Below are 72,089 nucleotides of genomic sequence, written 5' to 3'. Positions count from 1 at the left end.
TGAAGATGTTGAACGATTCATTGCTTACATTAGTGTTTCACAAGATGATGTTACATTGTATGTTGTTGAACCTAGAAGTAGTATTGTTGGGTCAGTAGCGGTAGTAATCAACTAAGTTTTTCTCAAAACCCACAACCTTTCTCTAATCCAAATCCCAATCAACTTTCAGCACCAAATTCCGGTTTTCGTATTGACCAGTTAGACGATGATGAGCCAACAGAAAAAATTGTGATTACTAGTCAGTATTCGAAATTTGGTCTTGGTCAATATCCGGACTTTGATATTGGTCAATACACGGATTTTGATGATGTTTCAGAAGAAGAAACAGACCATGCATGTAATGATATTGATATTGGTCAATACCCGAATTTTGATGATGAAACAGCCATTGCCGAAGAATGTAATGTTGATGATAATGAGGAGGAAGTACGACTGTGAATGAACATGTTGAACATCCATTCTGTAATTCATATAATCCTGAAGAAGAAAAAGAAGAAGAAAAAGTCCCCGAAGAAAAGAAAATGCCACGGGCGTATAACTGGAATATGCCAGAATTACTTCAGATACCGGAAGAAGAGTTGATAAAGAAGCAGTTGATTGTTACACAAAAGTTATTCGTATCAAGAAAGATGATTGTTTTGATACAAAGGAAGACTTGAAGATAGCTTATATACGAAATGTGTGGAAGATGGCTATCAACTAAAGTTAACAAATCAAGCAAAGATCGTTTCGAAACAAGGTGTATGATTGACAAAAACTGTACGTGGCGTATGATTGCAAAGAGAATAAAAGATTGCAAAATGTTTCAAGTTAGGACTTTTATTGATAAACATACATGTTCAAGAACCCAAGTTTTTCCTCACCATAGACAGGCAAACAAAAGGTGTTGGGTGGTTTTCTGGCTGAGTTAATGTTTTTGAATGGCAGGGTATATCGGGACATGAAATTATGACTGACATGAATGCTCGGTTCAAGATTAGTATATCATATTCTCAAGCTTGGAGAGCCAAATGTTTGCCTTGGAATTGTTGAGGGGGTCGCCAGAAGCATCGTTTGCCCAACTGCCGGCTTATTGTCACAATTTAAAGCTGAAAAATCCTGGGTCGGTAACTCATATCAAAACAGATAGAGATGGACGCTTTGAGTTGCTGTTTATCGCCATTGGTGCTACGGTTAGTAAATCAATATAATTTTGTTGACTCATTTTTGTTAGTTACATGCATTTCACATTTAAATGATTATATTTCTTGTGTATATTATTTTGTAGATTCGTTCGTTTATTACTTGCATGCGCCCAGTTATTATAGTTGACGGAGCACATTTGAAAGGTCGATACCTTGGAGTAAACTTATTAGCAGTAGCCATGGATGCTAACAATGGATATTGCCAATAGCTTACGGGGTTGGCAAATCTGAAACCTCTGATTCATGGACATGGTTTATGGGGCATCTTAGGGATTGCATAGGTCCTATTAGCAATCTGACAATCATATCCGATAGGGCAAACTCAATTGACACGCTGTTAGAAGGTGTTTCCCAGATGCTTTTCATGGACTTTGTGGTGTTCATTTGTATAGAAATCTAAATCAAGGTCTGCTGGTATAAAAAGCACAAATGGACATACTGGAAGGCTGTAAAAGCTTATCGGGAAGTGGATTTCAATAAACATATAAATTGTTTAAGACGTGTTTTGCCTCAGTGTGCTCAAACACTAGAAGATGTCGGGTTTGAAAGATGGTCAAGAGTACATCAACTTGGAGCAAGATATGGTTTCATGACGTCTAATAGTGCAGAATCAATCAACGCTCTAAGTCGTCATTCCCGGAAATTACCCATTACTATGTTAATGGAGTTTTTTTCGAGCCTCTATTCAACAGTGGTACTACAAGAAAAGAACCATGCAGGTATTATTTCTTTGAATTCGTAACTTATCATATTTATATATTTTACTAAGTATTGTTTATTTAAATTTACAGGAACATTGGAACATCGTGTTACACCATGGACTGAAAAAAAAGATAACGAAACGTGTTGTGAAGTCAACGTCATGGAGAGTTGAACCATGTTCAAACACTTTGTTTCAAGTACTGGATAATAACTTAAATGGGCTAGTCGATCTAAATGCAAAGACGTGTAGTTGTATGAAATGGCAAACATCTGGTTATCCGTGTGGCCATGTTATAAAAGTTGCTCTTCATTTAACCAAGATGATTCAAGCGCATACGCTATGATTGCTACACTACAGAAGTTTATCGACAGACTTATGCCGAGATTGTCTACCCTATTCCACATCCTTCTGAGTGGGACATACCAGATGACTTACAAACAGTTTTGCCACCAGCCATGGACAGAAGGCTACCTGGCCGACCAAAAAGTCACGATCGTATACCGTCTAAGGGTGAAGAGAAGAAGAGATCGACATGTAGTCGGTGCAAGGAAAGTGGTCATACAAGGTTGACATGTGGATCACCAGTGCCATCAAAATCATCTTTTCCTCTACCAAAATATGGATCCTCATCAAAATCCAAAGCTCATATGGTGTGAACTTTGTATTATGTAAACGTTGTTATTCAGTTGTATTATGTAAACGTTTTAACATTTAACATTTTATGTGTATTATGTAAACGTTGCCATCAAAAGCTCATATGCAAACGTTGTATTATGTGGATTTTATGTGTGAACTTTTAACATTTTCAGTTGAATTAATGACTCAGGCCAACCATTTTGACTTAACCACTCTTGTTATTCAGTTGTTATCACTATTAGGCATGCATTTGACTATCGCAACACGGAAAATACAATCGCAACGCGAATGAAAATCCCAACATGAAAATCGCAATGCGGAAATGAAATCGCAACGAGAGAATCGCAATGCGAAATGAAAATCGCAATGCGAAATGAAAATCGCAACGAGAGAATCGCAATGCGAAATGAAAATCGCAATGCGAAATGAAAATCGCAACGAGAGAATCGCAATGCGAAATGAAAATCGCAATGCGAAATTAAAATCGCAATACGAAATGAAAATCGCAATGCGAAATGAAATCGCAATGCGAAATGAAAATCGCAACGAAAGAATCGCAATGCGAAATGAAATCGCAATGCGAAATGAAAATCGCAACGAGATAATCGCAATGCGAAATTATAAACGCATTGCGATTTTCATTTCCGCATTGCGATTTTCATTTCGCATTGCGATTCTCTCGTTGCGATTTTCATTTCGCATTGCGATTTTCATTTCGCATTGCGATAGTCATTTTTGCCTTCAACATAATGCAGATTGAAATCAACAAAATCAACCATTACATTTCAATCAATTAAACAAGCACAAATAAGAATTATGTTCGCATCAATTACACAAATCAACTTTTACAAATCATCTTTTACAAATCAATAACAATCAAAATTGAATCACTTTTACAAATCAATTAACAATCAAAAAACAATCAATTAAACTATTGAATCAACTTTTGCAGCTCGACATCATTTTCACGCAGTTCACTTCTGAGATTAACCTGCAGAAACCAAACATTTGTTCAAACAACACTTTCTACGCAAATTATTGAATTCTAATTACTTAACCAAACATTTTCATTTATAAGTATATAAACTTACCAATTGTTTATGGACATTTTTATAACGCGGATGCAGGTAGGCAGCGTCTCGTATATATCGATTTAGCCATATAATGCCGAAACCACAAGCCTACTGCAGCTTTATCTCTATCGGTGGGAGGTAGATACTTGATGCTTCCCGTCGTCAAACGCTCCAACGCCAAGCATACGAGAGGACCACAATCTCCTCTGGCTCCGCTCGTTTGTTGTGGCGCGGTCTCGTCTCTAATAACTGTAATATTGAGCTTCTTTGGCTTCTTGTTTCCAGAACGAGTCCAATAATTGATCGCATCCAAGAATTTAGCCAAATGAGAGGAATGATATGGGGGGCCTCTTCAACGATAGGAGTGGACTCTTGAGGGATGACAGGCGAGTCGGGCTTCTTCTTGCGGTGTCTTCGCACTATTGGGGTGTACGGAGACTTAATAGCACGTGCACGCTGTCTGATGCGTGAACTCCGTCGTGCAGCATAACCCGACGTAAAGCATCCACTCTATCGGGCCGCTAAATAATTAAATACAAAAATCAGTAAATAAACAGACATGATATTTAAACAGTGAAAACAAAGACAAATATGTTTCAAACTTGCATTGTATTCACCCAAGTCATTATTCTATCATAGTTCACAAATGCATCAGATAACAAAGAAAAATATGTTTCAAACTAATACCCTGAAGTTAGTATTTGTCTTTGATTTGTCTATTGGTTGAAGTAATGCAATCCATTCAAGTTTCAATTTGCAGAAGAAGAAATAGTTTACTTTCGCAACACGAAACTTAAAATCGCAACGCGAAACCAAAATCGCAACGCGAAATGAAAATCGCAACGACAGAATCGCAACGCGAAATGAAAATCGCAACGAAAGAATCGCAACGCGAAATGAAAATCGCAATGCGATTTGGTTTCGCGTTGCGATCTTGTCGTTGCGATTTTGGTTTCGCGTTGCGATTCTGTCGTTGCGATTTTCATTTCGCGTTGCGATTTTGGTTTCGCGTTGCGATTTTAAGTTTCGTGTTGCGAAAGTAAACTATAAATTCTTCTGCAAATTGAACTTGAATGGATAAATTTACTTTCAACCAAAAGACAAACAAAGACAAATACTATTTCACAGTGTTAAAGAATACAGTTTAGCAAATTGGCAGCAACCGAACAAATTTACTTTCAACCAAAAGACAAAACAAAGACAAATACTATTTCACAGTGTTAAAGAATACACAGTTTAGCAGAATTGGCAGCAACCGAACAAATTTACTTTCAACCAAAAGACAAACAAAGACAAATATATTTCACAGTGTTAAAGAATACACAGTTTAGCAGAATTGGCAGCAACCGAACAAATTTACTTTCAACCAAAAGACAAAACAAAGAAATACTATTTCACAGTGTTAAAGAATACACAGTTTAGCAGAATTGGCAGCAACCGAATAAATTTACTAAGCAATCTAAGTGAAATGGCTAATCTAAGTGAAATTACGAGTAAATTATCATTAAGTTAAATATGGAAAATCTTAAACTTACCTCGTTGCGTAGAGTATGAACCTCATTCTGCAACGATACTATCATCTCACGTAGAGCGGCAACCTCACCACGTAAAGTTGACACCTCCACACGCCATGCACCATCGTTATCGCGTAGTACCGATCTCCTCACGCAAGGCATTGACCTCATCACGTAACTCCCTTGACTCATCCCGTTGAGGTGGAGGTGGAGAACAGGAGATAGGAGTCGTGGCATCTTTGCCGGTCGCCTATCATGAGGTGATGGTGGAGAAGAGGCTCGATGATGTGACGGGATAGGTGATGGCTCTCGTTCTAGAGGTGTATAGTCGTCACGATCGGGTGATGGCTCTAGGTGAGGTGATGGCTCTCGAATTGGAGGAAGTGGATGCTGCTCATCATCCGTGCCATCAAAAAACTCTGACTAGCTTGCCACCAATCAGTGGCAGCTCTTCCTCCGTGGTGACAGTCTTTGTAATGGAATGTTGGCCTCCTAAAATATAAAAACTCAACAAAGTTAAACGTCTACTATTAATAACTTGTTTATATATTATATGAAAGTATTTGTGTTAACTTACATTATTTATTGTGGCATATGGTATTAAGTCTTCCCAATCCAACAGAGTTTTCCTCTTCCAGGAAATAGCCCTGGAATATCATTTGTCGTTTTATTGCATATGTACGCATGCTGGGGAAAGCCTCGAATATCCAAATCTACAAACAATATAATAACAAAATTAGTAATTGTTAAATAATTAATTATAATTTTAGAAACATTATATAGAAATTCTTACCTTAAAGGCCCAAACAAGCCTGACAAGTGTATTTGGACCCATCGCCCCGCAAACTTTTGCGGTCATCAAGGCGACGACAACTTAGTCCAGGTAGCTTTCCATATATACGAACCCCACGGAAACAGATTCCATGCATTCAGGTCCTCTACCAATATTATTAGCTCCCGATGAATAGGTTGTCTGGCCTCTCTGCCTAAAAGCCGGCATACACAAGTAGTAGAAGGCATACTCGGACAACATCGACGTCTTCCATCCGAGTGAAACCAGCTTTCTTATTAAATAATTTCTTCAGGTCGTCGACATGTAGGTTCGGCTTCTCCATTGACTCATCCGGAAAAACCCGGGATAACCATGATGGGCGGGCGATATGACGAGTGTACCGGCCTACATCATCGTGTCCGAATCGTAGACCAGTGATTAAGCAGAACTCCTTCCGCCCAAAGCAAGTATACGCTGGTGGAAAATGAAACCATATCTCTTCCTCACCACGTTGTATACTGTCGGGTAGATTTGATGTCATGGTCTGAAGCCACAAATGGGTCAAATTAGCATCTCCACCCGGATGCTGTACTCTCAGCCATGGCCCGAAGCAGGTTTCCTCAAACAATTGTCTTTGAGCAGGTGAAAGCTTCTTTGCAATTGTAGTGGCCAGGCTGACTTTATTTCTCAAGGTCAATTGAGCCGAAAAAAATTTCTACAAAAACAATAAACATACCAAGTTAGATATACCAAAAACTACACTGTGAAGATATACCAAAAACAATAAACATAAAAAGTAGTAGTTTATTCTTTAAACTAAAATTTGCAACACTGTTTTGTCTTTTGGTTGAAATGAAATCGCAACGAGAGAATCGCAACGCGAGATGACAATCGCAACGAGAGAATCGCAACGCGAAATGAAATCGCAACGAGAGAATCGCAACGCGAAATGAAAATCGCAATGCGATTTTGGTTTCGCGTTGCGATTCTCTCGTTGCGATTTCCATTTCGCGTTGCGATTCTCTCGTTGCGACAGTCATTCTCTCGTTGCGATTTTCATTTATCTCGTTGCGACTCTTCTGCAAATTGAAACTTGAATGGATTGCATTACTTCAACCAAAGACAGAACAAAGACAAAGACAAATACTAACTTGAAAATCGCAACGAGAGAATAGCAACGCGAAATGAAAATCGCAACGACAGAATCGTAACGCGAAATGAAATCTAAGTGAAATGGTTAATCTATTATTGAAATGACCAGTAAACTTATCATCAGTTTCAATATGAAAAACCTACAATAATGCAAACATTTCAAAATAAAAATAATTAAAAAAACTAACCCTCGGAGGTTGATTTTCCATTTCTGAATATTGTGAGGGATTTCTGACCGTGAATGGTTGTGAGGGATTTCGCCGGAGATGGGGACGGAAATCTTCGGAGATGGGGACGGATTTCTTCGCCGTAGAGAGTGAGAGATGGAGATGGGACTGAGTTGTGATTTTAGGTTTTAGGTTATGAGTTGCGATTACGGGATTTTGTCTTAATATTCTTTTTGTAATTTGAAAATAAAATACGCGTAGCGATTATAATGGCGCTTTAAATATCGCGTTGCGATTTACGGATACGCGTTGCGATTTTATGTATTATCGTTGCGATTTACGGATACGCGTTGCGATATACGGATACGCATTGCGATTTACCCATACGCGTTGCGATTTACGGATACACGTTGCGATTTACGGATACGCGTTGCGATTTATGTGTTCGCGTTGCGATTTTCATATTCGCGTTGCGATTTTGGAAAATCGCAATGCGAATTTGTACTATCGCATCGCGATTTTCAAGAATCGCGTTGCGATTTTGGAAACTGATTTGCGATTCTGGAAACTGATTTGCGATTCTGGGGATCGCGTTGCGATTTTTATTTCGCGTTGCGATTTTTGTTGGTCATTTTGGCAAATCCAAAAAAAGTTGGTTAAAATCGTATATATTATAACTTTTTTTTGGTCACTGAGGCGATTTTCTCTTAAATAAATATCTTATAAATAATTAATAATAAATATTTGTGGGCAGCTCACAATCATCACAAAACCATAATCGTAATGTTATTTACGTTGAAAACACTAGTCAAGGGCCTGAAACTGATTCTACCTTCTTCCTACCGTACACGTGTCCTTATTACCTTATCATCTCCTCTCCCAAAATTCTCCCATGTTTACCTTCAGCCCAGGTTGCCCAAAGTCACCACAAGCTTCCACGTGCACCCAATGATGACTTCACCGGGCCGACCCAACCCGGAATTATTATCGAACTCACAACGAGTGTTGATTATGACAGATGAGGAACTACTTCGGTCCACCCAAGTAATTCGGAGGCCCACCTTTACCAAACCCATTACCCATCTGATGGAACCCAGTAGAACCATACACTTGTCCTTGATGCTGATGTGCCATCATCCCATACACCCCGCCACCGACACCTCCGCCTCCGCCTCCACCACAACTACCAAGAGGCGCGTCTTTATCACGTGCAACCGAAGTCTTCTCCCCTTCCATCTCCCTAAACAGCAGCAAGTAAACCTTCAAAGGCTCCACGTAGTCTTCGAACCCTAACGTGGCCATGGCCCACAAGAGATCGTCGCCGTTGATGGTCTTCCTCTTCTCCTTCTGACACTTATCGGAAGCTTCTCCGGTGATGAAGCTGATGAACTCCGAAACGCATTCTTGTACCGTTTCTTTAGCTTCTTTGGATATCTTGGCGTTGGCGGGTAAAGCCTTTTTCATGATCCTGCCAACGTTGGCGATGGGCAAGAACCTGTCTTGTTCTTTAGGGAAAGAAAGGTGGTCGCTGTTGTTGTCCCCTCCTTCGTTTGAAGCGTTGTTTGAGCTCCTCCCGATTCAGTGTCTGAATCCGCCATGGCTGGACGGCTCTTTGGATGCTGAGAAAATATGTAGTATACAATAGATTGTGGTGTAGGGTTTTTGGATGGGAAGAAAGAGAGCAGTTTTGTGGTTGACCAAAGTGAAGGTTTGTTATACTGGGAAATTGAGGGGAGGACTACATAGAAAAATAAGTTATTTCAGTTCTTCACTTTTTCTTTGAACGAACGCTTGGTATTTTGATATTTATATATACAAAATAATGGTAGTAAACAGTTTGACCAATAAAGGAAATTTAATGAAATACAAACTAAATTTGATTTTAGATTTATAGATTAGATGTAAACAGACATAATAAGTAAAGTTATCTAAATTTCAACCTATCAAATAATCTCAGTGATTAAAGAAAATAATATTCTTTGTAGAAGTCTCGGAATTAAGTAACTGTGTTTGCAGAGCATGTTACATTATCGATAATTAAATTTTTTTGATTGAATAGTATCTTACAATCACTCATACTATTAAAAAGAATATATAACTTCCAAGTTAATGAGATCTAATAAGTATTTAGATTCAATAGGTAGAGATAAAACTTAATTTGATAAACATTCAAATTATCAAGGACCTAAAATGTGATTACATAAAAAAAATTAGAGAGACATGAGTTTCGTCACTAATCATACTTCATATTTTTATCATTAATTACATAACACACATGGAGTCTGGAGCAAATTTAAAACATTTATTTTTCTTTTATATAAAATTTTTTATAATTAAACATATACTGAAAAAAATGAAGTTTTTAAAAATTATTGATACACCTAATGTCCAGACTATTGAAATATTGATAAAATGAAAAATTATTATTTTACACTGATATTAGTGATATATATATTTAAACGCTCGATATTATCTTTACCTTTCCATCTCTTTCGTTTTTCTTTTTTATCATTATTGCCTTTATCTTTTATATTTTCTTATTCAATAAAGTCAAGTGATGAACTTGAATTTTTTATTGGTGCTACTAAATTCCACCTTACACATATAGAAGGGCGATTTCATCTAATTTAAATTAATATATATTTTAGATATTTTAATCGATAATTTATTTTTATTTTTTAAAAAAAATTTATAAGTTCGTCTTCTCTTAAAATTTTAAAAGTAAACCCTCCTAACATAAAATCATATGTTTGTCTCTGTCTATATTTATCGAGTTTAATCCGCTAAATTCTTTTAATTTTTTTTTCAGTCAAATAATTTATACATTGATAAATATTATTTAATTGAATAATTAAATTTATTAAATTATATTAAAACTATAATTAAATTAATAAAATATGTAAATAACGAGTATAAAATATATGATTATATAAAGTGTTTTAATTACATTTTGTTTTGGTTCTTCATTCAAACCAGTGGTGTCATTGCTCGGAAATGTAATAGCAATTTCAGTGAGGCCTTCTTCTTCTTCTTCATCTTGTGAGGTTGAATATTCATCTGAGATTTCAGGGTTTTGCTCCTCAATACCTGAAACCATCCAGTTCAGCTCACCATCTTCACTCGACCATGAACCCTCACTGCTTTCACCATCATCAGCTCCTCGGGAAGCATTTGCAACCGTATTATTCCTCAGCACTGGCTGTACTACTTCATCTTCAAGTACCACCTTTGTTTTCCAGGAGAATTTGACTATGAAACTTGTTGATAAAATCAAGACTTGTGAAAAGGATGGCATAGAACCCCAGTCCAAGGAAACCAAACAAAACAATTGAAGGAGCAAGGATTGAGACACAAAGTACATAGCGTTTGAAGAGATGAAAGGGACAACATATTTGATTCTCACTTCTTGTTTTCACCATGTTCAGATACATGTAACAAAGATTATGACATCAAAGGAGTAGCTTAAGATTTGGCTACTTTTTATTTTCAGAAAAAACGAGGTTTCAAGGGTCAAATGACATCGAAGGAATAGCTTGAAAAATCATAAAGGAAACAGTTCATTCATACGTTTAACCTGAAACTGAGGGATTTCGGATCTACCCGATTTAATAGGATTTGATTTTTTTTTAAATAAAGTTTAGAACGGATCAAATTCGGATTTAGGTGGAGAGTGAAAAAATTCCGACCCCACTCGACTCGAGGATAATATTGTGATTTATTCAAATAATTTTATGGATAGTTGATATAGTATCCCCTCTCTCTATTAATATTTTTTAGTTAAGTTCTTATTTTATATCCGATCGGATCAGGCTTATAGTCTAAAAATTAAGGTAAGGTTAAAATCAAATAGATGATATCTATTTTCGGATCAAGTTGAATTCAAGTAGAATATATATATATTTTTTAAATCTAATTAAATTGATCAAAAATTTGATCCAACCCAACCCATTATATCTCTAGTTTTTATATGTTCCATAAAGTCAAGTGCTTTGTTCTTATCTGAAAGTGATTTACTTGTGAGAAAAATGAGGTTAAAATACAGTCTACGTTGAAATAATATTTTTTTAGAGGAAATAACTTCAGGGGTAAAAAATGATTTATAATATACGATTTTAATCAATTTTTTTTGAATTTGTCAAAATGACCAACTAAATCGCAATGCGATCGATAATTCGCAACGCGATCTCTGGTATCGCAAATCAGTTTCCAGATTCGCAATGCGAACATCGACTATCGCAATGCGATTTTCTAAATTCGTTGCGGTAGTCCAAGTTCGCGTTGCGATTTATTCCAAATTCGTTGCGATAGTCCAAGTTCGTTGCGATAGTCGAAGATCGCATTGCGATTTATTCAAAATTCGTTGCGATAGTCCAAAATCGCAACGACTGGTGGTATTGCATTTGTTTCATAAGAATTTTTTTTTAAAAAGATAGTATTCACGCGGACGTGTCGAAGACACGTATTACCACGACCACGACCATGACCACGAGACGAGACGAGAGGCGGCGGCGCGCGAGAGTCCTCCTTGTTCTCTATCACTCAACAAGGAAGTGGGAAAGCTAAGTCTTAAATACCATTCCTAATATTATTTCCAATACTATGTGGGATTGAGCATTACCAACACTTGTTCCCAATACTATGTGAGATTGAGCCTTAAATAGTGATATTATTTGTGAATTATAGTTAATGACTTTAGTATTTGTATGAAAAGTATTTGTGGTTCGTTTAGTTTTCATGCAATTCTAATTTATTTTCAATTGATTGTAATTGCACGATAACAATTTTTTTTATTCTCGCGAGTGATGCAATTTTTTTTGAATGTTTTGCTTAAAATTGCAATAATCGCGATTGATTGTAGATTGACTTTTAATTATGATATATTTAATCGTATAATACTAATGCAATTGGTTGTTGATTAAGTTGTTTTAAGGTGCATGATTTTGGATTATCGCAACGAATTTGGAAAATCGCAACGCGAACTTGGACTATCGCAATGCGAATATGTAAATCGCAATACGATAGTCGAAGTTCGCGTTGCGAATCTGGAAACTGATTTGCGATACCGAAGATCGCATTGCGAATTATCGATCGCATTACGATTTAGTTGGTCATTTTGGCAAATCCAAAAAAAGTTGATTAAAATCGTATATTATAAGGTATTTTTGGTCACTGAAATTATTTTTTTTTCTATTTTTTATAATTAGAGTTTAAAAAAATTATAAAATGATCTTTAAATTTATCGAACTATTATAAAATGGTTGTACTTTATAAAATAGTGATATACTATGATCATTTAAAATATTATTTTATAATAGTTTGATAAATTCAATAACAATTTTATAATAATTTTGAAAAAATAATATATATTTTATAATTTTTAATTCTTTAAAACTAAAAAATTGATTCAATATATTTAAATAACATCAAATGATTAACCCTATGGATTAGGTTGAATTCCCTCGATAGTTTCCCACTCAAATCTGACGATTTAGTGCATTTGCTGTTGAAATAAAATCAGCTCATTATGTTAATAGGGTGACTTGTCATATGAATGATTGCAAACAGCAGCAAGTAAATCATCAACTCCAATCGACAGTACAGTACCCAAAAAAGAGAAATTTTTTTCATATATTTCTTTTGGTATTATAAATTTACATGATTTTTACATATATTTTTAAATAAATTTTAAGGTACAATTTCAAAAAAAATTATCGATCTAACAGTAACACACTTTCAGATAAGATACAAATCATCATACGTGTTTTTCATTGACATGACGTCAGTTTGGGTAAGACACAAATAATGATTTGCGTCTTTCTGGGATAGGTAGTAGATTCGTAAATTTTTTAAAACGGTACATGACATGTAATTAATTTCTGTTAGACTGATTTTTGTATGAAAATATCAACTATGCAAAAAATTTTCTGTATTAAAATCTTTAAATATGCTTTTACAAATTATTTTCTAATTTAATAAATTTTAGTTTTTGCACGAAATTACACAATAAATTACTATTTACTATTTATTATTTTTTAACAACAGTTAATAATGTATATTTATTTTTAATAAAATTAGAATTTAATATTTATTTAATATTTTTAAAATTTATATTAAAAATAATATTTGAAATATATAGATGATATTTTTTTAGCTCCACCTTCTTTTTTTTATTAAATTTTGTTATAAGTTAAGAGAGCAACAAAAAAAATTTCTTTAGATTTTTATGTATGTATTTATATTTTTCTTTTAGAAATATTTTACCATAATTTTTTCTTAATTAATTTGAATAATAGTAGAATAAATGATTAATTTAAATTATAACTCATATATATACTCCATTAATTGGTCGATTATTATGATAATCACGAAAAATATTTTATCATAATTTATAATTGATTTTTAATATAGTAATTGAAAAAACATGAGTTATAATTATACCAAACATTTTAATATGTTTTATTTTCATCATTTATTTTTTTAAAAAATATTTTTTATTATTATATTTTTAATTCATTTTATTTTGATAATTGAGTCATTAATTTGTATTATTTTACTGAAATCACACATTAATAAAAATTTAACGAGTTCATGTTAGAAAACCTTTAAATGTGCGTCATCCATTTAAACAGTGTATCCCCTTAAACCAATATTGGTTTATAAAAATTCACTAATTATACATTCAATCAGCGTATCATAAACATATTAAAATATAGATTTATAAGAATTTTATACTCGATATATATATATATATATTATCTCAACGTATCTAAGAATAACTTTGAAGCTCAATTAAATTTAAAACGTATTTAACACAAAAATGTTGGTTAAATAATGATAAAATCAATAGACGAGACAAAGTTTATTAATACTATTTTTCATCATCATTATTATTATTATTAGATAAAAAAAAGAATTTTATTATCTTATTTTCAGGATTTAATGAAAAAATTTATTAAAAAAAGGAAAAAATAATTATTTAAAGAAAATGATAAGTGTGAAAGGTACCCGATTTTCTTTATGGTCATAGGACTTAATTTTTCAAAAGACAAGAAATGAAAATAATTGGCTAATTAAATTTTATCTTTTTTCCAACAAAAAAACACTAATTCCTTTGTGTTTTTACACAAAAATTACCCTAATAAAAATTAATTACCTATTATGCATCGTTGCATAAAATTTTACAGATCTAACACTGATCTCAAAAAGACTCGTACCATCATTCGCGCCTTATTTGAGCTGGCGCTACATCACCGACAGGTGCAAATCATCATCTGTATCTTGTTAGAAAAAATGCTAGATCAATAAATTTTGGGTAAAAAAAAGCCAAATTTTAACAGGGTTGAAACAAAATGCAGTCAAAAAGCGAAGAGCGCATTACGTTGATCATCATCGTCATTCACGGACACCCCCAATCATACATCTTCTGATAATTTTCACCGTCACAGCTGCGGTAAAACCCATCATCTTGCACCTTCCAATTCACCGGCCTCTGTTTAAGAAGACGGCAAATTTTACTCCCATAGCTATAGTCACCGGGCTTGTAAATATCAAATGCCTTGGTTTTACCACCGCTCTTGAAAACGCAATTAAAAACCGTGTTATACCAAAAGTTGGGGCGGAAATGGAACTGGAAATCGCCACCTTTCCCAATGGTGTGCTCTTTAAGATCGTGGTTCTTCGACGTCACGTGCACCGTCAGCGGTGGAGCTTTGTTTGACATCCGGTTGAGTATGTGAATGTGATATACCCTTTCCCAAGGGTAATACCCTGACCCTGGTTGAGCCATTATGAGTACCATTATTAGGGTCACAAAGCTGACTCTTCCAACTTTGGACATTATTAGGTATTTTAATATTATTGAAGTTTATTGTGTATGACAGTGTGAGCCAAGTTTGTAATTTATATGATTTGTGGTGTCCTGAAATGGAAGGTCCTTTATTAGTTAGTTTACTTGTTCAAAATTAGAAGAGCGCATGATAATCACACAAATTTTGTTTCTTGGCTTATAATGCATGGAATGGGTCAATTTCACCAAAATCACTCACCTTTCTTATGTGTCGGTTCATCTCTCAATTCTAAATTTAAGTAAAACTTAGAAAAATCTAAATTTATAATTTATTAATAGAAACTGTTAGTCTTATTAAAAAGTAAAAATAGTCAAAATTATAATAAAAATTTACAACTATCATCATAAACTAAATATATAATTCGAACATTTTACTTTGACATTGAAACCAACCACTTTAGATCATACATTTCAATAACCTGTTCTTTTTTATGTTTCTGATCCTTGTGCCAAATATGGAATGTTGTATATATTATTAGGTCGAGTGGGGACATGCAGTTTTTACAACATAAAAGAAGGTTGATTTCACTTTGATCACTTCACTTGAGTTGGTTTTGATGGAGTAGTCACATCATCAACATTAACATCCTTGATCACATCATCGAGATCCTTCATGGCGACCGAAACATCGTGTTATCGAAGTGGTTTCATGTGAATTCATTCGGCAAATTAAAGTAAATCTTACCCGAAAGCCTTGTGATCCTCGATACAGTTGGTTGCCTCCAGGTCTTTCCTGGCTGCAAAGTTGCTAGCAATGACCCGCTTCGCCAATTTCCTTGTTTCGACATCGGTGTACACCTCTGCCATGTAGAGAAATAGCTAGCCTACGCAGGAAGTTCCGGTCGATATCCAGAATACAGCAAACATGCGGCCGAATGTACTTTGGAAGGTCTCATCTCCAAAGCCTGTGGTTGTCATGGTAGCAACTGCACAGTAGATGCAGTCGAAGAAGTCCATTCCTTCGACGGTGAGCAAAACCAAGATCCCGAGGACGAAACGCCCTCCCATAGCCATCAATGATATCTTGACCTTATTGTAGTTTATTTTGAGGCTGTCAATATCTTTAAGGGCTTCCACCGGACTGATTTTTCGAGCCGTGCGCAGGGCGTTAACCATGACCATTTGTTGCTTCACGACCAAGTACTTTGCAGCTATCTTCACTGCTATTCCGAACAGAAACATCCCTACGGTTACGAAAATGCTGGACACGACTCGCACATCGAAACTATAAGGGAAAAGGTCTCCATTACCAACGGTGGTCATTGTGGTGACACAATAGTAAAGTGAATCAACGAAATCGTTCGTCTTTTTCCCTCCGATATCGTCCTTCAGCGCGTAAAAGCTTATAGTTCCAATAGTCAAGTAGACACCGAAGTACATGCGAAGCCATTTAAGATCAGGGATCGCAGACCCAAGAGTATACGGAGGGGCACATTTTGCAGCGACCGAAGTAGTTTTGCTGCCCCGAAAGCTTCTTTTCTCGGGAGCATGTTCATCATTTGTTAACTTGGCTTGCTTTGCATTGTTCGAAGTCATTGATTCGATCGAGTAGAAGCAATCCAGCATTAAGATTACCTGCAAGAAGCATTACAACATAGAATTTCAGAGTTAAAAAAAACTAAAATACGTCCATCGAAACTAACCTGGTATTAAGCTTAGGTTCTTCACTAACAAGCTCGAAAAGAAAACCTTGGAAAATACAACGGAGACGGAAGCGACCTACAACAGAAAGCAAGTCTGCAATCTAATTATAAAACGCTTAGAATTAGAGGGAACTTTGGTTCCAAATGCATTGGAAAGCTCCTAGAAGATCCATGCTGATGTCGTTTTCTGTTTTTGGTATGTGCTTAGGATTATCGGAAATTTCGTATGCACATCCAAAATGAGAAATTTCATTATTTCATGCTATGTTAAGAACACAAGTCCAAAATGAGAAATTCCAATACGTTCATGAAGTCAAATCTGAAAATCGAAACATGAAGTCATATACATCCGAGAGCACAAAATAGCTTGCCGTTCAAGTTTGAAAAAGTGTGTATATTGCTCTTTTGCTTGCATAACAACCTTTCCATTTGCACAAAAACCAGATAACTGGTAAAATGGCAAGCAGTTCATATTTTAAACTCTATTGCTAAGAATCGCCATTGTGAAATACATTCATCTGTGTGAAGTCCAATTCAATTTGATGAAGTCAGAGTGCTCGATAACTCGAAACAGTAATCTATAAGCGATTAAAAGTTCATATTACAAGTTTGAAGAAAAGCTGTAAGATCTTTCATTACATATAATGTTAATATGGGGTCCTAGTTTCACCGGATTGAGCTTCGGTTATATCAGATAGCGACAAGGTTCCGGACTGGTCAACATCTAAATCCTCAAATTCCTCCAAGATAAGTGAAATATCACTTTGGCAAATCTTCCCCATTTCTTTAAGTTTGAACAGAACAAACTCAGCAGCTCTGCAAAAATGAAGCAAAGAAAACATGAAGATGTCAATTACGCGGCTAACAGATCGAGCTGATAAAAAGAAAGCATCTAAGTTAATAATCTGCAAAATCATTACCCAACGACTCCATCACCATCAATATCAGCAGCCTCCAAATCTACATTTGTCGTTTTTCGAGTAAGAACCCATTTCACTACTGCTTTCTGTCTGTTTTCTGTATTTACCTCAGCGACGTAGAGAAAGAACTGAGCCAAACATATAGTGCTAGCTAATATCCAAATCACAGCAAAAATACGCCCCCCTTCGGTTGAGAAGCTTTTATCTCCATATCCCAAGGTTGTAATTGTAGAACAAACACAGTAAAACGCATCGATAAGGTCTAAGTTCTCGACTTTATGTAGGAAGACGGTCCCAGTTAATATTAGCACAACCAGAAGGATCAATGTTGTACAAAACTTGTATTTCACCCGTTTAGTCTCAATCTCCTTTAGAACCTCAAAATCACCAGCTTTTTTATACATGTTTAAGGCTTTAACCAGCAATATCTCTTGCTTCTCCGCCAAATAGTCAGCAGCTTTGCTTAGCACAAGTCCGATTAGTGCCATTCCTGTGAAGACAAAAGCACAGGCTAGCAGTTTCGCGAGGTCGCTGTTAGGAACAAGGTCTCCATATCCGACGGTGGTCATCGTAACGACACAGAAATAAACAGCATCAAGAATTCCATTAGTTTTGTCTCCTCTGATTTGGTTCCTGATTGTATAAAAGCAAAGGGTGCCTACACCCAAGTATAATGTCAAAACTAGGGATACCTTCTTAAGATTTAGGTTGAGTCTCCCGAAAATGGACTTGGAAATCGGAAGGGCTTCTTCTCCATTAGTATCAATAGAACCAAAATCTGCAAAAGGAGCACTTCGAACATGTCGAATCCGCCTTCTCCTCTTTGGTCCATCCCCGTTACTCTTTCGAGTTTTCGGACTTGCTACTGCTGATAGCAAAGGCTGGTTTGCATCATTACAGGCCATTAGGAAGATTCAGCAAACATAAATCACTACCAGGAACCCTGCAATTGTCAGAAAATTAGACTTAAAAGTAACCAAAATGGTACAGATAACATTCTTCTGACATTAACAAGTGCCAGTGTCAACTAAACCCATGGTGCAAAGGACTCTTTGATCTGCTGATTATCACGTGATCTCTTTCTAGTTTTTGTTTCAAAGGCAAAGTAAATCTACTCAACCACCAAAATTTAAAGTTTCTTTGAATTACTAAAAATTCATCCCAATTTGATCCTTTTTTATCCAAATCTGACAATCTTTATAATCCCTTTTCCACTGATCACTGAAGCATCCCAAGAACAAATATTTATTACAAAATAAGTAACTTAAAGCTCATATTTTTTTCATACAAAACTGGTTCTGCCATGAAAGCTTATGATAAAGCTCAGATCCCAAAGCTGAAACTAATACAAACAAAGATCTAGCAGGAAAATGAGAGATTTCTGGAGACTTACCTTGGAAAACTGGGTTTTTTTTGGAGAAGAAATAGGATAGCAGGAGTTTTGGAATTTGTTAGAAGATCCAAAGTAGATATCAGTTGACTGTTGATTGTGTTATCGTTTTTGTCAGCATCTATTTTATAGCTGAAACTTGGCATATATACCACCGTTGATATAGATTGAAGGGGGATATTATATTATATAATACAAAATGTGGAGGTATGGTAATAATGTAATACCACTTTATGAACATAAATTAAAAAAAAAGCATTAGTTTAGTTTTAGACATTGATAATGATATTATGATAAATAAAAATAAAGTATTTCTTGAGTGCCAGGTAAGAGGAGAACTGAAGCCATGTTCCAGAGATGCTACCTTCACCAACAAGTGCCACTTCCAGCAAATTCTGAACCAGAGTTGATGTGCAGAGAGGAACCAAATTGCTCGTGTGGGGCAATGAGAAAAATGATCGGCTCGTATAAGCTCTGTCATAATTATTTTTTGATCTAGAGTGAGTATTATAGTGCTCATCGGAACACATTGGGAACACAATACATCTTTCGAAAGACACGACAATTATAATGTGACTCATGCTTTATTCCTTTGTAGTCTTGTAATTTTGGCATTCCAACAACGTGAAAAATGAGAAATACGCATTATTGTAACGATCACACTAAAAAATAATTTCGATAAAACCTTATACGAGCCAATTATTTTTTCCAACGCCCCGAACGAGCAATTCAGCCCTTTCCCTCTTCTTATTCCCATTAAATAATGCCCTTAAAAGCTGAATTCATAATATGAATATCTTTATCCACTCGATCAATTAATATATCTCATTAAATATTCTTTTTAACATAATAGTATTAGTTTTCATTTTTAATTATTTTTTTATAAATATTAAAATTGCTTGGTAATATTTTTTAAAATTAATATTTTCAAGTGGAATCATTGATGTCAGCTAAAAAATCTGTTGTTTAATGAATACAACATAACATATAATATGAATTTTATTTTCTCGAAAGAAAATTCTTAAGATCTCTACTATTTAAAAAACCATAATTTATTTATTTAAAAAATTAAAATTTTATACTCTATATACACTGTTGACCTCTGTCAGTGCAATTCATAAGTCTTATCATTTCGTTATTAGAGCTGCAAAATCTACTTTACGACACCCTCATTCATCTTCTGTTGTAAGAATCGTAGAATTAATTCATCAAAAATTAATTTTTAAAATATTTATTAAAATTTTGATTTGTGATAATGAAAGGTATGAAAATTAATAATTGAACGTATGATTTATTTTAGGATAAATTTACAAAATATTTTAAGATATAATAAATTTATAAAATTTTAAAAAGATGAAAATATATTATCAATAAAAATTACAGATAAAATAAAAATATATAAAAGTTTGATTTTTTTAAAGATGATAATTTTTAGTCGTTCTACTCAAATCATTCTTACGGATGATAAAAAATCTAAAATTTAAAGACATTATAATTAAGATTTAAGTCATTCCACTCAAATCATTCCTACCGATAATAAAATAAGTTAAAATTTAAAGACATTATGGTTAAGACTTAAGAAAATAATTTAGAATATAAATAATAAAATAATATTTTAAATTTACTTTCGCTGGAATGTTTTTGAGGGAATTGAAATTTGTGAAAGAATTAGAAGCTGTCAGGAATTAAAATCTAATTTTATATTCTATTTGGTTGGCAGGAAATTGAATTAGAATCCAATTCCATATTCTGTTTGGTTCGCAGACATGTCAGATGAATTTGATTGCAATAATGTAAAATGACAGGATTGCCCTTCTTATTTTTTTTGCTTAATTTTAGTTTGTTTTATAAATTACATGTAGCAATATATTATAAAATTTTATAAAATATTAAATTTTAATTTTATTGATTGATTATTCATTTCAATAAATTATAAAAATTATGCTAATAAACATCGTAAGTTAAAATCATCCCAATTAGGGGTGGCCATGGGTCGGGTCGGGTCGAGTTTTTGGTCCACCCGACCCGACCAAGAACAAGGGAACATCCATCCGAGACCCGACCCGACCAAAATAAAGTTTTACCCGACCCGACCTGAAATAATAAAAAAAATTATTTTTATTCAATAAAAACGGACGTAATTGAAAAAAATTATATATAGAGGGGTATTATTGTAATTATTCCTAAATATATAAGGTAAAAATATATATATTTTTGGATCGGGTCGGGTATTTTTCACCCTAAATCCTAACCCGACCCGACCCGAATATCACACTTAAAAAAAACCGACCCAACCCGACCAAAATAAAGTTTCACCCGACCCGACCCGAATATATCAATTAGAAACCCGACCCAACCCGACCAGAAATAATAAAAAAATTATTTTTATTCAATAAAAATAATGACTTAATTGAAAAAAAATTATATATAGAGGGGTATTATTGTAATTATTTCTAAATATATAAGGTAAAATTATATATATTTTCAGGTGGGGTCGGGTCGAGTATTTTTTACCCTAAACCCGAACTCGACCCGACCCGACCAAAATAAAGTTTCACCCGACCCCACCCGAATATATGAATTAGAAACCCGACCTGACCTGAAATAATAAAAAAATATTTTTATTCAATATATAAATAAATTATTAAAAGATTGATGAGGATAATATGATCAAATTTTAATTCTCTCTAAGAAAGAAATTGAATTCCATCGTAGAATTGATGAAATTTACTTTTTCTCATTTGATGAAAAATTAAGTCACGAGGGATTTCAATTCTATTTGAAAACTTGAACCACACGTTAAAAACCTGCTAACCAAACTTCACCTCAGTGCCACTATTCCCATCCTCATTTTAGAAAAAAAAAACCTTTTTAGTTAAAAGAGACTCTACATAAGAATTGGCCAACACCGACTTCCAAACATCCCTATTAAAATATTGGCTTCTGTTTCACAGTTCCAATCTGTAAAACCCTAGCTAATTACTAAAACCTTGCGAACCATTAAAAAAAAGAAGATAATTACTAAAACAAACTCCATAAGAGATCAAAACCTTTACAAAAATGTCTTCAATTGCTCTTAGATCTCGAGTAGTTTCAATTGATTCCAGTTCAAAGATCATTTCTCGAAGGGTTTTAAGTTCAGGGGTGACTTCCTCTTCTTCATCCTCTTCTTCAAATCCTGCTAAAGAAGCTGTCATTCCTTCACAATCCATTCTCTCCGATCAGCCGACACCTCCTACTCCTACTCCTCCTCCGCCAGCGCCGGAAGCTTCCCCACAGGTTTCTCGGAGGAAATCATGGAGCTTTCTCAAGTATGGTCTTATCTCCGCTGTAACTGGAACTATTGGCTATGCCGGTTATCTCTCTTATAGTGAGTCTTCTTTCTTTTCTCATATAAAAAATTTTAGATCATTTGTGATTTTTTTTCTTGATAATGTTGTTTAAAATGTGGGGTTTTATATGTTTAAAGATGGTTATTTTCTTTTTTAAAAAATAAATTTGATTTGCAGAGTGTTCCTATGAGGAAGTAGATCAGAAGGCAAAGGCATTGCGGGCTGCAGCGAGTTATACTCCTAGTGAAGATGCATCTTCTGTTGAAGTGAGTTTGAACTCGTTTCCAATATTTTTAAGAAGAATTTTCTCTCTTCAATTTAGACGTTTGATTGAGTCATGTACAATTTGTTCTAGACATTTAACTGTTTTTGTTTTAGACATATAACTGGTTTAGGCATAATTTTATTCTCATTCATATGAGATTAATGTGTTCTGGTGTGGTTGGTTAAATGGCAGTACTAGCTGGCTGCCTTGCTGTTCAAGCAGTTGGTAAATTTTCTTATAATGTCTTTTACAGTTTATAGCAAAATAATTTAGCTGCTCTCATCAGTTCAAAGTCACATTAAACATGTCCATCATTGGGCCTCCTAAAAGATTCCTGTATGATTAATTATTATAATGCAATGATGAATGCATCAATATCAGTTATCCGAGTATGTGTGTTAATGTCTCTATGCACTTGAATGCACATGTGTAATGCTTTGATGGGAATTAATAATATCATGGAGCCGTTCTTTATATGTTCAATGAAAGAGTCAGATATGTAAGTGGTGATTTTTGTTTTCCATTTCTTTTTCAGAAATATCGAGGCATGCTCTACTCTACTGCAATGAAAGGTGATGAACATACTTTGTTTCTATGTCTCTTATTTCTTATTTGTTTATTCATGGGAGCTGAGTTTGTGTTTGGGTAAGCCTTTTAAGTTTAGTGTCTCTAATTTTCCTTTAGAAAAATTGGGCTACATCATTACAAAAGGATTTTCTAAGTCAGGAAAACAATTCAGTACTTGGTGCTCATTGCTCTCTATTAACTTAGTTGTGATTGACTTGTTTACATGTTCTGCTTCCACTGCATTTCTCATGGTTTCTTTTTTTGTAACATTCCAGTTCCAGCTAAAGCACTTGAATCTTACCTGGATCTCAGGAAGAAAGTGGAAGAACATGTGACAGTGAGTGCAATTCTTGTTTCTGTAGCTTCTGATTTTATAGTATTGCCCGCCTATCTTATGGTTTTTCTTCTGTATATTAGCATTAACCTTTTCTTTATTTCTTACTTTATCTTATATTGAAGGAATTTACTGAACCAACCTCAGAGAAGCTTCTTCCTGATTTGCATCCCCAAGAACATGTTTTCACACTTGTCCTAGATCTGAATGAAACATTACTTTATACAGATTGGAAGGTATGAATTTGACATGATTTTTTTTCATTCTCCTTTATAAAATCTGAACTTTTTATTTTGATATTCTGAATTTCGAAGCTCATGTTAAAATATTTGTAATTCTTTTTCTTTCTTTTTCCCCTTTTTGGTTGGCAAAGCGAGAGAGAGGCTGGCGTACCTTCAAAAGACCTGGAGTTGATGCCTTTTTGGAACATATGGCAAAGTTCTACGAAATTGTTGTCTATTCTGACCAGATGAATATGGTAATTTGAATATTTTTCATCGTGACAACAATGTCGAATGCTCAAGTAATTGACAACTGATGATGCCTGAATTTACTTATTTGATTGTTCTGGTTTGTGCAGTATGTCGATCCTGTTTGTGAAAGGTTGGATCCTAACCATTATATACGATATAAACTATCAAGGGGTGCTACTAAATATCAGGATGGAAAACATTACAGAGTAAGAAGTTCATCACTTTCCTTTGGAGCTTGGTTTTCCCTTGTGCAGTTTTCTGCTAGATAAAGTGCGATGATATTTGTTAATCTATGGGACAGTCGGTAAGATCTGATACTTCAAAATGAGTAACAAATAGTCCCTATTTTCAGGATCTTTCAAAGCTTAACAGGGATCCAGCCAAGATTCTGTATGTGAGTGCTCATGCATTTGAATCTAGCCTTCAACCAGAAAATTGTGTCCCTATTAAGCCGTATAAGCTTGAGACAGATGATACAGCACTTTTGGATCTTATTCCATTTCTTGAATGTGAGTCCGTTTAGTTTTGTTTGTTTAGATGTTTTCCATGTTCTTTTGTTGATTGTAGTACCATCTGTTTTCGGCTGTCCACAGATGTGGCCCGCAATAGTCCAGCTGATATCAGACAAGTACTGCAATCTTATGAAAGAAAAGATATTGCAAAGGAGTTCCTTGAGCGTTCTAAAGAGTATCAAAGGTGAAGTATATTTCTCTTTCTGCATTATAACATCGATAATTGTTAGTCACATCCTGTTAAAATATTGTTGAACAATGTTCTGATTTGGGGGCAACGATGATGGCACAGGAGAATGCAAGGACAGAGGCAGCAAGGTCGTTTCTGGCGTCGATGAGGAAAGAGTCTTGTATAGTTGAACGATTGTGGATATTCCAGAAATCATAGGATGGAGTTATGTATAGTTGAGGATTGTGGATTTCAGAAACCGTTATGCAGGATGAATCCTAAAGAATATGAAAGACAATATTGTTCAAGTTTTCCCCTCAGTTTTGCCACTTCAGAAGCCATTTTCTGAAGATAAAAAGATCATAAATCGATGAAACTGCATCATTTAAATGTCTGACCGAACTTCTTGTTAATCTTTATTTCCTATTTCCCCCTAAAAGTAGTGGTGTGCAAAAAATACCCGACCTGGTTGATTCGACTCGCCGATCCGAACATTAAAAAATCGAGTAATTTTTTTTAAAAAAAATACCCGATCAGTACCCGGCCCGACATTTCCCGGGTCGGGCCTAGGTCACAAAATTGTGTTTTTCCGAGTACTCGATTAGTTTTTATTTTATATTTTATTATATATATATATAATATAATATAATGGATTATTTATATTATGAATTATTAGATTTTGTATTTTGAACTTTTAAATTTTATGTTCGGATGTTGGAGTATGTGATTCGAAGTTTCGAACATTTAAATTTGTGTATATTTTTTTAAAATTAATAATTTGAAAGAAAAAAAACAGGTATCGGATACCCGATTACTGGGTACCCTCAAAATCAGAGTACTCGATTACCGGGTACCCGTAACATCCGGATTGAAACACGGACAGAGAAATTACTGATCTAGATATTACTGGGTACCCAGATTTGCACACCCCTACCTAAAAATTGGAAAATCTTCCACTCTTTTTTACCTCCAACTTGTTAATCATCATTTTATATATACTTTTTTACCTCCAACTTGTTAATCATCATTTTATATATATATATATATATATTAAAATAATACGAAAAATATAATATCTATTTAAAATATTTATTAACAATTGATAATGAACATATCTTTAAGATGTAATTGATTGAATCAAAATTTTAAGAAAATGATACTCCTCTTAACCTTTAAATTCATATAATCGGTTTTATCATCTAAATGTTGATTGTGTTGTTTTGGTTTTTGATGCATTTTTGTTAGTTCACACGTCGCTCTTTGCCAACGACTTTGAAAGTGTGAAATGGTTATAGTCATTGCAGTCGGAGCCACCTTGACGGCAAATCTAATTAGGTGGTTCCCACTTGACTTTGATTGACCTGTATGCCTTTTGATCAGAACGGGACATGTCGCTTTCCATCCTACAGTGAATCGGACGGCAAGGTTTTATTATTAAGAGAAAATAACCTCAGTGATCAAAAATCCTAGATAATATATGATTTTGACTAACTTTTTTTTGATTTGCGAAAACGACCAACAAAATCGCAATGCGATCTCTAATTCATATTGCGATCTCCACTATCGTAAATTCGCGTTGCGATAGTTGAAAATCACAACACGATTTTCCATTTTGCGTTGCGATAGTCTACTGTTGTTGTTGCGATAGTCTACAGTTGTCGTTGCGATTTTCTAGATTCGTTGCGATAGTTAAAAAAATAAAGATTTTGTTTCTTAAGAATTTTCTCTAAAAAGATAGTATCCGCGCGTATTACCACGACCACGACCACGACCACGACCCGACCCGAGACGGTCGGCGGCGGCGGCGGCGCGCGAGAGTCCCCTTGTTCTCTATCACTCAACAAGGAAGTGGGAAAGCCAAGCCTTAAATACCATTCCCAATAGTGTTTCCAATACAATGTGGGATTGAGCATTACCAACACTTGTTTCCAATACAATGTGATTATTCAGGAAACAATTAACAATCATGCACCTTAAAATAACTGAATTAGCAACCAATTGCATTAGTATTATACAATTAAATATGTCATAATTAAAAGTCAATCTACAATCAATCGTGATTATTGCAATTTTAAGCAAAACATTCAAAAATAATATCACTATTTAAGGCTCAATCCCACATAGTATTGGGAACAAGTGTTGGTAATGCTCAAATCTCACATAGTATTGGAAACACTATTGGGAATAGTATTTAAGGCTTGGCTTTCTCACTTCCTTGTTGAGTGATAAAGAACAATGGAGACTCTCGCGTGCCGCCGCCGCCGCCGTCCGTCTCGTCTCGTCTCGTCTCGTCTCGTCTCGGGTCGTGGTCGTGGTCGTGGTCGTGGTCGTACGTGTCTTCGACACGTCCGCGCGGATACTATCTTTTTAGAGAAACAAAATATTTTTTTAACTATCACAAGAAATGAAAAATCGCAACGAGAAATGAAAAATCGCAACGCGATTTTTAACTATCGCAACGCGAACTGGAAAATCGCAACGCAAAATGAAAAATCGCAACGCGAAATGCAACGCGAATTTACGATAGTAGAGATCGCAATGCGAATTAGAGATCGCATTGCGATTTTGTTGGTCATTTTCGCAAATCCAAAAAAAGTTGGTCAAAATCGTATATTATCTAAGATTTTTGGTCACTGAGGTTATTTTCTCTATTATTAAACCAAAGATTCATAAATATACTTTAGGGTAAACTACATAAATAGGCCCTTAACTTTTAGAAAACTTGTATTTTAGTTATCAAACTTTTAAAGCTTGTAATTTAGTTATTGAATATATAATTTAACCTTATTTATCTATTGTTGATTATCGTGTAAGTCCTCAAAATTTTGTTAAAAAAATTAATTTCAATTATAAGAATTTGATCCCAAGAACGTTGTTTTGTTTAATTGGCGTTATTCATTACTCCTTTTAAACTCTCCATTTGTCAAAGGTTACTAAATTTAAAAGAGATATCATCGTCTTATTGTACCTTTCATGCCTTTATTTTGTAATAATACGTTTCCGTTTTTTAAGCAACACTGTGTCATGAGGGGGAAAAGTAAAAAGTTAAAGTTTAAAGCCTAACTATAAATTATAAACATTACACCCCTAAATTTACTAATTTTTTCAACTCAATCCTTTAAGTTAACACGATATTCTGAAATTGTATCATGCGATACAATTTTACAGTGCCATGACATCAAAAAGACCAAAAAAACAAAATAAAAAATATGAATAAAAATTAAATTAAAAAAAGAGAAAATCGCCTCAGTGACCAAAAATGCCTTATAATATACGATTTTAACCAACTTTTTTTGGATTTGCCAAAATGACCAACAAAATCGCAACGCGAAATAAAAATCGCAACGCGATCCCCAGAATCGCAAATCAGTTTCCAAAATCGCAACGCGATTCTTGAAAATCGCAATGCGATAGTACAAATTCGCATTGCGATTTTCCAAAATCGCAACGCGAATATGAAAATCGCAACGCGAACACATAAATCGCAACGCGTATCCGTAAATCACAACGTGTATCCGTAAATCACAACGCGTATGGGTAAATCGCAATGCGTATCCGTATATCGCAACGCGTATCCGTAAATCGCAACGATAATACATAAAATCGCAACGCGTATCCGTAAATCGCAACGCGATATATAAAGCGCCATTATAATCGCTACGCGTATTTTATTTTCAAATTACAAAAACGAATATTAAGACAAAATCCCGTAATCGCAACTCATAACCTAAAACCTAAAATCACAACTCAGTCTCATCTCCATCTCTCACTCTCTACGGCGAAGAAATCCGTCCCCATCTCCGAAGATTTCCGTCCCCATCTCCGGCGAAATCCCTCACAACCATTCACGGTCAGAAATCCCTCACAATATTCAGAAATGGAAAATCAACCTCCGAGTGTTAGTTTTTTAATTATTTTTATTTTGAAATGTTTGCATTATTGTAGGTTTTTCATATTGAAACTGATGATAAGTTTACTGGTCATTTCAATAATAGATTAACCATTTCACTTAGATTTCATTTCGCGTTACGATTCTGTCGTTGCGATTTTCATTTCGCGTTGCTATTCTCTCGTTGCGATTTTCAAGTTAGTATTTGTCTTTGTCTTTGTTCTGTGTTTTGGTTGAAGTAATGCAATCCATTCAAGTTTCAATTTGCAGAAGAGTCGCAACGAGATAAATGAAAATCGCAACGAGAGAATGACTGTCGCAACGAGAGAAATGAAAATCGCAACGAGAGAATCGCAACGCGAAATGAAAATCGCAACGAGAGAATCGCAACGCGAAACCAAAATCGCATTGCGATTTTCATTTCGCGTTGCGATTCTCTCGTTGCGATTTTCATTTCGCGTTGCGATTCTCTCGTTGCGATTTTCATTTCTCTCGTTGCGACAGTCATTCTCTCGTTGCGATTTTCATTTCAACCAAAAGACAAAACAGTGTTGCAAATTTTAGTTTCAATAATAAACTACTACTTTTTATGTTTATTGTTTTTGGTATATCTTCACAGTGTAGTTTTTGGTATATCTAACTTGGTATGTTTATTGTTTTTGTAGAAATTTTTTCGGCTTCATTGACATTAAGGAATAAAGTTAGCCTAGCCACTACAATTGCTTCGAAGCTTTCACCTGCTCAAAGACAATTGTTTGAGGAAACCTGCTTCGAGCCATGGCTGAGAGTACAACATCCGGGTGGAGATGCTAATTTGACCCATTTGTGGCTTCAGACCATGACATCAAATCTACCCGACAGTATATAACGTGGTGAGGAAGAGATATGGTTTCATTTTCCACCAGCGTATACTTGTTTTGGGCGGAAGGAGTTCTGCTTAATCACTGGTCTACGATTCGGACACGATGATGTAGGCCGGTACACTCGTCATATCGCCCGCCCATCATGGTTATCCCGGGTTTTTCCGGATGAGTCAATGGAGAAACCGAACCTACACGTCGACGACCTGAAGAAATTGTTTAATAAGAAAGCTGGTTTCACTCGGATGGATGACGTCGATGTTGTCCGAGTATGCCTTCTACTACTTGTGTATGCCGGCTTTTTAGGCAGAGAGGCCAGACAACCTATTCCTCGGGAGCTAATAATATTGGTAGAGGACCTGAATGCATGGAATCTGTTTCCGTGGGGTTCGTATATATGGAAAGCTACCTGGACTAAGTTGTCTACTGCCTTTGATGACCGCAAAAGTTTGCGTGGCGATGGGTCGAATACACTTTGTCAGGCTTTGTTTGGGCCTTTAAGGTAAGAATTTCTATATAATGTTTCTAAAATTATAATTAATTATTTAACAATTACTAATTTTGTTATTATATTGTTTGTAGATTTGGATATTCGAGGCTTTCCCCAGCATGCGTACATATGCAATAAAAACGTCAAATGATATTCCCAGGGCTATTTCCTGGAAGAGGAAAACTCTGTTGGATTGGGAAGACTTAATACCATATGCGACAATAAATAATGTAAGTTAACACAATACTTTCATATATATATAAACAAGTTATTAATAGTAGACGTTTAACTTTGTTTGAGTTTTATATTTTAGGAGGCCAACATTCCATTACAAAGACTGACACCCACGGAGGAAGAGCTTGCCACTGATTGGTGGCAAGCTAGTCAGAGTTTTTTTGATGGCACGGATGATGAGCAGCATCCACTTCCTCCAATTCGAGAGCCATCACCTCACCTAGAGCCATCACCCGATCGACCCGACTATACACCTCTAGAACGAGAGCCATCACCTATCCCGTCACATCATCGTGCCTCTTCTCCACCATCACCTCATGATAGGCGACCGGCAAAGATGCCACGACTCCTATCTCCCTGTTCTCCACCTCCACCTCCACGGGATGAGTCAAGGGAGTTACGTGATGAGGTCAATGCCTTGCGTGAGGAGATCGGTACTCTACGCGATAACGATGGTGCATGGCGTGTGGAGGTGTCAACTTTACGTGGTGAGGTTGCCGCTCTACGTAAGATGATAGTATCGTTGCAGAATGAGGTTCATACTCTACGCAACGAGGTAAGTTTAAGATTTTCCATATTTAACTTAATGATAAATTTACTCGTAATTTCACTTAGATTAGCCATTTCACTTAGATTGCTTAGTAAATTTGTTCGGTTGCTGCCAATTCTGCTAAACTGTGTATTCTTTAACACTGTGAAATAGTATTTGTCTTTGTTTTGTCTTTTGGTTGAAAGTAAATTTGTTCGGTTGCTGCCAATTCTGCTAAACTGTGTATTCTTTAACACTGTGAAATGGTATTTGTCTTTGTTTTGTCTTTTGGTTGAAAGTAAATTTGTTCGGTTGCTGCCAATTCTGCTAAACTGTGTATTCTTTAACACTGTGAAATAGTATTTGTCTTTGTTTTGTCTTTTGGTTGAAGTAATGCAATCCATTCAAGTTTCAATTTGCAGAAGAAGAAATAGTTTAATTTCGCAACACGAAACTTAAAATCGCAACGCGAAACCAAAATCGCAACGAGAAACCAAAATCGCAATGACAGAATCGCAACGCGAAACCAAAATCGCAACGACAAGATCGCAACGCGAAACCAAAATCGCATTGCGATTTTCATTTCGCTTCTGTCGTTACGATTTTCATTTCGCGTTGCGATTTTGGTTTCGCGTTGCGATTTTGGTTTCTCGTTGCGATTATCATTTCGCGTTGCGATTTTAAGTTTCGTGTTGCGAAAGTAAACTATTTCTTCTTCTGCAAATTGAAACTTGAATTGATTGCATTACTTCAACCAATAGACAAAATAAAGACAAATACTAACTTCAGGGTATTAGTTTGAAACATATTTTTCTTTGTTATCTGATGCATTTTGTGAACTATGATAGAAAAATGACTTGGGTGAATACAATGCAAGTTTGAAACATATTTGTCTTTGTTTTCACTGTTTAAATATCATGTCTGTTTATTTACTGATTTTTGTATTTAATTATTTAGCGGCCCGATAGAGTGGATGCTTTACGTCGGGTTATGCTTGCACGACGGAGTTCACGCATCAGACAGCGTGCACGTGCTATTAAGTCTCCGTACACCCCAATAGTGCGAAGACACCGCAAGAAGAAGCCCGACTCGCCTGTCATCCCTCAAGAGTCCACTCCTATCGTTGAAGAGGCCCCCCTATCATTCCTCGAGAGTCCCCTCCCACTGTTCAAGAGGCCACTGTCATCATTGAAGAGGTCCCTCCCACCATTCAAGAGCCGATTCACATGGCGTCATATGTAGGCTTCTTGAGAAACCCTCTGACGTACCGGACATGATGGATTCAAGTTGGCTCTCGTATGAGTTACCGGCCAGTACCATACCGGTATCTGAAGAGGAGAGGGAACAACTACCGGACACAATTCTGGATAACACCCTTTGGGTTAAGACCGCTGTTGATTTTTATCTACATGAGCGAGCCAGGGGTGTTTCACTGACATATGCAAGCTCACCGATGATATCTATTTGTTGCTTGATCGGTCTTGGTGGGGCGTATTATTAGGGGTCGAAGACAATGGCTATTTCGATGGGGGGGGGTAAGTCTTATATTTTTCTTATATTTCAATTTGATTAATTTTTTTTTAAATTTATGTAAGTCACTAATATATGTCTTTTTTTGTAAAACAGCATATCGATGCGTGGGTGACACGTCTTCTAATAATAAGAAAACTTAAGAAAATAAAAATATACGATATACAATTATGCCGACGTCTTTTAACGCCGTTCACTTGAAGAATGCACGAGATGAATCATTTGATTTGGGCAATGGACAAGCTAAACTTTATCCTGCATGGTGGAGGTCGATAAGGTTAGTATTTATTTTAGATTGAGTTTAAAGGTTTTATGAAATAAGTGCGCAAATGAATGAATTATTACTTATGATTGCAGTGTTTATCCCTGTTTTGGAACGTAAACATTGGATTCTCGTCGAGCTTCAGCTCCCATCCCTTAAGACAATAGTGTATGACAGCATGATAAATTACATATCATTGGCTGATTTAAGAGATGTTATTAAGGGATGGAGCTCTCATTTGGCTAAATTCTTGGATGCGATCAATTATTGGACTCGTTCTGGAAACAAGAAGCCAAAGAAGCTCAATATTACAGTTATTAGAGACGAGACCGCGCCACAACAAACAAGCGGAGCCAGAGGAGATTGTGGTCCTCTCGTATGCTTGGCGTTGGAGCGTTTGACGACGGGAAGCATCAAGTATCTACCTCCACCGATAGAGATAGAGCTGCAGTAGGCTTGTGGTTTCGGCATTATATGGCTAAATCGATATATACGACGCTGCCTACCTGCATCCGCGTTATAAAAATGTCCATAAACAATTGGTAAGTTTATATACTTTTGGTTTGAAAATGTTTGGTTAAGTACCTAGAATTCAATAATTTGCTGTTTGTAGGTTTTAGATGTGTAGAAAGTGTTGTTTGAGCAAATGTTTGGTTTCTGCAGGTTAATCTCAGAAGTGAACTGCGTGAAAATGATGTATGGCTGCAAAAGTTGATTCAATAGTTTAATTGATTGTTTTTTGATTGTTTAATTGATTTGTAAAAGTTGATTCAATAGTAGATGATCGGAAATAAGAATTATTGCTTATTTTTTGATTGTTTAATTGATTTGTAAAAGATGATTTGTAAAAGTTGATTTGTGTAATTGATGCGAACATAATTCTTATTTGTGCTTGTTAATTGATGAAATGTAATGGTTGATTTTGTTGATTTCAATCTGCATTATGTTGAAGGCAAAAATGACTATCGCAATGCGAAATGAAAATCGCAATGCGAAATGAAAATCGCAACGAGAGAATCGCAATGCGAAATGAAAATCGCAATGCGGAATGAAAATCGCAACGAGAGAATCGCAACGCGATTTTAATTTCGCATTGCGATTCTCTCGTTGCGATTTTCATTTCGCATTGCGATTTTCATTTCGCATTGCGATTCTATCGTTGCGATTGTCATTTCGCATTGCGATTTTCATTTCGCATTGCGATTCTCTCGTTGCGATTTTCATTTCCGCATTGCGATTTTCATGTTGGGATTTTCATTTCGCATTGCGATTCTCTCGTTGCGATTGTAATTTCCGTGTTGCGTTAGTCAAATGCATGCCTAATAGTGATAACAACTGAATAACAAGAGTTGGTTAAGTCAAAATGGTTGGCCTGAGTCATTAATTCAACTGAAAATGTTAAAAGTTCACACATAAAATCCACATAATACAACGTTTGCATTTAAAAATCACCTAAGTTAACAGTCCCAAAAGGTGAAGCCAATTGTGATTGGGATTTTAAAGATGATTGCCTTTTGCTTGACACCATATGAGCTTTGGATTTTGATGAGGATCCATATTTTGGTAGAGGAAAAGATGATTTTGATGGCACTGGTGATCCACATGTCAACCTTGTATGACCACTTTCCTTGCACCGACTACATGTCGATCTCTTCTTCTCTTCACCCTTAGACGGTATACGATCGTGACTTTTTGGTCGGCCAGGTAGCCTTCTGTCCATGGCTGGTGGCAAAACTGTTTGTAAGTCATCTGGTATGTCCCACTCAGAAGGATGTGGAATAGGGTAGACAATCTCGGCATAAGTCTGTCGATAAACTTCTGTAGTGTAGCAATCCATAGCGTATGCGCTTGAATCATCTTGGTTTAAATGAAGAGCAACTTTTATAACATTGCCACACGGATAACCAGATGTTTGCCATTTCATACAACTACACGTCTTTGCATTTAGATCGACTAGCCCATTTAAGTTATTATCCAGTACTTGAAACAAAGTGTTTGAACATGGTTCAACTCTCCATGACGTTGACTTCACAACACGTTTCGTTATCTTTTTTTCAGTCCATGGTGTAACACGATGTTCCAATGTTCCTGTAAATTTAAATAAACAATACTTAGTAAAATATATAAATATGATAAGTTACGAATTCAAAGAAATAATACCTGCATGGTTTCTTTTCTTGTAGTACCACTGTTGAATAGAGGCTCGAAAAAACTCCATTAACATAGTAATGGGTAATTTCCGGGAGACATTGGTGTAAGCGTCCGACCAAGAGGTTCAATACTGAGAATCGGACTTACCGTGACCACCAGACTTAGCCAATTCTTGGAGAATGCTTAACAAGTCCGTGAAGGATCTATTCCGAGGCGTCCGAGAGGAGCGACGAGGGAGATGGGGGCAGTGTTGTCGAGGCTCGTGGATTCGAACCGAGACATGGGAGCAGATATCTGTAAGAGAATTATACAGACTATTGGGCTTGCCCAGAACCATCAGATCTGGCCCGTTCCTTGGAGGATTCTAGAAGGATAATGTTAGGTGGGATTTCCTTGATTTAAGGGATTGGGTTAGGTGGGAATCAATCCTAGCCCTTAATGTAAAATGATCTTAGCCATCGATTGAGAGGGAGCTCCCCTATAAATAGAGAGCTCTCCTCCTCATTTGTAAGCACCCAATTCCATTCTTCTCTTTGTGAGAGAGTAATAAAGCTCTGAGGCATTTGCTCTATTCTTTCCGAGTTCTTAGTTTCTTTGTTCTTGTTGCCTAGCTTGGTGGCCAGGAGTAGCCACCTTCGTGTTAGCACTTCCACACGATAGTCCGACCTTGTCGGCATTCTAAAGCTTCCGCAATCCGAAGCCTTGAGGGCTTGGTTCCAACCTTTGTGAGTTTGCACACTCACTTAGCTTGGGTAAGGCTTACTTAGTCGACGAGAAGACCGAGGAGCGTCTAAGGCCGCACGACTCGTCAGACCTTGACTCTGATATTCCGACGGTGTGAGGTGTCGAAGTTCTGGGGGCGTGACAAGTGTCGTTGCGATTTTCATTTCGCATTGCGATTTTCATTTCGCATTGCGATTCTATCGTTGCGATTGTCATTTCGCATTGCGATTTTCATTTCGCATTGCGATTCTCTCGTTGCGATTTTCATTTCTGCATTGCGATTTTCATGTTGGGATTTTCATTTCGCATTGCGATTCTCTCGTTGCGATTGTAATTTCCGTGTTGCGATAGTCAATGCATGCCTAATAGTGATAACAACTGAATAACAGAGTTGGTTAAGTCAAAATGGTTGGCCTGAGTCATTAATTCAACTGAAAATGTTAAAAGTTCACACATAAAATCCACATAATACAACGTTTGCATTTAAAAATCACCTAAGTTAACAGTCCCAAAAGGTGAAGCCAATTGTGATTGGGATTTTAAAGATGATTGCCTTTTGCTTGACACCATATGAGCTTTGGATTTTGATGAGGATCCATATTTTGGTAGAGGAAAAGATGATTTTGATGGCACTGGTGATCCACATGTCAACCTTGTATGACCACTTTCCTTGCACCGACTACATGTCGATCTTCTTCTCTTCACCCTTAGACGGTATACGATCGTGACTTTTGGTCGGCCAGGTAGCCTTCTGTCCATGGCTGGTGGCAAAACTGTTTGTAAGTCATCTGGTATGTCCCACTCAGAAGGATGTGGAATAGGATAGACAATCTCGGCATAAGTCTGTCGATAAACTTCTGTAGTGTAGCAATCCATAGCGTATGCGCTTGAATCATCTTGGTTTAAATGAAGAGCAACTTTTATAACATGGCCACACGGATAACCAATGTTTGCCATTTCATACAACTACACGTCTTTGCATTTAGATCGACTAGCCCATTTAAGTATTATCCGTACTTGAAACAAAGTGTTGAACATGATTCAACTCTCCATGACGTTGACTTCACAACACGTTTCGTTATCTTTTTTTCAGTCCTGGTGTAACACGATGTTCCAATGTTCCTGTAAATTTAAATAAACAATACTTAGTAAAATATATAAATATGATAAGTTACGAATTCAAAGAAATAATACCTGCATGGTTTCTTTTCTTGTAGTACCACTTGATAGAGGCTCGAAAAAACTCCATTAAAATAGTAATGGGTAATTTCCGGGAATGACGACTTAGAGCGTTGATTGATTCTGCACTATTAGACGTCATGAAACCATATCTTGCTCCAAGTTGATGTACTCTTGACCATCTTTCAAACCCGACATCTTCTACTTGAGCACACTGAGGCAAAACACGTCTTAAACAATTTATATGCTTATTGAAATCCACTTCCCGATAAGCTTTTACAGCCTTCCAGTATGTCCATTTGTGCTTTTTTATACCAGCAGACCTTGATTTTAGATTTCTATACAAATGAACACCACAAAGTCCATGAAAAGCATCTGGAAAACACCTTCTAACAGCGTTGTCAATTGAGTTTGCCCTATCGGATATGATTGTCGATTGCTAATAGGACCTATGCAATCCCTAAGATGCCCCAAACCATGTCCAATGAATCAGAGGTTTCAGATTTGCCAACCCCGTAAGCTATTGGCAATATCCCATTGTTAGCATCCATGGCTACTGCTAATAAGTTTACTCCAGGTATCGACCTTTCAAATGTGCTCCGTCAACTATAATAACTGGGCGCATGCAAGTAATAAACGAACGAATCTACAAAATAATATACACAAGAAATATAATCATTTAAATGTGAAATGCATGTAACTAACAAAATGAGTCAACAAATTATATTGATTTACTAACCGTAGCACCAATGGCGATAAACAGCAACTCAAAGCGTCCATCTCTATCTGTTTTGATATGAGTTACCGACCCAGGATTTTTCAGCTTTAAATTGTGACAATAAGCCGGCAGTTGGGCAAACGATGCTTCTGGCGACCCCCTCAACAATTCCAAGGCATAACATTTGGCTCTCCAAGCTTGAGAATATGATATACTAATCTTGACCGAGCATTCATGTCAGTCATAATTTCATGTCCCCGATATACCCTGCCATTCAAAAACATTAACTCAGCCAGAAAACCACCCAACACCTTTTTGTTTGCCTGTCTATGGTGAGGAAAAACTTGGGTTCTTGAACATGTATGTTTATCAATAAAAGTCCTAACTTGAAACATTTTGCAATCTTTTATTCTCTTTGCAATCATACGCCACGTACAGTTTTTGTCAATCATACACCTTGTTTCGAAACGATCTTTGCTTGATTTGTTAACTTTTAGTTGATAGCCATCTTCCACACATTTCGTATACAAAGCTATCTTCAAGTCTTCCTTTGTATCAAAACAATCATCTTTCTTGATACGAATAACTTTTGTGTAACAATCAACTGCTTTCTTTATCAACTCTTCTTCCGGTATCTGAAGTAATTCTGGCATATTCCAGTTATACGCCCGTGGCATTTCTTTTCTTCGGGACTTTTTCTTCTTCTTTTTCTTCTTCAGGATTATATGAATTACAGAATAGATGTTCAACATGTTCATTCACAGTCGTAACTTCCTCCTCATTATCATCAACAATACATTCTTCGGCAACGGCTTTCATCATCAAAATTCGGGTATTGACCAATATTAATATCATTACACGCATGGTCTGTTTCTTCTTCTGAACATCATCAAAATCCGTGTATTGACCAATATCAAAGTCCGGATATTGACCCAAATTTCGAATACTGACTAGTACTCACAATTTTTTCTGTTGGCTCATCATCGTCTAACTGGTCATACGAAACCGGAATTTGGTGCTGAAAGTTGATTGGGATTTGGATTAGAGAAAGGTTGTGGGTTTGAGAAAAACTTAGTTGATTACTACCCGCTACTGACCCAACAATATACTTCTAGGTTCAACAACATACAATGTAACATCATCTTGTGAAACACTAATGTAAGCAATGAATCGTTCAACATCTTCATTGTCGGTTAACAAATAAACTTTACCATTTCTCTGATACGATAGCCTAAATCCACTTAGGGCTCTAAATTCAATTTATTTGAAAACACGTAGCATTAGAGTTTCATAAGTTAACTTTTGTAAAGACAATTTTAGTTGAAGATTCATGGGTAAAGGCATATATTGTAAAACACCATGAACATTATCCCATGACCCTCCAAAACACAATCTATCCAAACATGATCAACATTAGATGATTTCATGGTTGTAAATTAATTTACTAAACAGACGAGCTGCGAAACTAAAACCTGTTGCCGGATTGGGAAGGATGTCGTTGGATATAGGAACGGATGTCGCCGGAGAGAGTGATAGATGGAGATGGAATGAGTTGCGATTTAGGGATTTAGTTTATGATTTCAGTGTTATATACCCAAAATTTCAGTGTTGTGATTTACAGATTCTCGTTGCGATTTACGGATTATCGTTGCGATTTACAGATTCTCGTTGCGATTTACGGATTATCGTTGCGATTTACGGATACGCGTTGCGATATACGGATACGCATTGCGATTTACCCATACGCGTTGCGATTTACGGATACACGTTGCGATTTACGGATACGCGTTGCGATTTATGTGTTCGCGTTGCGATTTTCATATTCGCGTTGCGATTTTGGAAAATCGCAATGCGAATTTGTACTATCGCATTGCGATTTTCAAGAATCGCGTTGCGATTTTGGAAACTGATTTGCGATTCTGGGGATCGCGTTGCGATTTTTATTTCGCGTTGCGATTTTGTTGGTCATTTTGGCAAATCCAAAAAAAGTTGGTTAAAATCGTATATTATAAGGCATTTTTTGTTACTGAGGCGATTTTCTCTTAAAAAAATCATTAAATTTAAGGACTAAATGTTACTTTCTTAAAATATTCGTATAGAAAATATCTCACGGATATAGCTGGAGAAGATAATTAGAACGAACATGGAAACTCCTTTAATTTTGTACATTTTTGGTGTACTAATTTTCCCCCATATTTCCTGCTACTTCCCGTTTCATCTTGCAGTACAGACAACGACAAGCATCTCTAGTTTTCTATATATCATGTAAAAAGCTTGACTCAAACACAGTCTCTTCCAATGAAACTCCCACGTTTTCTCTTCTTCTTCTTCTTCCTCTCGCTCTCCCTTTTCCTCTCAGCAACCTGCCATGGCGGTAATGATGACGACGACGACAAGGCAGGTGAAAGCAACGAGGCTCCTCATAACCTGCGTTCAAAATCCCTGATTCTGGTAAAGATATGGTGCTTGATCCTGGTGTTTACAGGGACCTTCATCGGTGGGGTGTCGCCCTATTTTCTAAAGTGGAACCAGGGATTTTTGCTTCTGGGAACGCAGTTTGCAGGTGGGGTTTTTCTGGGACTGCGATGATGCATTTCTTGAGCGATGCTAACGAGACGTTTGGAGATTTGACTAGTAAAGAATACCCTTTTGCGTTCATTTGGCTTGTGGTGGATACTTGTTGACTATGCTTGCTGACTGCGTGGTTTCTTATGTGTATCGGAAAGAGCAGAGTTCATGTAACAATGGGGATCTAGAGCTTCGAGGTAAGAAACAACACTTGTTTAACTTTTGTGTGTTGAAGAAATTGAGTAATAGATCCAGGCAGCTTCATGGGGAACAAAAAAGAGATGAGGAAACCAAGGTCTAATCAGGTCCACGTAACTCAGAATTTTATTTTAACATATCTGTTTAGGTGAGACAAGTGGTGACAGAAGATTTGTGTTGCTTTTAAGTCGATCAAGTTCACAGTTCTTGATATGATTAGGGAAATTGCTTTAGTGACAAAAGAATACGTTAGGAGTAACTGAAAGTTAATTTGATTCTAAAATTTGAAAATTTCTTACTTTGTGAGTCATTTGGATTAATTAAAATTAAAATTTGTTTTTTAAATTATTAACATTTGAATAACTAAAAAATTAAAGTAAAATTTTCAAATTTTAAAAAAACTCTTACCTTGCTAAGAGATCTATTGGCTCATCCCACTAGATCAACTAGTTGTTGGTCTTGAACACATACATTTGACTAAACTTGAATTTCATAAATATAACTTGTAAGATTATTAAATAAAATTTAAATGATAAAATGATACTTTTTTTCAACTCAACTCGATCAAATACTATCTTTGATTGAGATGCTTTGGAAGTCCGGGGATAAGAGAAGTTGCTTCTGCTTGAAATTTGCTTGGTAATACTTTAGGACTCGGAAACTAGTGCACTATATATGTTTTTGCTTACAAACTATGCATATTTTTTCACAATAACAGATTGTTCTTCTTCACTTGTTTGTAAAAACATTGAAAGTACAACACCAAGAGTCCTAAAATAGGGACAATCAATCATGGTTTCATTTTCTTACCTCATGCTTTTATTGTCTGAAATGAATTGCAGGGGCTGAGCAGAGCAAAACTCATCCTCATGGTCATGGCGATCCACCAGTAAGCTATAATGGCCTGAAAAAACTATTGAATTTTCTGAGAATCGATTTAGGTCGATATTTTTGACATTGGTTGATGCTTTCCGTAGGTTGATAATGACACTGATACAGCTTGTGCACAGTCTCCGTCTCTCACAAACGTGAGTTCTTTTGGAGATAGCGTTCTGTTGATCATAGCATTGTGCTTCCATTCAGTTTTCGAGGGCATAGCAATTGGAGTTGCAGAAACCAAAGCTGATGCTTGGAAAGCCTTGTGGACAATCTCCTTGCACAAGATATTTGCAGCGATCGCAATGGGGATAGCACTACTCCGAATGATCCCAGACCGTCCGTTGTTGTCGTGCGTAGCTTATGCCTTTGCATTCGCCATTTCGAGTCCTGTAGGGGTAGCCATTGGATAGTAATAGATGCCACGACTCAGGGTGCTGTGGCCGACTGGATCTTTGCCATATCAATGGGGTTAGCCTGCGGATTTTCATCTATGTGTCGATTAATCATCTGCTATCTAAAGGTTACATGCCCCTGAAGGCGGTCTCTATCAACACCACCCACAAGTTTTTGTCCGTCTTGTTAGGTGTCGGGGTGATCGCTGTCGTAATGATCTGGGACACTTGAAGGAATTTCAAAACTTTTGGGAATGTCGAAAGTAGATCGAATGATTGGAATCCCACAAATACATATAAAGTTTTCAGCACAAACGATGTTTCAGGGTCATAATGCCAAAATCAAACCCTAAAACTACAACAGAGTGTTCTTAATGGTAAAATCTCATTAATTCTCTACAAATGTGAATTTTGAACTAGTTGAATAATATACATAGTGCTCTAGAGATAAACATGAAAAGCTCTCTCAAGGCAAAATGATACTATAATCGGTCCGGCCTAGTCTCCGGCAGCACAGCCCGTAGAAAAAAACTTGCAGAGCTTAAAATGATCCCATTGTACACAAATTTGCTGTACGGTATAATTTTCAAAAAAAAAAAAAATGTTGAACGGTACATGTGTAAATTGATGCGTATAGGTTAGAACTTACCAATTCACTGACCAATTGATGGGCGAATAAGAGTAGCGCCAATCCCGGCTCCTATGGAAGCAAAGATCAACGATGCTCCACAACTGATGGTAACACCAGAAATCTTCTTTTCCAAGAAGTTTAGCTTGCACTGTTATGTTAATCCCATCACTCTCTTCGGAGTTTGTTATCCGAGAAAAGCAATTGTAGATTTCAATACCGGTTTGGACAATCCATGCTGCAGCAACTCCGAGCAGGTGGCCTGAATAAACATAGGCAAAAAGGCAAGGATGAAACGAAGCTAAAGCGACTATTTGCGATAGCACATTAGCACATAAGACATATTGGTAATAGTTTCGACCTCTGAAAGTTGTTCTACTAACTCTGAAGAAGTACACCGTGGTAGGCATTCCCCTTGCGATTTCCGGACAGCTGATTTTGGAACATCTGCATATGTCAATTAAACTCATCAGTAGCTTAAAATGATAATACTAATAACAGCATCTGATTCCTTTTTACATTCTCAGGCAAGTCCCCTGTGAGAACAGAAAGTACCTTAAGGAGTTTCCACGCCATGTGTTGTGAGACGCAAACGACGGCAAGTCTTTCGAGAGCCGTCTGTGTTACAATGGTAGTCTGAGAAGCCATAAACCATAATAAAGTTAAAGCTGTTAGTGAATAGCAACGGATTGTCTCAATCGCAAAGCAATGTGCTACAAATATGGGCATATCCATGCCATACAGATTTATGATTTGAACTAAAAGATCGAATGAACAACACAGAAATTGAACATATATGTCATCAGATTTATGATTGTCTGAACAATGAGGACAGAGTGAGTGAGACATACCGAAGAACGATTGTGAAACTGGTAAATGGCAAGTGGTGACTCACCTCACGAATGATTTGCTTCACTGATTTTTTGAAGGGAACAACTAAATCTACACGGCGCTCTTCTGGAGAGTCTTGCAGCAAATCTTCCTCTTCCGTGTTCAAGGAAGGCTCCAACAAAGGCAAATAGAACAACAAAATGACCTCAAGGTTGTCATAGCAGGTGGCTTCAACTCGAAATCAGAAAAAAGGGGCTTCAGCTCAATCTTGTACTCCTTTCCAGTGTATTCGAGAGAATTCTTCGAGAAATTTCGGATCGTCTCTGTGTTATCGAAATGTGATCTTCGGGCAAGGCAGCAGCAGCATCACAATAAGAAACCTTGGGATATCTACATCACAATCATTAGAGATTAATCATAAACTATCAAAACTGATGTAGTAATCGAAGCCGAAATTCGAAACCATTGAAACCGTTCTAAGATATGCCTAACCCGAAATCCAAAACCATCGAAATCGTTCTAACATATACCTAATCCAAAATTCGAAACCATTGAAACCGTTCTAACATGCCTAATCCGAAATTCGAAACTATCAAAATGGTTCTAACACAAACCCAATTGGCTAATTTCCAAGAACATCCATTACACAATCCAATACAATCAGCACTACTCACTGAAAATAAAAAAATAAAGTTCAGCCATTGCACACACATACACATGATGGCATGAGCAATGATATAAACAAAGTATAATTGTCTAAATACCATGAAAAGCCATAAATACCATTAACGAAGCAATAACAAAGCAAACACAAACACGGATGAAAACATACCCAAAAAGAAACCTGGAGGCAAAGGGTTCCAGCAGCGACGGTAGCAGCGGCCGATGCGGCGCAGCAGAGGCTGAGAAGAACCCAGAAGAGTGAAAACTTTGTGGAGAGTAAAAGCTCGTTTTTTCTTGTATAGATCTAGTAATATTGATATTCCCGCCATTGTTAACCCTCAATATGCAGCTGAAAACACGAATGAAACAGACCCACCACTTTGGTTTAATCAATACCATGGCAATGATCAGCTGATTCAGCTCATATAGTTCTGTCTTTTGGTTTTCTCCAGGAAAGTTTGAACCTTTGGTACAGCCGTACAGGTGTAATAAATACAATACCGAATTTATTTTTTTAAGAGAAAAGGACACTTCATTTTTTCTTTTAATTTTCCATATTTTATTACTAATATTTATTTTGATTTTGATTCTTTTCTCCTTATGTATACTCTGATTCATCATGGAAAAAGCAAATTAAAGAAAAATGGCTAATAAACAGTAAACACTCGTTAAAGGGAGACGAAGCCGAGTGAATGAATTAAGGCATGTAGAGTGGGAAAAGCAACACATTTGCTGCAAGTAACTCCAACCACATGACCGTATACGTTGAGTGGCAAAAAGTAAACAAAGTATGGAGCTTTTGGGCAGATAACAGAGATCAAATGCCCCCAAAAGAAGACCTAACTTGTTTTTTCCATGATTTTTTTTTGTTTTTGTTTTGTTAGCATTCTGTTTTAAAGATGAACGAGTTTGTGTCTAAACAAAGAAGCAAAGTGAAAGCGAGACATCAGTGGTTTAGGTAATGTACGGAATTGAAAAATGCTGCAAATGATTCCATTAGTGGTTAGGCTCACAAGTTTTCAGAACCGGATCGATTAGTGAACCGACCATACTATTGGTTCATGGTTAATCGGTCGAATCGGTTCGATCGATCAGAAGAACCGGACGACATCATAATTATTTAAAAATTTAAATAAAAATACAAAAAATATTAATAAAAAATAATTTTTTATATCAATTCATATTCAAAGCAAGTCATAACATATATAAGTTAAAAACCATAAAATTAAGTGAAATAAAATGATTCAAATTAACTACAACATAATATTTAAGGTCAAACATATTAAATAATAAATTAATTATATAACATAAAAATAAATTTGAGGCTAAAAAATCATAACAAGATGATAATGTTTGGTTTAATTTTTTTAAAAACAATCTCACATGGCTAAAAAACATAGAAGATCATCCCAACTAACTTCTATAATAATAATGTAATTGACATTCAAATCATAAAGTCTTTGTAAGCATTGAGTGAATTATTCTTTCACTTCAATCAAGCTCGAATTTTAGGCTTCAATCGAGCTTCTAATTTTTTTTGAGTTCAAGCCTTTTCGAGTTCAAGTTTCAATATTATATTTCGAGTTCGAGTTAAACTTCATAATTTTTAGCTCGTGAGTTTGAATCGAGTTGAGCTTACTTTTAAATTTTTCAAGTTCGAGTCGAGCTCAGCAATACTTGAATTCGACTTGGCTCCTTAACAAACGACGTCGTTTGGTTTAATTTTTTTAAAAGAAAAACAAAATTGGCGGGTTTTTTTTTCCAGTTTTCCCTTTTTTTTCGGTTTTCAACCGGTCCGGTTGAACGGTTTAACGGTTCTGACCGATTCACTAATAATGGTTCAACTAATCTAGATTAATCAGATTACAACAATTTTTGATTGAACCGATCGATCAGGTTCGATTTTCAAAACAATGATTTTTCCCTTTGGAGTTTTTCATTGACAAAGTAATGGTCTCATGGGATGACTTTTCACGTGATAATCATCATCAGCAAACTGGGGACCTACATTTTCCCCATCCAACACTACATGTTAGCATTCATTTTGTTGAACAAAACCAACAAATTAATTTAACAAAAGTGTAAACTACATTGGTAGTCACTGAACTTTATATTATTTTCATTTTGGTCACTAAACTTTAAAACTTATATTATAATCGCTACATTTTTAATCCGCTCTCACTACTGTCGATTTTGTTAAAAAAATGCTAGCATGACATATAAAACTTTCTCTGAAAGAACTCTAATTTCTAAATTGACAGTCGTAAAAACTTGAATTTATCATAAACAGAATGGTCACTTATCAATCCAAAAGATAGGAGGTTTGACCAGAAGATTCAAGTTGTTAGTTATAATATCCGATACTATGAAAAACATTTGCTTCAACTATTCAACACCCTCTAAAGACATTAGTTATAATATCAGATATTATGTTATTAATCTTTTCAATTTATGAAAGTTGTAAATATAATCTTTGTATTCTATAAGAGATTTTTAAATCTGTTAAGTCAAATTATACCGGTTGATCGAAACTATGAAATGAAGCTGAAGCATTTGAGAATTGGAAAACGTAACAGAGAAACAAAGCGAATTGGAAACCCCCACCTTGTCCGAAGTGTAGTAATGGCAGCAAAACCATGTTATTCTGAGAGCCCATGGACCTAAAAGGCCTATCAAAAGAGTGATGGACTCAGCCCCGATTTACGAAGCCAAACAAACATTGTTTCTTTCATTTAATTTTTAATTATTTTAGCTTTTCTTCTCCTATTTTCTGGTTTTTCATCTATCAGCATCTGCTGCATGCTAAACCTCTGCTGCTTCCAAACTACCCATCAAAATGTCCTTTGTTGCCTCTCTTTTTTCACCGCTTTCTCCATCATCTTTTCTTATCTCCCTTCCTCTCCACTCTCTCGTGCTTCTCACATCAAGGCAAAGACAAAGTCTTCAGCTTTCACCTCTCTCTTGAACCTTTGAGAGAAAAAGAATTGATTTTTCCCGAAAGGATCCTTGTTTTGATGCTGAATACTGCATGTTTAGGTGCAAAGGAAAGTGTCCATTTCCCTTTTTTCCTTGATGATTCTATTAGTTCAGTCAGTCAAAGCCATATGTTGGTCCCTTTTAGTTCTTTCAAGCCCGGGCTTTAGTTTTCTCGAGTTCATCTCTGATCTACTTACAGATCTTCAAGGCTTGGCTCTTTCTGGGTTCTGGCCAGTTATTCCCAATTCCCCTCTCTCGTTTGGTACAATTCTTTGAAAAAATCATCTGGGGATTCATGGTGGCATCTTTGGGGGGGTGGGTTAGTGTATGTTAGTTGCTGGCTTGCAGCTTTAATTGAATACAAAAAACCTTCTCTGTTGTTTATTTTGAAGGTGGCCAAGTCAGCTGGATATTTCTGTGAATCTATTGCTGTGTAGTTGTAGTTTCTGATCTTAAGATTATTAGATACTCAAGCATTTAGTTTCTGTGAATCTTAGTCTGCTTTTTGTGAGATATCTAGCCCTACTCTTCTGTTTTCTGGATATTTTGAGGGATCGTTTTTAAAGTAGAAGCTTGTTGCCATATTCAAGCTATTTTCTGTATGATTATATGGTGGTTGTTTTATTGGCAGCTAATCCACCTTTGTTAGAACCCTTCCCCCCCCCCCCCCACCAAAAAAAATTATGTGGCATCTTTAGTTATGTGAATAGGTAGTCAAGCAGATTCTGTGTTTGTAAATCTCCTCTTGGTGCTTTATGTCAACATGTCTGGAAATGGCCATTGTTTCGTCGAGTGGAAGGAAGAATTTGTTTCGCAGGAGCGCGGTAATCGTGTGGTTCACTATTTCTTGAAGGGTTCCAGTGGGGAATCCATCCGTGCTGTTATCGGTACTGAGAGGAGTGTCAGGCACATGTTTTATATTGTTGCTGAGGAGTTTGTGGAGGTCTATGGTGCTGACCATTCAATTCATGCTGGTTTCAAATGGAGGTCAAGAAGAGAGGTTGTGGACTGGCTTACGTCTATGCTCTCAAAGCAGCATCTCGAGGGAGATCGATCTAGTATGTATTTGAACCCTTTTTGGGCTTTGGTTTCTGTTATTTTCTTGGCATCAAAAGATGGTAAATCACAATAGAATGCATAACTCACAATGTACTTATTAATAAGAACTTGTTAAAGTAGTTTTGGATTCAGAACAAAACTAAACTTTGTTTTTCAGACATAAAAAAAAGTGTAATGAATAAGCTTGTCCTGAATATTAGACGTTTAATAATGGATTTCTGTTCTTGTATGATTGCTATTACTGCCATCACATGCTTTTTAACATGATCATCGTTCTTCCATTTTTTACTAAAACTATAATCTGTATGAGTCACTTAATTTTTGAACGGTCTAGTAGTTCCTATTGTTTATGGTTGAAGCAATAAACCAGACCAAGTCATTTATCTTTAGAATCCAAGTCTCCTTGAATATCTCTGAAAATTACAGTTTTATATCTTCAATGACAGAGTCTCCAAAACATGATGCACTGCTGGCTTTGCGATCTCTTGATTGTGCAATGATTGATATTAGTGCTCAGAAGGCCCTCGCACAGAATGATTTGGTATATCCTCTTGATTTTATATTAGTTTTGTTCCGTGTTCTTTCTTTGATTTTCTCTGATACCGTCTCCTGTACTACAGGGCCATTTTTCAAGAAATTTGATTGGACAAAGTTCAGATATTGTATGGTCAGGCTCTGCATGGACATGTGGTAAACATCTCAAACATTTCCCAGCATTTGCCGCAGTGGAACCACAATAGCAGTAAGTATCAACATACAAAGAAAAAATAACTCTAATCGCATGCCAATGCCTAATGATTTTCATAAATTTAATTGGTAGAATGAGAAAATTTTCGGTGCAATAGAAAATAATTGCTACAGTTCATGAAGTGCTTCATATGGCCATAATTATGTAATTAGTAATATCATGCCAGGTCATCCTTATTCTGGTACAAGGAGGCTGGAACTTTTGGGCCTTGATGGGTTTAGCAATATCATTGATTCATTTCTCTTTGAGACCAGGCATAATGCTTTGGTTGTGACCTTGCCGTCTGTATTTTCATTGACTGTTATATCTGCTAACTTTTTTCCTTTCAATCTGATGCTCAGGTTCAATCTTTTATCTTTGTCATGGCTAAAGGAGAGAATCACTATCTTGCTTACCTGGAAGACATGTATGAGGACAAGCGTGGGCAGAAGAAGGTCAAAGTGAGGTGGTTTCACCATACTAAGGAAGTTAAGGGTGTCATTCCTGTAAGGAATCCTCATCCAAAAGAAGTCTTCATCACTACTTATTCACAAGTCATTAGTGCAGAGTGTGTTGATGGTCTTGCAAGTGTCTTAACTCGTGAACACTATGAGAAATGTGCAGCTGTTTTCCCTGATGCTTTATTAGCTAGAGCTCATGTATGCTCTAGGCAGTTCAGAAATAATAAAGTGAAGCCATTGATTTGAGTAAATTGTGTGGCTATTTTGATCAACCGATTCTATCATGTTTATGTTCCAGTTTGTCCTCAGAACCTGAGTCCACGAGCCATGGACTAAATGAAGAAGAAGATGAACAAAGCGCTGGTGTAAATGTAAAGTTGGGAAATAAGAGGTCCAGAACCAATAGAAGTAGTGAGAGGTTTGTAACAGAACATTCAGGAAACAGGACTTCTAGTAATCACTTAGTGACTTATGACACTTCATGCAAGAAAATAAAATATGCTTTGTCTGGAAAGAAATTGCTCTCCCTCAAGCATGCTGGGAGTCTATATCGGCATGGGTCACTTTTCAAGGTTGATGAAAAGATAGAGTTGCTGTGCCAAGATAGTGGAATCCGAGGCTGCTGGTTCAGATGTACAGTATTTCAAGTATTAAATAACAGATGAAGGTCCAATATGATGATGTGCAGGATGAAGATGGATATGGTAATCTTGAGGTATGCTTTAGGCATTTTAAAACCTTGTATTGGTTTATCTTCCCATCAGTTAATCTCCATAGATAATATTTTATATAAAAGCAAATTTCCATAGGATGTTCATCACAAACATTGGTGATTCCAGTTCATGGTTTGACCTGTTTTATTTATCCCTTTGCATATCTGCAAAACTGAATCGAACCTCTAGTTTAGTTATGCTAGGGTTTACATTGGGTTCAAGTTTAATAAATCTGATTTTCTTTCCTCATTAATGTGTTCGTAGGAATGGATCCCAATTTGCAAGCTTGCTATGCCTGACAAACTTGGCACGAGGTACTCAGACCGTCAAACAGTACGACCTGTTCCTCCTAGCTCTCAAAAGAACTTGCTTTGGAGGCTGGGGTTGCTGTTGATGCATGGTGGAGCGATGGCTGGTGGGAGGGGTTATAACTGGGGTTAACAGCATTGGTGATGTTAGTGTGCAAGTTTACTTTCCTGGTATGCTTAATTTGAATTGTATTTTGTATATATTGCATTTCCTTCTTGGTTATTGTGATCCAATTGATGCATGCAACATCAGATAATTATTCTTATGGTTTTAGGTGAGAATTTATTTGTGAACATACACAAAACGGATCTAAGAATTTCCAGAGATTGGGATGGGGACCGCTGGATTGATATTGAGGCAAGACCGGATATACTCTCTTTGATATCTGATGCCATTAGCCCAGACATGGACATGAAAGTTTCCATGTCCACTACTCCTGTCATGGATGCAAAGCTTGATGGTGGAACAATTCCAGTTGAAGCTGTTCCTGCCAAAACTATTGCTGAAGGGGAAAAGCCTGAGTTAGCTTTTCAGGACTCTTCTGATAACCTCGAAGAAGAAACTGGTGGTAAGGAGCTTGCGTCATTGAAAGACGAAAAGGATGAGGATGCTAGTGATAGCAAAAAGCCTCTGCCATCAGAAAATGGGAAAAGGCTAATGCCGATAATAAACTAAATGATGTGGATGGTGATGATGAAAACAACACCAACAACAGCAATGATGACAAGGCAGGCAAATCAGAGGCGGAAAATGACACGGAACAGAACAAAAGAAGTAAGGAACTCATCGAAGCAAGAACCTAGACTCTTTTGTAATGGGGATGCTGATACTAATGTCAACTAACATGATTTCAGTTAAAGTTCAGACCTTCTGTAAATAATGATGCAAGCATAGCACGAAAGTCGTTGCCATTTGTCAGTGTATAGAAACAAGGTTAGTATCCTGTGGTTTTTGTTGTAGTAATTGTTTGTATCTGAAATAGGATTTGGATTTGAAGATCTTTGGTTAGCAGAGCCTCTAAAATGGAGTTGGTTGTTCTTAATTTTCTTAGTCATGGACTTGCTCGTCTCTTGTAACACAAGATGTGTCCTCTTGTAATGAGAATTATCATATTTTCTTGACTTTGTGCTTGCTAACTGGTAAAGCCTACAAACAGTGGTGAGTGGATTGGAGGATTCATGATGATAATTGGAAAAACAAACAGTGCACTCGTGGAACTATGGGGAGTCAGACAAGGACTCGTACTAGCAAAGACCTAGGGCGTAAGAAATCTCATCGTTGAGATGGACGCGAAATGGGTGGTAGAAGCACTGAATGAGGAACATTCGGGAACCATACTACTGAAGGATTGCGAAATGATCTGAAAGGAAGGTTAGATACCGAAATAAGACACATTTGATGTGAAGGAAATAAGTACACTAATCGACTAGTAAACATGGCGAGCGAACAAGAAAACGATGTAAACATATTGACGAGCCCATCGGAAAATATAGACCTCCGACTGAAGGAGGTTTCCACTCAACGTACCCAAAAACTGAAGTGATAAAATTAACCAAAACTATAAAAGGGGTAAAACTATTAACGATTGAAGGTTACCTTGGAAATCATACATTACCCAAGGATTGGTATCGAGATTAAACCTTTATTTTGAAATTTTGGTACTGTTATTAGGAATGTAAGGTTCCATTCTCAAGATAACCTTGACGAATCAAATATGATGATGCTATGTCAAAATTTGAAATCTTATATTATTTGAATTAAACACCTTTAAGCGTACGAATAAAAATTACACAGTAATTGGTTTGAGTAGAATTATATATAATTAAACGAATATAACATTTTTGATCGTTCATTATTGTTTATAGATTTAGGATTTTGAAGAAGGTTGAAAATGAATGAAACATAAGTTTATAGTTGGATTGATATTTTGTTCAAAGTTTAAAGTCAAATTAAAATCAATCAATTTTTTAATTTGTCAAGTCATCAAAGTGACAAAAATTAACAGTTCAATGATCAAATTATAACAAACTGTTAACGTAAATAATCATAATATCTTTTTATTTAAAACTTTGGTGATCAAAATTAAACACAATTAACATAAAAGTGACCAATATGGTCGTTCATCCAAATATTTTGTATATTCTACTAAAAAATATATTGTATCTTTGATTAAACCGCAATACAAAAATTGATGAAATTTTAAAGAATTTTTGTATCGTAAATTTTATTTTAATATAATATATTGTCTTGCATGTTTATATGCATTTTTCTTAGCCATTGATAAAGCATACCCGATTTATTAACATAGTTGCTCGAACTCAGAGCCTCTAAATAAAATAATATTTTCTTTAATTATTAAAATCGATTGATGGATTCACATACAAAATTTATCTCATAAATATGTAATATTGTTATATCCCAAATCCTTGAATCGTGACCGTGACATGGAATTCTTCCTCTCCCTTTCCCTGTACCTAGAAAGGCTGTTCTTTGGATTGTTCTCCTTAAATGGTTTTGGGAATAATTAATCGTATCTAATCATATCTAATCCTTCTATACAAGGGCAATAATGTAGGGTACCCTAAACCAATTTGGAAAGCTATTAGCCATTGGAAAAGATTAACCAATCTGTTGCACTGAATGCGACTTTTACAAATTGCAAGGATCTTATGCTCCAAATTGCAACCGTAATTCATTGAATCATTGTCCCTCACTTATTTAAACAATTCAAATTTGACGGTTCACGTTTCAAATCATTGCTTTAAACCCCCGCCAAGCACTTCATGAATGGATGGTCAATACCTTTTCCTTTTAGTATTTTAAGTAATTAAATAATATTTTTGGAATACAAAATGGATGGCCAATATCCTTTACATAGATACAAACATAGGCATAAATTAAAAGAATTATTATATTAATAGGGAGTTTAAAAACAATCATATAATTTTATGTTAAGATATAAACTCATAAAATTTTAAAAAATGAAAATAAATTATTAATAAAATTTATTTAAATTTATGAAATTTAAAGTGACGCGATTATTACTCTGCCTACGTTAATAGATTTATTTGATAAAAAATACCCTAAAAGAAAATAAAATAAATAAGTTAACCCATAATTAAATGAGAACACAAAAATTAAACCTCGAGTTATTATATCCAGAGACAAATACAAGATTTTATGTTAGGGTGGACGAAATTATAAAATTTTAAATAGGGGTAAACTTATAAAATTTGGTGAGGACGAAATATATTTTCAATAAAAATACAAAAAAAACATCTAAAAATTATAAAAAATTTGAAAATTATAAAGAGACAACTGTCCCATATGCCCCCTTTAAGTCTATCCCTGATTATATCTAACCGTGGTGATAGAAGTAGGATTTCAAAATATTTCTAGAAGCCCATAATTAAATTAGAACTAGAAAAATAAACAGCGGGTGATTATATCTAAACCGTGGGTGATGGAGGGAGAAGGAATTTAAATACATTTCGTAATTTTTGTTAACTTCTATTACGGATATTAAATTAATAAAAGTGAAAAAGTACATTTTAAAATTCCTCTTTTTATATAAATTATAAAATTTCAATTTAATTTAATTAAATGAATTTATTTATAAATATAAATAGACGAAAAAAATGCAGATGAAGGCAATATGCTCACACGTAAGCCTTTTAAACTTGGAACACGTAACGTAATTAGACGGGTAATTTAAGATGGTTTTGAATTTAAAATGTTATTATATTCAATCTAAAAATTTATATAAATTTAAAACTTTTTTTGTTACAATTAAAAAGTTATATTTTAGGAATCTAGGACTTACAATAAAAAATATTATTAAGAACGTAATATTTTCGATTACAATCAGAAATTTTATAAAGTGTATGATATTTTTAATTATATTTTTATTTAAAAATTTATTTTATCTAACTTAAAAATTTAGACTCTTTGTTAAAGAAATTTATTACAATTAATTTTTACTAATTTTTAACCTTATATTAATAACTTGTATGTTAGAATTTTAATAAGAATGTGAGAAGATTATTGTAGGATCTTAATTAGAACAAAGATGCGTGGAAGTCACGTTGACCAGCCGACAGCTCAAACCCAAATGTCCTTTCATTCTTTTGGGTCAAAATTACACTTTTCAGTTTCCATGGATATTCATTCAACAAGTGTTTCTTATTTCTTAAGGAGGCGCGTCATCGCCGACGTCACATCCGTGTCAAAATATTTTACCCGGCCGAAGAAAAATGAAAGACGAATCTTTGTTTATCGGACAAATTATCCAATATGTCATGGTATTATGAGTACATTTAAAATTAGATTGTTGTATTTTTAAAAATTATATTTGGATCATTCTATTTATCAAGATAACAATTTAGTTACTTTATAAGTGTGCAACAGATGTAATTTTTTGGGGATAAATTTATATTTTAATCATTCAACTTTTGATTGTGAGTCAAATTTTTTTTAAAAAAAATTTATTTTCTCGTTTCTAACAAGTTGTAAGATCAACTATTCATTATTTTGGTGGTGTTCTTAGACAAATTCTTTTCGATGCTTTTATACTCCATAAATATTTAAAGAAAATCATTTTTTGCTTGATTGTTGCACTGTCATTTGCTTTTGTTGTTTGCCTCTTCACAGTCATCGTTGTTGCTTATAGATTTATAACATGTCAAATTAATTTAATAATTGATAACGTGATAAATTTTCTGTCACTGTAGAATTAAAGTACGAGGATACTATTTGCTGCAAGGTCATCGACGTATAAAATATTTTAAAATCAATGGGTAGATGTTACTGAAACAATCAAGTATAAAATATTTTTCTTGTATTTTTTTTATAGATTCATAAAATATCACAACATCGAAGATTTTTTATCCAAGATGAATACTAAAATAATACAAAAGTGATCTTATACGAACTTATAAGAAATTATAAAAAAGATAAAAATAAATCGACTTGCAAACGAAAATCAACTAACTAAAATATAAACTTACTCATAATTAAATGACAAAAGCAAAAAACAAAGTTAATGTGTAATACACATTTAATGACAGAGTGACGTGATTCTACCAATGAATGAATATAATAATTCGATTATAGTTTTTTGAAATAAAATGACCTAATTATAAATTTACTCATAGTACAACGACTTGTGGTATAATTTACCCTTGTTTAATTTACTGGAATTTGGATACCAATAAGTTTTCTCCTAATATAAAAACTCTGAGCAAAATTCAACCAACAAGTTGTAAAGGGGAAGTTGTTTTTCTCTTTTTATGAGATATTTTTTTTTTCTCTTATAATAACTGAGGTGGTAATTTGGAAATAAAGTAAATCTAATTAACCTTTGCTTAACCCGTGGAATCTTCAAAACATAGATGGATCGAGTGAGAGAGTAGATATATGTAGTCTTTTCTTTTAAAATTTTTAAATTTTTATATATTTTCAACTGAAAATCTATTTTTATCTTTCTAAAAATTTATAAATTCGTCATTCAACATAAAATCATAAGTTCGTTTATATTTTAAAATATATTTTTTTAAAATTTATAATGATTTTCTCCATTTATATTAAAAATTGATTCCACTTAAAAGAAGAGAAAAATAAAGTAGTGATACAAGAAAATAATAATAATAAATAGAAATGGAAAGCGAACGATGTAAAGAATGGACCACAAGAATTGACACTACAGTGGCTTCGGCCAATGCTATATGCAACATTCATATCAAGTGGACCTAACAGTCTATCCCCCATGTTTTTCATATTCCATATTCTACCATTCTATTTCAATGGCAAGGATCGATCTTAATTCTTTTCATGTTTGTTTCTTTAAAATTAGATTAGTACTTGGATATTTTTATATAAAACCACACTTTTTCTTTCATTTTGATGGGTAGATTTTTAAATAACTATATTTTAAAAATTATGAGAAAAAATATTAAACGTCGATCTTATTTTTTATGTATCTCTCTTTTTCTATGATTTATGTTTAAAATTTATAAGCTATTATTGAAAATGTAATGTAGTTTCTTAATATAATTCATGCTTATTATTGAAGTTCTAATTTTTTTAAGCCGAACATTTTTTTTAAGTTAGTCACTTTTTTTTAAGATTGATATTATAATTAACGATTAATTTAAAATTAATGTCGACAATGAAAAATATAAGAAAATTAAAAGAACAAAAGTGTAAGAGAAAAAAGATAAAATTATATTATATATTTCTTAAATTATTTTATTAGAAGATTATTTTAAAATTCATAGATAGAGATAATATGACAAATTTTTAGATAAAAGAATAAAATAAGTGTATACGAATCAAACAATCTCAACAATAAAATAATAATAATAATTATTTTTTAAAATTTTAAATTTAAACACTAAAAATATTAAATATATAATTATTTAATATTAAATAATTAAAAATTATCTCTATACGTTATATTTATTTAACTCAGAAATAATATGCACCAACAGACAAAGTCCCGGTGAAACCAGATTGTTTTAAAATTATTTTTCTTTAACTTCCTTCCCCTATAAATCCTTGACTAACCAACACCAAATTTCCCTGGAAATCCCAGTTTCCATGAAAGTTCTTGGGACATCTGGACCTTTAACTCTCCTTGTATATAGCAACTCTCCTCCTTTCTCTTATCCACACTCTTCTCCATCGATTTTCTCATCAACCAAACATTGTTACAACCTTCACAAATCCATGGCTGCTTGTATTGATACCTCGAGAACAACCAATCCTTCCCAACTTTCCCAGCGTCCAAACACGTCTCAACCTGATGGAAATCATTTCAGGTATGGAAATCTCTGCAGTCCCCCTTTTCCAAATCATGTTTCCAGCGAACCCTTTAATAGAAACCACACAAAAACCGTCCCCACAAGAAAATTTGTTGATTTTTCTTTCGAATAAGAGGTTGGTGCTTTATGGCTGACAATGAAGGAAGAAGCAAGGTTAGATATTGAGCAAGAATTTGTGTTGTCAAATTATTATTACACCTCAATCTTGTCTCAGAATTTATTAGAGAGTGCTTTAGCCAGTCATTTGTCAATCAAATTATGCAATTCGAGTCTTCCTAGGAGTACTCTATTTGATATTTTCATGGCCGTGCTCGTGGAAGATCAAGGAATTATAAAAGCTGTTGAGGAAGATTTGAAAGCTGCTAAAGAAAGAGACCCTGCCTGCATAAGTTATGTGCATTGCTTTTTGAACTATAAAGGGTTCCTAGCATGTCAAGCACACATGGTAGCCCATAATTTATGGTCCCAAGGGAGGAAAGTTTTGGCCTTGCTGATACAAAATAGGGCGTCTGAGGTTTTTGCTGTGGATATTCATCCTGGAGCTAAGATTGGGAGTGGCATATTGCTTGATCATGCTACTGGAGTTATTGTTGGTGAGACAGCTGTGATCGGAAACAATGTGTCGATTTTACATAATGTAACATTGGGAGGAACTGGTAAGGCTTCTGGTGATAGACATCCAAAGATTGGAGATGGTGTTTTGATCGGTGCCGGTACTTGTATTTTAGGGAATATTAAGATCGGAGATGGAGCTAAGATTGGTGCGGGCTCAGTTGTGTTAAAGGAAGTGCCTCCGAGGACTACCGCAGTGGGGAATCCGGCTAGGTTGGTAGGAGGGAGGGAGAACCCTATAAAGCTTGACAAGATTCCAAGTCTTACCATGGATCATACCTCATACATTACTGAGTGGTCTGATTATGTTATTTAGAGGTTCAAATCTTTTTCCGTTTTGAAGGTTTGGAATTTAAACATCCTTTATGTTAAAAGAGAGAACTGAAGTTGTCCTATTGGCAAAATGGCAGAGTTTCTAGTTGATAGCATATATGCTAAGCCGGCTTTATTATGTTATTATATAGGCTGCTTTGTTGTAAATGCGATATAATAAATGCTCTCGTCGGAACCACGATTTCCAATTATTGCTAGTGCATTGCAGCAGTCCTTTTTCAGTTAATATAAGAGCTCTGTTGTTGTTTTAATAGTCGAGTAACTCGGTAAAGTTTAGTTTAGAACATAGTACTGAAATTTAAAAGAATGTTTAGTATTGTATCCTTTTGGATCAAAGCCTTCACTATTTTCCATAGAGGTTTGAGGAGAGTGACTTGAAAATGAGGTACTTGGATTAGAGAATAACATAGATAAACAGTGCAGAGGGAGGGGAGGATTAGAAGGAAGAAAGAAGTTATGATGACAAATCTTCATTACCGTCATCTATTCTGTTGGTATCGAGTGGTCAATGCATAGATTTTATGGTCCAAAACTTTTCAAAATATGCCAAAAAGATTCCTTTTTTTATGAGAAAAAGGTTCTACTTTGTTATTATCTAGTGCATTAATCCCACTTTTTGAGGTATGAGAAATTTTCCTTTGTTATTATTACCAGCTGATACGATTGTGGGTTTGCATTATACTTTTAACTCCACCAAGTTATCAGATGCTGGATACTCTATTTTTTAAAGCAAGTCACCAAGATTGTTGTCCTTTCTTGTAGATTATTACACAGATGAAATTCCTTGTTCAATGCCTCACTTTGAAAATTTTTACTCAGAAGAATGTGTTCTTCAGTTTTAGAAGTTTTGTCTTCCCAGGTTGTTTTTTAAGCTTATCTCACATAAGATAGTTAAATTATGGAGGTTGGAAGAGATTAAGTATATGTTTGATTATAAATAAATCTCTGCTCCAAATATTAAAATCAAGTTTTATTAATTGAAGCATGTGGAAAGAGATTGAATAAAACGAGAAGGAATCTCCATGGTTGATGGACAATAGGTTCATCTTCCTCAATCTCAATGATTTCCATGTCCTGACAATATGCCTATTATTTTACTCCATTCATGTTCCTCATTCCAATATTATATTATAAAAAAGTTTTTTTTCATGTCCTCATATGCATCGATAAATCAGTCCTGACACACAGGCTAGTGTCAAGATTACGCGTGCTGCATAAATTCAGAAGAAACGCCATTTCATCAACACTTTCTCAACTAGTCTTCCTACCATGGTTAACCAACTGAAGTTGCTCCCATTGTCCTCGGCCTTCCTTGTGTTCATTTTCATGGTGTTTAAGATACTGATGAGATCCAAAATAAAGGGCTCACCCCAAAATCTACCTCCTGCACCATGGAAATTACCTATTATAGGGCACTTGCACCTTTTATTTTTCTCTCTTCCCCATCAACGTTTGACAGAACTTGCCAAAAGGAATGGATCCTTGATGCACCGACAACTTGGTGAATTATCACACATTGTTGTTTCTTCTCCAGAGGCTGCTAGAGAAGTTATGAAAACACATGATATCAATTTTGCTACCAGGCCCTATCTCCTTGCTGCAGAAATCATAACGTATAATTTTTCAGATATTATTTTTGGTCCATATGGAGGTTATTGGAGGCAGTTTCGAAAAGTATGCACATTGGAGCTGCTTAGTACGAGACGTGTACAATCATTCCGATCAATTAGAGAAGAGAAGGTATCAAGTTTGGTTAGATCCATCTTTTCTAGTACAGGATCGGAAATCAACCTCGGAGAACTGTTATGCAACTTATCATATAACATCACTTTAAGGACTGCAATTGGCGGAAGATGCAAGCAACATGAAACATTCCTTTCAATTCTGAGGAAACTAGTGGAACTTGCATCAGGTTTTAGTATTACTGATCTGTTTCCTTCCTTCAAATTGCTTCCTGTGATCAGCGGGATAAGAGCCAAACTTGAGAGGATGCACCGCGACTTAGACGAGATGCTTGAAAGCATTATTGAAGAACATAAAGCTAGCAATGCAAATCCGAAGAACAGTGATGATGTAACAGATGATCTAGTTGATGTTCTTTTGCATCTTCAGGATCATGGAGACCTTGAGTTTCCCTTAACAACTGACCACATCAAAGCTGTTATCCTTGTGAGTACTTAGTAGTATCTTGTGTGTTTAACAGTCATATTTAAAATGCTCAATATCAAAGAACTTGAAGCTTGAGATCATTGGGAAGTTCCTTTATTCAGTGTTCAAATATAAGACATTGTTTTATTCAGTTGCTTGAATGTTGTATACAGATGTTATGTAATATAACCTAGTAGAACTGCTTATCAGGACATGATTGCAGCTGGAACCGAGACATCTTCAACTACAGCAGAATGGGCAATGTCAGAAATGATGAAAAATCCTAGAGTCCTGGAGAAAGCACAAGCTGAGGTGAGGCGAATCTATGATGGAACAGGGGATGTTAATGAATCATATGTTCATGAATTAAAATACTTGAAGTTAGTTATCAAGGAAACTCTAAGATTACACCCTCCTCTACCTTTGCTACTTCCAAGACAAAATACTGAGAGGTGTGAGATTAATGGATATGAGATACCAGCCAAGACCAAAGTAATTGTTAATGCTTGGGCAATTGGAAGAGATTCCAACTACTGGAATGAAGCCGATAAGTTCATTCCGGAGAGATTCACTGATAGTTCAGTCGACTATAAAGGGACTAACTTTGAATATATTCCGTTTGGTGCTGGAAGGAGGATATGTCCGGGCATGTCATATGGTATGGCTGTTGTTGAGCTTATCCTTGCGCAATTACTGTACCATTTTGATTGGAAACTCCCTAATCGAATGAAAAATGAGGATCTAGACATGAATGAGGCCTTTGGCATTACTGTTAGAAGAGAAAGAGATTTGTACCTGGTTCCCATTCCTTACTACCCACAGCCATCCGTTCGGTAGTTGTTACATGGTAGCTGTTATTTGGGTTCAATATTCTCCTTTAAAGTGTATTACTGTGCGATTTTCAGTGTATCTTGTTTTAGAAAGAATTTTCAAATAATGTTTCCTTTGCTTGTAACCTGTGGTTGGTGCATGTTAAAAAGATTAGTTAAGTTCAATGTTATTCAGCTGACAGGGGACTCCGTTGTTTGAGTTGTAACCTGCAGTATTAGGTTTGCAATTCTAAAATATGGAGTGAGCAAATCATGCCAGTTGAAATTAAACTTTGTTAGCCACAGAAGTACACAGGGTTATTACAGTTATGCAAGGTGTCTTTTGTCTGGTTTGTTCTTCATAATCTCATGGTTAATCACAATTCTGCTTGAAATTTTAAGATGGTTGGAACTATAAGCAGCAGATTATTACAGATGGAATTTCTGTCTTATTTCTTTTTTAAACCTGTCTCCATTATATTGAAAGAAAACTGTAGTTTGCTTAGCATAAAGAGGGAATATGTATATTACTACAAATCTATTCTATAAATATTTAAATCAAGTTCCAGTTCCATTAAGGCATGTGAAAAGATACTGATACAATAAGAAAAGGGTTCTTCATGATCATGCTTATTATTTTACTTCTTTGATGTTCCTCTTTCCAATATTATATTATAGCAAAAAAAAAAAAAAAGGCAACTTTGTGAAATTAAACATTTTCAGCAATACCTGAACTGTTTTCCCTTTAGTCTTGTTTAACTTTATTATGGGATAAGTTGCTCCCATGGGCCTTCCTCGTGTTCATTTTCATGGCGTTTAAGCTATGGATGAGATCCAAAATGATGGACTCTCCCAAAAATATACCTCCTGCACCATGAAAACTACCTCTTATAGGTCACTTGCACCATTTAGTTCTCTCTCTTCCCCATCACCTCTCGAGGGAATTAGCCAAAAGGCATGGTCCGGTGATGCACCGCATACAACTTGGTGAACATGTTGTTGTTTCTTCTGCAGAGGATGCTAATGAAGTGTTGAAAAAACATGATATCCATTTTTCTAACAAGCCCTTTAGCATCATATGGATGGCTATGCTACTGCAAGCAACTTCGGGAAGCTTGCACATTGGAGCTGTTAATTACGAAACGTACAATCTTTCCGATCAAGCAGAGAAGAGCAGGTATCAAGTTTAATTAGATCCATCTCTTCCAGTAAAAGATTAGAAATCAACCTTTGGAAAAATGTTATGCAACAGCTAAAATAGAAAATGGAGTAATAATTTGGCTTAATATAATAATAAGTGTCCAAACTGTACCATTTTTCTCAAAGTGATGTCAAAACTTTTTTTCCGGCCTTGCGTAGATCCATCATGGATAACCAATTCCACTTTCTTCCATTGTCCTTCACCTTCCTAGTGTTCATTTTCATGGTGTTTAAGCTACGTGCGAGATCCAAAGTAAAGGACTCACGGGAAAAACTACCTCCTGCACCATGGAAACTACCTCTTATAGGGCAGTTGCACCATTTAGTTTTCTCTCTTCCCCATCTCCGCTTGACGGAATTAGCCAAAAGGCATGGCCCCGTGATGCACCTTCAACTTGGTGGATTATCACTCGTTGTTGTTTCTTCTCCCGATGCTGCTAGAGAAGTGTTGAAAACACATGATATCAATTTTGCCAACAGGACCTCTCTCCTTTTTGCAGAAATCATTTGGTATAATTATACAGATATTGTTTTTGCACCATATGGAGGCTATTGGAGGCAGCTTCGAAAAGTTTGTACATTGGAGCTGCTAAGTACGAAACGTGTACAATCATTTCGATCTATCAGAGAAGACCAGGTATCGAGTTTAATTAGATCCATCTTATCCAATGCAGGATCGGAAATCAACATTGGAGAAATGTTATGCAACTCATCATACAACATCACTTCAAGGTCTTCTTTCGGCGGAAGGTGCAAGCAACATGAAACTTTCATTTCAACTGTAAAGGAAGTTCTGGATGTGGTTCATATTTTTAGTATTTCTGATCTGTTTCCTTCTGTCAAATTGCTTCCTGTAATCAGCGGGAAGAGAGCCAAACTCGAGAGGTTTCACCATGACTTAGACGTGATGCTCGAAAGCATCATTGAAGAACATAGAGTTAGCAATGCGAATCCAAATAACAGCGATGATGTAACCGAGGATTTTTTGGATGTTCTTTTGAATCTTCAGGATCATGGAAGCCTTGAATTTCCCTTAACAACTGACAACATCAAAGCTGTTCTCCTGGTTAGTTTTTTGATCTCTCGTATCTTGGACTTGGATATTTATACATACGTGCAAGTCCTATAAACTTAAAATTCTCAAATATCAAATAACTTCAAGCTTGAGATCATTGAGAAATAACATTTATTTAGTCTTCAAACATGTAGTTTAACTGAGTAGAACTGCTTTTCAGGACATGCTCATAGGTGGAACTGAGACATCTTCAACAACAGTAGAATGGGCAATGTCGGAAATGATGAAAAATCCTAGAACACTGGAGAAAGCACAAGCCGAGGTGAGGCGAGTATACGATAGAACAGGCGATGTCAACGAATCGGACCTTCACAGATTGAAGTACTTGAAGTTAGTTATCAAGGAAACACTAAGATTACACCCTCCTATATCTTTTCTAGTTCCAAGAGAAAATACTGAGAGATGTGAGATTAATGGGTATGAGATACCAGCCAAGACCAAAGTGGTTGTTAATATATGGGCAATTGGAAGAGATCCCAACTACTGGAATGAAGCCGATAAGTTCAAACCAGAAAGATTCATCGACAGTGCAGTCGACTATAAAGGGTCTAACTTCGAATTTATTCCCTTTAGTGCTGGTAGGAGGATGTGTCCAGGCATTTCATATGGAATGGCTGTTGTTGAGCTTTCACTTGCACAGTTACTTTATAATTTTGATTGGAAGCTCCCTAATGGAATGAAAAACGAGGATTTGGATATGGCTGAGGCCTTTGGTCTTACTGTTAGAAGGAAAAGAGACCTGCATCTGATTCCAATTCCGTACCAACCACCACCATGTGTTCAATAGTTAGAAATGTATTACAGATGATCTCTTTGTAATGCCGGTGAGAAGATTTTCAGATCACATCTCTATCTAAATAATGCTCCCTTTAAACTGTACCAGGGTTGTAACATGCTAAAAAGAACCAAGTGTAATGTTATTCACAAATTACAGTATCCTCAAAAAACTAGGGTGGTCCCTTATTTCCTTCTTACTTTATGGGAAATGAATTGTAACATAGACCTTGTGAAAAGTACGAAACGTAAACAAGAGACAAGGCATATTATATCACGAGTTCTTGAATCATGTGCCAGTGACATCATAGTAAGATCATTTGGCATTCACATTTTTTTATCTAGATGTATGCACCTCATGTGATCATATAAGTATAAAGTATTAGACTAAGGAATCTCAAAAGTTTTGGCTTAAACAGCCTGAACCATCACTAGTTTAATCCCAAAGAGTATTTCACAACTATTTTGGCTTAAACTAAAGATGCCCTTGAACTAGTAACAAAAGCAACAAGTCTCTCTTCAATATTCTACATTCATGAAGAATCAATTCTTCTCTTTTCCAATACTCTTTACCTTCATTATCTTTTTGTTGATGCTGGTGAAACTAGGGAAGAGATTCAGCTCCAACAACTTGATTCCAAATCTACCGCCAGGTCCATGGAAGTTGACCGTCATAGGGAGCTTGCACCTCCTTGTTGGCGCTCTACCCCACCAAAAATTAAGAGATATGGCAGAGAAATATGGCTCCTTGATGCATCTTCAGCTTGGAAAAGTTCCAAATATCGTAGTTTCTTGCCCACAAACTGCTGCAGAAGTGATGAGAACCCATGACATCATTTTAGTCAGTAGTCCTTTTCTACTTTCTTCTACTATTGTAACTTATAATGCAACAGACATTGCGTTTTCTGTTGGAAATAAAACACTCACACAAACAACTTTTATTGAAACTCAAACAAATATTACAAGAGTACTCTCACTCAAAAACAAGAACTACAACTCACTCTTATAAGACTTTGCTTCTTCACTCACTTAGAAGCTCTTAATTTTTCTTGATGCTTAAAACTAAAATGGGAAGGGGTATTTATACTACTCAAGAACAATCCTACACCACACAAATAAACTAATTTAAACAATTACAAATTCAACAAATATCTAACTCTCACCTAACTAAATTGATGTAAGCAATGACATCATTAATTAAATGATGTAAGCAATGACATCTTTAATTAAATGATGTAAGTAATGACATCAATTTAGTTTGGGTTTGGGTTTAGGCTCCCATAATGGATCAAGTTTATGATCCAACACCCTCCCTTAAACTTGATCTCGTGACCCCTAGTAGGTTCCTTAATCTTAAGAAGTCTTCGCTGGTCAGTGGCTTGGTAAAAATATCAGCAACTTGATCTTGTGACTTCACATATTCAACTTCCACATCTTTTCTTGCAACACACTCCCTTATATAGTGGTAGCGAATATCAATGTGCTTGCTTCGATCATGGAATACTGGATTCTTTGCTAAGGCAATGGCTGACTTGTTGTCGACACAAACCTTGGTAGGCTCTTCTTGTATCAAACCAATCTCCTTCAATAGATTTCTAAGCCAAATTGCATGACAAACACATGAGGTAGCAGCAACATATTCCGCTTCACAAGTGGATAATGTGACAATCGGTTGTTTCTTTGACATCCATGTGAATGCAATATCTCCCATGAAAAATACGAATCCAGTAGTGCTCCTTCGATTATCTATGTCTCCACCCCAATCACTGTCGCTATATCCAACAAGCTTGTAATCATTAGAAACTGAATAGAACAAGCCAAAGTCAATTGTACCTTTCAGATAGCGAAGAATTCTCTTTGCGGCTTTAAAATGGGTGGTTGTTGGGGATTCCATGTAGCGACTAACCAATCCAACTGCGTGAAGAATATCGGGTCTCGTGCAAGTTAGATAGCGTAGACTTCCTACCAAACTTTTGAAGAATGTTGGATCTACACTTTCGCCTTCTTCATGTTTGGTCATCTTGATCCCGTATTCTGCCGGTGTGCTTATTGGCTTACAGTTCTCCATCTTGAACTTCTTCAGTATCTCCTTTGCATAGCTTTCCTGTGAAATGAAAATTCCATCATTTTGTTGCTTAACTTCAATGCCAAGGTAGTACGCCATGAGCCCCATGTCTGTCATCTCGAATTCTTTCATCATCACATCCTTGAATTCATTAAACATGCTTGGGTTGCTTCCAGTGAAGATCAAATCGTCCACGTAGAGGCACACGATCAAAATATCTTCATCTTTGATCTTGATATATAGAGCATGCTCGTAGGGACATTTGTTGAAGCCATTCTCTTGGAAGTACTTGTCGATTCGGCTATTCCATGCCCTTGGTGCTTGTTTTAGCCCGTAAAGAGCCTTCTTCAACTTCAACACCTTGTCTTCATGCCCTTTGACTTCATAGCCTGATGGTTGCTGAATGTAAAGTTCCTCTTCAAGAACTCCATTTAGGAAGGCGGACTTTACATCCATCTGTTGTATCTTCCACTTGTTTTGAGCTGCCAAAGAAATGATTAGTCTGATAGTCTCCAATCGAGCAACAGGAGCAAATACCTCATCATAGTCAATTCCAGCCTTTTGACTATAGCCTTTAGCAACTAGCCTCGCCTTGTGCCTTTCAATCTCTCCTTTGGCGTTTTGCTTTGTTTTGTACACCCATTTGACACCTATCGCCTTATGTCCCTTGGGAAGTGAGGTAAGTTCCCATGTGTCATTCTTCTCGATGGCCTTGATTTCTTCGTCCATCGCATCTCTCCATTTCTTTTCTTGTACCGCTTCTTGAAAGCTCACTGGTTCACAATCGGCAAACAGACAAAATAATGTAAGATTATCTTGTCGTTCAGTTACCTCATAGAGATCTCTAAGGCTTCTTGTGCGTTGCACAACTCTTTCACTTTGACTCCCACTTGACGATGATGAAGGTGATGAGTCTCCTTGAGTGGTTGATGTTGGTGAAGTGGGTGGAGTTGCAAGCTCTTGTTGAGATTCATCTAGTTGCTCCCTCATTGTCTGCTCATCTTCTTCAAACTGAGGAAAGAAATTGAAGTCATCTGTATGAGAGTTAAAATCCCATTCTCCTTCTTCGTTGAAGACCACATCTCGACTAATCACAAACTTCTTATTGTCTGGATTGTACAACTTGTAGCCCTTCGAATTAGCATCATAGCCGATGAAGATAAAACTCTCGCTTTTATCATCAAGCTTCGTTCTTCTCTCGTCTGGTACGTGAACATGGGCTATACTTCCAAAGGTTCTCAAGTGGGAAATGCCAGGCTTTCTTCCACTCCATGCCTCTTGCGGTGTCTTTCCCCATACACTTCTTGTTGGAGATCGATTTGACAAGTAGACTGCACACGATACTGCTTCCGCCCAAAATTCTTTGGGTAGTTTCTTGCTTTTGAGCATGCTTCGTGCCATGTCGAGGATTGTTCTATTCTTTCTTTCTGCCACACCATTTTGCTGGGGGGATCTAGGAACTGTCATTGGTCGACGAATTCCATTTGCTTCACAGAACTCTTGAAACTCCCTGGAAGTAAATTCTCCACCTCGATCGGATCTCATGGCTTTGATCTTTCTACCGCTTTCTCTCTCCACTGCTGCTTTGAACTTCTTAAAGACTTCAAAAACTTCTGACTTCTGTTTCAAGAAATATACCCAGGTTTTTCTTGAAAAATCATCAATGAAGAGAAGAAAATAGTTATTGTTACCGAGAGAGCTTGGCTTGATCGGTCCACACACATCGGTATGGATGAGCTCAAGTGGCTTCTTAGCTCTTGTCTCTGACTCCTTTGGAAAGCTTTTCCTGAATTGTTTCCCGACTAGACACCCTTCACAGAGTTGGTCAGGATGGTTGATGTGAGGTAGTCCTTTCACCATCTCCTTCTTAGATAATAGCTCTAGACCTCCAAAATTGAGATGCCCAAATCGAAGATGCCAAAGCCATGATGCATCTTTGTAGCAAGCTTTCAGGCACTTTGCAACATCATTTTGTATGTTGATCAGAACATTCTATTCTTTGACATCGGCACTTTAGCAATGAAGTTATTCTTATCATCTTTTATAGAAAGATTATAATTATTCATATGAATATCATAACCTTTCTCTACCAGTTGCCCTAAACTTAAAATGTTACTTTTCATATTGGGCACATAGTAGACATTTGAAATAAATTGATGTCTCCCATCTTTCAAACGGATAAGAATGTTACCTCTCCCTTTCACTGCTATTGTGGAATCATCTCCAAACGAAACATTTCCACTTACTGACTCGTCTAGCTCCACAAACATGTCTTTCCTTCCACACATGTGATTGCTTGCACCACTGTCAAGATACCAGGAATTTGCTTGGCCACCATCAGTTTCCTTTCGTGCTAGAAGAAGAGTTTCTTTGCCACCTGTCTTTTCCTCCACGTAATTGGCCTTCTCCTCAATTTTGTTGTTGGGAGCTCTACATTCTGAAGCATAATGCCCAAATTTTTGACAATTATAACATCGAATTTTAGATTTGTCATACTTTGAGTTTGGATTAATTCTTCCACGGCCTCGTGTTGAGCTTTCTCCTTTCTCATAGTTGTTGTTGGAATTGTTATTGTTGTAATTCCAGCCTCGTCCACGACCTCGACTTCCACCTCGTCCATGGCCTCTACCTCTGCCTTGGCCACGTTGGTTTCTATCATTGCGTTGGCTCTCATGCATATCCTTGAGTTGTAGCTTGAGGAGTTGCTCAGTAAACTCATGCTTCTTTTTATGCTTCTCTTCGTATGCTTGCAATGATCCTTGGAGCTGTTCGATCTTCATTTCTTCCAAGTCTTTAGTTTCTTCAATCGTCACGACGATGTGCTCAAATTTGGGATCCAACGAACGGAGTATCTTCTCTATTATCCTCACATCGTCTAACTTTTCACCATTTCTTTTTAATTGATTAGAAACAGCTACTACTCTTGAGAAATAATCTGAAATAGACTCAGATGCTTTCATGTTTAAGGATTCGAATTCACCTCTTAATGTTTGGAGACGAACCTTCTTCACTTGCTCGGATCCTTTGTAAGAGGTTTGCAGCTTCTCCCATGCTTCCTTGCTAGAGCTTGCACTTGAAATCTTTTCAAAACCATCATCATCTAATGCTTGATAGATTAGGTAGAGAGCCTTCTTGTCTCTCTTTCTTGAATCCTTCAAAGTTGTCTTTTGATCTGGTGTAAGAGTAGCAAAAACATCATCATCCGCAGGCTCATTATAGCCTTTCTCTATGATATCCCACACATCTTGTGATCCAAGAAGTGCCTTCATTTTGATACTCCAATTGTCGTAGTTGTTGTTGTTGAGTGTCGGAACTTGGAATGGTGCCATACCATTTGCCATATCTCTCAATATAATGAGATTTTGTAAAATCCGATTGCACGGATGAATCCGGAACGATGAAAAAAACTTTGGAGGGACTTGGACAACTCGGTCAAGAGCTCCAACTCGGCTTAATCGGCTCAACTCGGTGAGTCAACTCGATTTTCTGGCAGCAGTCTTCCGGCGGTGCGTGGCGGTGCGTCAGAACTCAGATTGAGAAAATTCTGGCGGCGTCGTATTCCTCTCGTCGAGACCTTCGATCTTTCCAACTCGCTCTGATGCCACTTTGTTGGAAAAAAAACACTCACACAAACAACTTTTATTGAAACTCAAACAAATATTACAAGAGTACTCTCACTCAAAAACAAGAACTACAACTCACTCTTATAAGACTTTGCTTCTTCACTCACTTAGAAGCTCTTAATTTTTCTTGATGCTTAAAACTAAAATGGGAAGGGGTATTTATACTACTCAAGAACAATCCTACACCACACAAATAAACTAATTTAAACAATTACAAATTCAACAAATATCTAACTCTCACCTAACTAAATTGATGTAAGCAATGACATCATTAATTAAATGATGTAAGCAATGACATCTTTAATTAAATGATGTAAGTAATGACATCAATTTAGTTTGGGTTTGGGTTTAGGCTCCCATAATGGATCAAGTTTATGATCCAACATTTTCACCCTACGGACACTATTGGAGACAGCTCCGAAAAATTTGTGTTCTGGAGATGTTAAGTCTAAAGCGTGTGCAGTCGTTCACTCCGATTAGGGAAGAAGAGGTATCAAAGTTGGTTAGAACAATTTCTTCAAAAGTAGGATCACCAGTCAACCTTAGTGAGATGCCATATTTGCTCATATTCGAAATTGTTTCGAGGACTGCTTTTGGTGGCAAGTGTAAAGACAAAGATGAAATCACATCGGTTTTCAGGGAAGCTACACGTTTAAGTGCAGGCCTCAGGCCATCTCTAACGCTGCAATAATGGGGAGATATCTCCACTTTAGAGTGCTCCAGCCCTGCGCCAAACTCAACTCCACTTTGGCGCAAAATGAAACTCCACGCTAAATGTAGCGTGCTACTGTAGCAACACTACAAAAATCTTTTTATTTATTTATGATTTTTGGTTTTTATTTTATAATTAAATTGTAAAATAGATAAAAATACATTGAAATTAGATGAATAAATATACTAATTTTATTCTACGAAATACACTAATTGATATTTGTGGAATGAATATTCTAATTCGGAGAATTAAAATAAATAATTATGTAACTTATGTTTTTCGCATTATTATTTATGAATGTTTTATTTATACTTTTTATCTTGATATTTTTTAGAAATGTATATGTTTTATTTTATATTTTCAAACTCAATATTATAATAGTTAAATATTGTGAATAAAGTAGAGTTGGTGGTAATGTAAAGATAGCGCTGGAGATGAATTACTGTTTCATCTTTAGAGTAGAGAAAGATATGCGCTAAAGTAGATACGAGGGCTGGAGATGGCCTGAAATGCTGCAGATTTGTTCCCTTCAGTCAAATTTATTGAGTACCTCACTGGATTGAGGCCTAAACTCGAGAAACTGCACCGAAAACTAGATAAGATTTTCGGAAGTCATCAATGAACATAAAGCTTGCAAGGGAACTGAGGGTGAAACAGATGATCTACTAGATGTTCTTTTGAACCTTCAGGAGAACGGAGACCTCGATTTCCCTTTAACAACTGACAACATCAAAGCAGTGATCTTGGTTAGTAAATCCATTTGTCATATACCTTTCACATGTTGCACTGCAAAATCTGATTTGATAACTGATAGTTCATAGTTGATACAACTTCAGGATATTTTCTTTGCTGGGAGTATACATCATTCACAACACTAGAATTGGCAATGTCAGAAATGCTAAAAAATTCAAGAGTTATGCAGAAGGCTCAAGCAGAGGTGAGGTAAGTTTTCAATAGGAAAGGGAATGTTGATAGTGAAGGGCTACATGAATTGGAGTACTTGAAACTTGTCATCAGTGAAACATTTACGTAGCACCCTCCTCTTCCATTGCTACTTCCAAGAGAGTGCTCACAGGGATGCAAAATCAATGGATATGATATACCAGTGAAGTCCAGAGTCATCGTTAATGCATGGGCGATTGGAAGGAACTCCGAGTATTGGAATGAAGCCGAGATACTTTATCCAGAGAGATTTCTCAACAGTTCAGTTGACTATAAAGGGGCTAATTTTGAACTGATTACATTTGGTGCTGGAAGAAGGATGTGTCCTGGCTTGTTGTATGGTATTGCGAATGTGGAGTTACCTCTTGCACAGTTGCTCTATGCCTCTATCATTTTGACTGGAAACTTGGTGGTGGAAGAAAGACGGAAGATCTCGACATGGATGAAGTTTTTGGGACTGTTGTTAGAAGAAAAAGTGATTTGTATTTGGTTCCAACACCTTATTCGTCTCTTAACAACTGAATCAGGCTGGCAGGTTTGCTTGTGATCTTTATATTAAAGTTAAGCCTCTCTACTTTTAGCCTATTGATATCGTTCTCCCATCGGCCTCCTATAGTTCTATGCCTTAAATGTGTTTAGCTTGTATAATCTGTAAAACGTAATCAAAAGAAAATAAAAGCCTGAACCTGTAAGCCATATAATTTCTGGGAATCGACAAGTGGAGTAGGTGTGCTTTGGATGTATTTTAATCAAAGAGATAACATATAAAAGGATGGCAAGGCATCTTGTGATTTTTTAATTCCTTTTTCTATTATTTTGTTCAAATGAATTATTATATTTCAATTCTTAATCTGTCAACTCTGCTATATAGCCAAACTGCATACTATTTTTCTATTATTTTGTTGGACAATAGTTTTCATATTCTTCAATCTCTATGCTTTCCAAGTTCTAACAACGGCTATTGCTATTATTTTATCGCATTGATGTTCCTCGTTCCAATATTATATTATAGCCACTAAAAAAAAGTTTATTTATTCATGTCCTCGTAAGCATCCATACAATTTCATTAAAGAAATAATGCCCGAAAATCAGTCTTGACACACAGGCTGGTGTCAAGATTACGCATGCTGCATAAATTCAGAAGAAACGCCATTTCATCAATACTTTCTCCACTAGTCTTCCTACCACCATGGATAACCAACTCAAGTTTATTATATAAGATCGATTTTATCTTCAAAATCAAAGACAAACAATCTCTAGCCATATTAACTGTATAGTTTCATGTTTTTTAAACTTATTTCACAAGTAAATTGGATTAGGAGGGTTGCTTTTGTCTCTGTAGTACTCGATCCGG

At 35.8% G+C, this 72,089-nt stretch overlaps 6 protein-coding genes and 5 pseudogenes across 6 annotated transcripts; 6 read left to right on the top strand and 5 right to left on the bottom strand.

Annotated features, from left to right (window-relative positions):
- Positions 1-7,955: 7,955 nt before the first annotated feature.
- LOC120160309 lies at positions 7,956-8,965 on the bottom strand (annotated as a pseudogene).
- Positions 8,966-14,597: 5,632 nt separating this feature from the next.
- LOC120160664 (S-protein homolog 5-like) lies at positions 14,598-15,835 on the bottom strand. The gene is made up of 2 exons (XM_039171025.1): positions 15,733-15,835; positions 14,598-14,974 (listed from the first exon to the last, which is right to left on the bottom strand). The coding sequence occupies exons 1-2, from the start codon at positions 15,833-15,835 to the stop codon at positions 14,598-14,600; spliced, it is 480 nt and encodes a 159-aa protein (XP_039026956.1).
- Positions 15,815-16,688, bottom strand: LOC120160527 (two-pore potassium channel 1-like). The gene has a single exon (XM_039170937.1). It carries the CDS (start codon positions 16,611-16,613, stop codon positions 15,867-15,869), a length of 747 nt encoding a protein of 248 aa, XP_039026868.1. The 5' UTR covers positions 16,614-16,688; the 3' UTR covers positions 15,815-15,866.
- Positions 16,689-17,305: 617 nt separating this feature from the next.
- LOC120160526 (two-pore potassium channel 1-like) lies at positions 17,306-19,108 on the bottom strand. The gene is made up of 3 exons (XM_039170936.1): positions 19,004-19,108; positions 17,611-18,553; positions 17,306-17,506 (listed from the first exon to the last, which is right to left on the bottom strand). The coding sequence occupies exons 2-3, from the start codon at positions 18,513-18,515 to the stop codon at positions 17,338-17,340; spliced, it is 1,074 nt and encodes a 357-aa protein (XP_039026867.1). The 5' UTR covers positions 18,516-18,553; positions 19,004-19,108; the 3' UTR covers positions 17,306-17,337.
- A 2,871-nt stretch (positions 19,109-21,979) lies between these two features.
- LOC120160208 (mitochondrial import inner membrane translocase subunit TIM50-like) lies at positions 21,980-24,964 on the top strand. Its single transcript, XM_039170623.1, has 11 exons — positions 21,980-22,370; positions 22,510-22,598; positions 23,133-23,169; positions 23,440-23,501; positions 23,624-23,734; positions 23,872-23,976; positions 24,079-24,177; positions 24,324-24,480; positions 24,565-24,667; positions 24,776-24,840; positions 24,873-24,964. Exons 1-10 carry the CDS (start codon positions 22,061-22,063, stop codon positions 24,819-24,821), a joined length of 1,119 nt encoding a protein of 372 aa, XP_039026554.1. The 5' UTR covers positions 21,980-22,060; the 3' UTR covers positions 24,822-24,840; positions 24,873-24,964.
- Positions 24,965-39,456: 14,492 nt separating this feature from the next.
- LOC120160762 lies at positions 39,457-41,501 on the top strand (annotated as a pseudogene).
- Positions 41,502-42,344: 843 nt separating this feature from the next.
- LOC120160663 lies at positions 42,345-43,705 on the bottom strand (annotated as a pseudogene).
- Positions 43,706-46,123: 2,418 nt separating this feature from the next.
- On the top strand, positions 46,124-50,765 carry LOC120160630 (annotated as a pseudogene).
- A 5,392-nt stretch (positions 50,766-56,157) lies between these two features.
- Positions 56,158-57,640, top strand: LOC120160459 (serine acetyltransferase 1, chloroplastic-like). The gene has a single exon (XM_039170873.1). The coding sequence runs from the start codon at positions 56,579-56,581 to the stop codon at positions 57,368-57,370; it is 792 nt and encodes a 263-aa protein (XP_039026804.1). The 5' UTR covers positions 56,158-56,578; the 3' UTR covers positions 57,371-57,640.
- Positions 57,641-58,629: 989 nt separating this feature from the next.
- Positions 58,630-63,492, top strand: LOC120160662. Its single transcript, XM_039171024.1, has 6 exons — positions 58,630-59,556; positions 59,746-60,368; positions 61,239-61,309; positions 61,359-61,521; positions 61,704-62,610; positions 62,780-63,492. Exons 1-6 carry the CDS (start codon positions 58,657-58,659, stop codon positions 63,404-63,406), a joined length of 3,291 nt encoding a protein of 1,096 aa, XP_039026955.1. The 5' UTR covers positions 58,630-58,656; the 3' UTR covers positions 63,407-63,492.
- Positions 63,493-63,887: 395 nt separating this feature from the next.
- Positions 63,888-71,269, top strand: LOC120160128 (annotated as a pseudogene).
- The last annotated feature ends 820 nt before the right edge of the window (positions 71,270-72,089 follow it).

This window comes from Hibiscus syriacus, unplaced genomic scaffold, assembly GCF_006381635.1.
Source record: "Hibiscus syriacus cultivar Baekdansim isolate YM2019G1 unplaced genomic scaffold, ASM638163v2 tig00111392_pilon, whole genome shotgun sequence".
Lineage (NCBI taxonomy): Eukaryota > Viridiplantae > Streptophyta > Magnoliopsida > Malvales > Malvaceae > Hibiscus > Hibiscus syriacus.
This window is presented reverse-complemented; position numbering and strand designations above follow the sequence as displayed.

Coding starts and splice junctions, on each gene's coding strand:
- LOC120160526 (XM_039170936.1), bottom strand. CDS start 18,515: ATGGCCTGTAATGATGCAAACCAGCCTTTGCTATCAGCAGTAGCAAGT. Junction 17,507..17,610: donor GATGGTGATGGAGTCGTTGG/GTAATGATTTTG, acceptor TCATTTTTGCAG/AGCTGCTGAGTTTGTTCTGT.
- LOC120160664 (XM_039171025.1), bottom strand. CDS start 15,835: ATGTCGAAACAAGGAAATTGGCGAAGCGGGTCATTGCTAGCAACTTTG. Junction 14,975..15,732: donor GAGGATCACAAGGCTTTCGG/GTAAGATTTACT, acceptor TGGCTCAACCAG/GGTCAGGGTATTACCCTTGG.
- LOC120160208 (XM_039170623.1), top strand. CDS start 22,061: ATGTCTTCAATTGCTCTTAGATCTCGAGTAGTTTCAATTGATTCCAGT. Junction 23,170..23,439: donor CTACTCTACTGCAATGAAAG/GTGATGAACATA, acceptor GTAACATTCCAG/TTCCAGCTAAAGCACTTGAA. Junction 23,735..23,871: donor TACTTTATACAGATTGGAAG/GTATGAATTTGA, acceptor TGGTTGGCAAAG/CGAGAGAGAGGCTGGCGTAC.
- LOC120160459 (XM_039170873.1), top strand. CDS start 56,579: ATGAAGGAAGAAGCAAGGTTAGATATTGAGCAAGAATTTGTGTTGTCA.
- LOC120160662 (XM_039171024.1), top strand. CDS start 58,657: ATGGTTAACCAACTGAAGTTGCTCCCATTGTCCTCGGCCTTCCTTGTG. Junction 61,310..61,358: donor TAGCCAAAAGGCATGGTCCG/GTGATGCACCGC, acceptor TTTCTTCTGCAG/AGGATGCTAATGAAGTGTTG. Junction 62,611..62,779: donor ACATCAAAGCTGTTCTCCTG/GTTAGTTTTTTG, acceptor ACTGCTTTTCAG/GACATGCTCATAGGTGGAAC.
- LOC120160527 (XM_039170937.1), bottom strand. CDS start 16,613: ATGCTGGATTGCTTCTACTCGATCGAATCAATGACTTCGAACAATGCA.